Here is a 71,002-nt window from a genome sequence, read left to right on the forward strand (position 1 = left end):
GCCTATAGTTGAACTGCTCCTTACTAGGGGCCAGGGTGCCTGTGTATGGCTTCATAAGCCATGACATTAACAGGTAGGCTGGGTCCCTGAGGATAACTACAGGCATTTCAACATCCTCAACAGTAATTTTCTGGTCTGGGAAGTAAGTTCCTTCCTGGAGCTGTTCAAACAGACCAGAGTTCTTGAAGATTCGAGCATCATAGACCTTTACCGGCCATCTCATGTTGATGGTGGTGAAACATCCCTTGTGATACACCAGTGCTTGCAGCACTATGGAAAAGTACCCCTAGCGGTTTATGTACTGGCTGCCCCCGTGTTCCAGGGCCAAGATAGGGATATGCGTTCCGTCTATCGCCCTGCTGCAGTTAGAGAACCCCAGCGCATTAAAGCCATCCAGTATGACCTGCACATTTCCCAAAGTCACTACCCTTGATAGCAGCTGGTCAAGGATTGCGTTGGTTACTTGCAGCATAGCAGCCCTGTTATAAATATAAAGGGAAGGGTAAACCCCTTTAAAATCCCTCCTGGCCAGAGGAAAAATCCTCTCACCTGTAAAGGGTTAAGAAGCTAAAGGTAATCTCGCTGGCACCTGACCAAAATGACCAATGAGGAGACAAGATACTTTCAAAAGCTGGGAGGAGGGAGAAAAACAAAGGGGCTGTGGCTGTCTGTGTGATGCTTTTGCCAGAGACAGAACAGGAATGGAGTCTTAGAACTTAGTAAATAATCTAGCTAGGTATGTGTTAGATTATGATTTCTTTAAATGGCTGAGAAAATAGCTGTGCTGAATAGAATGAATATTCCTGTCTGTCTTTTTTGTAACTTAAGGTTTTGCCTAGAGGGATTCTCTATGTTTTGAACCTAATTACCCTGTAAGGTATTTACCATCCTGATTTTACAGAGGCGATTCTTTTTTCTTCTTCTTCTTCTATTAAAAGTCTTCTTGTAAGGAAACTGAATGCTTTTTCATTGTTCTCAGATCCAAGGGTTTGGGTCTGTGGTCACCTATGCAAATTGGTGAGGATTTTTACCAAACCTTTCCCAGGAAGTGGGGTGCAAGGGTTGGGAGGATTTTTGGGGGAAAGACGTGTCCAAACTACGTTTCCCAGTAAACCCAGTTAGAGTTTGGTGGTGGCAGTGGAGATCCAGGGACAAAGGATAAAATTAATTTGTACCTTGGGGAAGTTTTAACCTAAGCTGGTGAAAGTAAGCTTAGGAGGTTTTCATGCAGGTCCCCACGTCTGTACCCTAGAGTTCAGAGTGGGGAAGGAATCTTGACAAGCCCCCACAGTAGATTTGCCTACTCCAAACTGATTCCTGACTGACCAGTAGCCGTCGGGCGTTGCAAGCTTCCACACGGCTATGGCCACTTGCTTCTCAACTGTGAGGGCTGCTCTCATTTTGGTGTCTTTGCGCTTCAGGGCAGGGGACAGCAAGTCACAAAAGTTCCATGAAAGTGGCCCTACGCATATGAAAGTTTCTCAGCCACTGGGAATCGTTCCATACCTGCAACACTATGCGGTCCCACCAGTCTGTGCTTGTTTGCCAGGTCCCGAATCAGCATTCCATGGCATGAACCTGGCCCAACACAACCATGATCTCCCAATCGCCACATACTGTGCTTCTAGGAACGTCTGTGTCCATGTCCTCATCACTATCGTAATCGTGCTGTCGTCGCTTCCTTGCCTGGTTTTGCAGGTACTGCACATACTGCTGGATAATGCGCGAGGTATTTACAATGGGCAAAACTGCAGTAGAGATCTGATCGGGCTCCATGGCTATGGCGCCTGCATGGTAATCCTGGAAAAAGGGCGTGAAACGTAGGAGAGCAGAGTTGCAGTGGAAGAGGTGCTGTGTGGTTCACAGCAGCTGAAAAAGAGGCGGAAAATGGTCGTCTTCTGTTGCTTTCACGGAGGCGGGAGCCTAGGACAGACAACGTGGAGAAGCTCGGAAGCGTGGCAATAGCGGGAGAGCAGAGCTGGTGGCGGAAGTGTTCGATGAAAAAGAGAGACTAGATAGTAGAAATTACATAGGAAGAGGAGAGGAAATGAGAAGTGGATTCATAGTAACAGGAGAGCGGTGGTGCACAGTCTGCTGAGAGCAGTATGGCGTCTGCACGCCAAAGAGGCATGAAATAATTGTCTGCCATAGCTTTCACAAAGGGAGGAGCGACTAACAACACACCCAGAAACACCCACGAGAATGTTTTTGCCCCATCAGGCACTGGGAGCTTAACCCAGAATTTCAGTGGGTGGCAGGGACTGTGGGATAGCTACCCACAGTGCACTGCTCCAACATTCGATGTTAGCCTTGGTTTTATATGAAGCTCAATTTGTTGGTGGGATTTTAGAGGTGCTCAGCATTAGCTTAATGTTCCTATTGATGTTAAACAAATGTGACTTAGAAGTGGGCATAAATGGCTATGAAAATTAAGTTTGGGCTAGCTTCACAAAAGCCTTAAGTGCTTAACTACTGCTTTAGGCATCACATCAACTTAGCAGTAGCGAGATCCAACATGTCTAAAGCGGTCATCTCTTCTGCCAGCAGCTGCACAGAGGAGTCTGCATTGACTGTGATGGAACCACTGCTCACAAAGTACTTAGTCACTGTGCTGTCCTCGGCAAAGACCGTCACAACTCTGGGTTTCAGGACCTGCAGGGTGGGAATGTGAGCCGCCAAAATGCCGAAGGAGCCGCTCAGTGTGGGAATGTCCACCTGCTTCACAGTGGCTCCATTGTAAAACACCTGCGTGGGTGAGGCGAAGGTGAAGGACATCTGGGCTGGGCCGGCAGCCGCCTTGGCATAGGAGCGAGCCGGGGCCCAGAGGTGGCGAACGGGCAGCATGGTGGGGCCGGGGTGGGCTTGAGTCTAGGTACCCAGCTGCTAGTCTCAGGCCTAAAACCCAGTGGGATTCTCAAACTAGATGTTCCCCCGCCTATTTTGCCTGCAGGGCCTGATTAGGTAGCATGTGTACCCACACAAAGGAGAAGGTAGCACAGCCCCCTCCCTCTTCCCCAGGGGTTAGAACACTCACGAAAGGATGTGGGAGACTCTCACTGCCTGACAGAGCAGGGGATTTGAACATGGGCCTCCCACCTCCCAGTAGAGAGTGCTCTAACCACTAGGCTATAGTCACTGTCTTTGGTCCCATGCATATTTAGTTTATGCCCAGCGGACCAGCTCCAAACAACAGACACTGAAAAATCTGCCCAAGAATATCCCATAGCCAGAAAGCTCTTGAGAGGGTGCATGCATGTGCACTACGTAAGAGTTCAGGCAGCCCATTAGCAAGATTATCCACGAACCACCACCAATACCATCCCCATGCCAGGAAACATCCACCACCAGTCCAACATCCCAGTGAGCTTTCAAGTCAGTTTGGGACTGGATTAGGTTCTCAGGTCATTATGGGGAGAACAATGATGGCCAACATGTGGTCTCAGGGTGCCAGCCCATGTAAGAGAGACATGAGCTATTCCCAGCACATGCCCCAGCTGCTGTGCCAAGACAAAAATCACATCCCAGGCAAGGCCCAGCTACAAGCTTATCACTGAATTACACACTCTTGTAAACTGACTGTACTGGTGCATTATATACACGACAGACATAGGAATGTAGTAGACCCTATTAAAGCCAGTGGCACTTACAGCCCCGCTGCCTGCATCCACCTCCCCTCAGGCAGGCACATGAAAAATTTATAGGCCTGGATTACCAGTGTCCTATAACCTGGACATCTGGCTACCCAGTTGGGTTTGGGTGCATCATAGTTGCAGACCCTATATGAAATGAGTAAGCCTGCTGGCATCCTGCACTCCTCCTAACTGTCCTGTCCAAAATTGTACTGAATTTTTTTTTGAAGACTGCACACAAAATAGCACAGCTCATGGGCATTGCTTTGTCCACATAAACTGTCCATTGAAGGAAAGGCCCAAGAGATCAGAGTCTGCCAGGTAGACAGAGGAGGCAGAATGCCAATTTTGTCAGTCTTTGCAAGCAAGGCTACAGTGGTGCACAAGCTGACTACATGCACGATTGCATCAAATGATACATAAGGCACAGTGCACAGCTTGGGGTTAATCACATCTGTCAATTCTCCTCCTATTGGGTACAAGAGATCATGAATAAGGAGACACTCAGTGGTCACTTACGTGATAAGGCCCAAGGGGAAGATATAGAGACTAGGCTGTGGCAATAGCCAAAAGGGACCCGCAACCCTGCTCAAAAAAACCCTTTCTGGATCTTATCCCTGGCAGTGCCCTCCATGACTTTAATCAGATCTGAAGTTATTTGCCATTACATGCACCCTCTCCCCTTCATACAGGATCCTGAAACCCTGAACAAAACCCCACAATATGGAATCCTCCTTCTTGGGGTAATTCCTGAAAGGGGGGCTAAAACACCCAAGTTAATTGGCTATGTTGCTCTTTTCAGCTGTGTGGCCCCAGCCACCCTCTGAGTGGAGTTGAGCTGCAGTCCATATACTCAGCCTGCCGTATCTTCTCACATATTGTCTGGAGAAGATGGGCCCCCAACTGATCAGAAACAGCTGTGTAAGATGACACTGGATTCAGACCAATATTAGTAGACCCTAAACCTCCAACTGCCAAAAGCTGGGCTTGGATCACTCGATAATTGCCCTGTTCTGTTCATGCCCTTTGAAACATATGGCACTGGCCACTGTTGGAAGACAGGATGATGAGCTAGATTGACCACTGGGTCTGACCCAGTATGGCCACTCTTGTGGCCCAACGGGAGGGGGCGTGGCGGGGGGGGGGGGAGAGGAGAAGCGAGGGGACACCGACCCAGACACAGAGAGAGTACCCAAGGCTGTAGAGTTGGGAATGAGGAAGACCGAGGCGGAGATGCTGGAAGGCCCAGGCCTTGGGTTCCCCCTCCTCCATCCCCAATACCTGAAGACAGCCAGTATGTTCTATGACCTGCTGTTCACATTCCTCTTATGGTTCCCTGCAGGCCAGACCCTGAAGGCACCTGGCGCCCCTCCCATTACTTCCACCAGAAGCACCCACCTGAGACCATAAGGCCACACTGAAGGAATATGCTGAACTGCAAAACACACCTGTCAGAGTTCCCTCCCCACTCTGAACTCTAGGGTGCTGATGTGGGGACCTGCATGAAAGCCCCCTAAGCTTATTTCTACCAGCTTAGGTTAAAAACTTCCCCAAGGACAAAGGATTTGTGCCTTGGATGGTACACTGCCACCACCAAGTGATTTAGACAAAGAATCAGGGAAAGGACCCCTTGGAATTCCTATTCCTCCAAAATCTCTCCCCCCCCCCCAACCCAAGCCCTACACCCCCTTCCTGGGAAGACTTGAGAATAATATACCAACCAAATAGGTAAACCAGATTCTTAAAAAAACAGAACTTTATTATAAAGAGAAAAAAAGTAAAAGAAGCACCTCTAAAATCAGGATGGAAGGTAACTTTACAGGGCAATCGGATTCAAAACAGAGGATTCCCCTCTAGGCAAAACTTTAGTTACAAAATACAGAGATAAACCTCCCTCTTAGCATAGGGAAAATTCACAAGTTGAAAACGAAAGGTAATCGAACGCACCCTGCCTTATTTACTTACTCTTTTTGCAATATTGAGACTCACTTTAGAATGGTTTATAGGAGGAGGAGTTTTCTGACCTGGTGCTTCTCTGCTTCCCAAGAGAACACAAAAATAAAGAGCACAAACAAAGCCTTCCCCGCCCCAGATTTGAAAGTATCTTTCCCCATTGGTCCTTTTGGTCAGGTGCCAACCAGGTTATTTGAGCTTCTTAACCCCTTACAGATAAGGAGGGATTCTAGGCTACCCTTAGCTGTATGGTTATGACAATACCCACTGAGGAGGCTAGAACCCTGGGGCCTGCCCCCCTGCCCTCACAGTGGGCCCCAATTGTTTGCGAAATCACTCTGCTGCAAGGCAGAGGTGTCATATTGCCCTGCACATTTTTTCCAGCTGCACATCATCTCCAGGATGCTTAGGATGTAGTTCCCTTCCTGGCCTTTTGCTGTTTCCTCTTGCCTTCCTGAATTTTCCCCATTGCTTCCCCACCTGGGATAAGCAACACAGGCCCCTGCATCAAGTAGCTGCCCTAGGTCTGTTAGCCCATCCTGCTGCCCCACAGGTTCTTGGTCCCAATACTGCAGTTGGCCAGCCACATGCCCTGCATAATTGAGTTGGTTTGGTCATTGCCAAACTGCTGCCTGTAATCCATGTGATTATCTGTTACCCTGGTCTTCCTTGACTACTAGAAACCAACAAAATAGGAAGTGGCCCTAAGTACAGAGCTCCTATCATGGTTCTAAGACCTCCAGCCCACTCTGGAAATCCTCTGGGGGCTGGAAATCTCGTGGTACCTGTCCCTGGCCCTTTTTTGCCCCCACCATTGTCTGAGCCACCAGACTCACCCTTGCAAGGCTCAGAGACCTCTTATGATTTGTTTTCCGGGGAATCCTCCAAAGGACGCTTCTTGCAGATTGAGCAATTAAGTCTCAGAATGGGACAGAAAAACTGAGGTCACAGAAGGCAGCTATAGCTGAACCAAATCTGAATTTAAGATTGTGCTCTATTATTTGACAGCAATAGCAAAACCAAGGGCTCGTCTACACTTGCAGTGGTGCAGCTTCACCACTGTAGCACTTAATGAAGACGCTACCTATGCCAATGGGAGAGCTACTTTCGTTGGCGTAGAAACTCCATGTTCCCAAGAGGTGGTAGCAGCACTCCCATTGACATAGCACTACATCGGGAGTTAGATCGCTGTAACTATGTTGACCAGGAGTGGATTTTCCACACCCCTGAGCAATGTAGTTATACCAACATAAATTCCATGTTTAGACCAAGCCCTAGTTCCAGTGAGATTGTGAAGAAGCGCTAGATTCTAGTCTGCAAGCATTGCATTCAGATCTTAGTTTCTCCATTGGTGTGGAGCTAGAGGATTCACTGTAAGAGAAGCCATGAGGTGCTCTGCTTGGGCTATCCTCTCACTTAGGCAGGTTTCCCACATGGCTTAGTACCAAGTATTACTCTTGCACACGGCCCATTAGCTTTTTCCACTGATGCAGTGGAGAAGTTTGCTTTAAGAACAGCCAAGTGAGTGAAGATGCTATTACCTACTACTTTGCTACAAGCTAGCTTCAGCGGGATGCTCCAGTAGGAACCAGCTGCATCAAGCTAACCCAAACTTACTCTTTTCCGGGCAGCAGGAATTTAGAGGAACTTATCCATGATAGATAAGGCTGCCACCACCTTTGTAGGAACTTGCTGGAGAGAGGTGCTCTTAAGAAGTTTTTACTAGCCCTCCTCATGTTACCTTTAGAACATAGGCACCTGGAGTATTCATAAACAAGTAGATCCTGTTCTTCCTCTTTGCAGAGTTTTACTGTGATCAGCAGTTTAGGAAAGTGCCTTCTCCATCTAAATGCTGCTATCTGGCAGTACAGATTAAATGCCATATCCAAAAGTCTTGCTTTTCCAGACTGGTCCAAAATCCTTAAATTAAGAGATTCCCATTTTAAATATTTGAAAAGTAGATATGATCATTGTAATGAAAGGCTTTAAACTTTTCCTTAGTTGCATTTATTGTGCATGAACTTCAGTCACATTCTCAGCTTTTCAGACAGATATATGTACAAATGGTTACATGCAGTTACATCAAAACCCGAGTGTTCTAAAAACAAAGATTCATATATCCCTCAAATATCCAGTATAAAATCAGCTGTATTTTAAAAAATACAGCTATAGCGAAAAGAATAATGTTAGATAGCAGCAAGTCTCCAATTTTCCTTTTGTCCCTCAACTACAAGAACTGTATGTTATTCATTACTCCGAGTGATTACAATAGAATTGGACACCAAGTTGTGTCCCAGAACCAAGACAGAATGGGGTAATTTTCCTTTGGTGTTCTGAGATGACCACCACTCCCAGCATTAAACTGAGATTCTTTCTACTTTGCTCAGAGGCTAGCCTGTCTCCCCATGAAATATCGAGTAGGATACACAATGGGTAGGGTAAGGTTTGGAAAACAAGGTGGCAGAAACTCAGAAGAGAATGGTTCTCTGGCTTTTAACACAAGTTTCAGGGAGTGGTCTGGGTATGCTCCACTGTCACCTGAGCAGGCAGGTGTTCAGGCTTAAGGACCAGCTTCTCTAGAGAATCCACTCCAAGTACATAGAGGTGGATGTTTACAGACATTTTGAGTAACGAAAATTCTAATCCAATTCCCATTCATGGTATGACCCCCATTGGCTTCAGAGTTAAAATGACAACACTTTAGAGAAAGGTCGTCAAACTGTATAAGCCGCTATCATTGTAACTGCAACAGTAGCACCTTTTACAGACTCTAACTTAACAGTGCACCATCCTAAGGGGAAGAAAAAACACACCACTGTAAATTCTCATGTATTGAACTAAAGTGTCAACACAACAAGTTTAAAGAGTAGTTTACAAAAAAAGCTCTCTCCGAATATAAATATTTAATGCTGATGCTTTTTGGTATGCAGAACAGTTCCTATTTATAGTTTTTGGAAAAAGTTCAGCAAAAAAGCCACAAATACTTAGGACAGCTCTAAAAATCAGATTTAGACATTTTACACTGAAATTCTGTTTAGATGCTTGATCAGCCATCAATTTGATCAAATGTCTGCAAGCCTAGTTTTTCATACTATGCTTAGAGAAGTGAAATCCTGCTTTTCCTGCATACAAAGGAGAGACTTGGATGTGTTTTAGACCAGACACCTGATTCTTCATCTTTGCTTCATTTCCCCATTTGTGTAGTTACCCCTTTTAGGTCAAAGGGAAAAAACTAAACAAAAAACCCACCACAACAGCAAAAGACACTGATCCAGAAACGGAGTCTCTTCAATTTACTCTATAGACTCTTCCACTCCAACTATGGACGTGTGTTTAGGGAATATTGAAACAAATAGCCTTTAAAAACTCAACATGGTAGACACGGAGCACAGTTATAGCATGTTACAATATTTGATTTCATCTTATCCTCTACAATAAGGAACCCAGAAAGTCAGAAGGGTCCATACCTTGCAATGTTTCATTCTGGAAAACAAATGTTTGGGTTCTAGAAGCACAGAAGACTTCGGTAGTTTGGAGTTTGTTACAGCTGTGCAAAAAAATCTCAATTGAACAACGTAAAAACAAAGTTTAGTCAGGGAGCTCAGGTCCAACTTCAGCCCAGCAAAAGTTAACGTCCTCAAAGAAAGTGTCTGTTCAGACTAGTCAGTATCTCCAGCTGCAGATTTTACATTTCTAATATGAATGCATACTTCCAACTTGAGAGCTATACTACTTCCATTAGAGACAGTAATCAAGTTGTGTTGTATGTCCTCCAAATCAAATTACATTGCTTTGGATTCCTCTTGAAATGCAGCAGCAGCTTCCTGGATATTTCTAACCTCTGATTTGCTGTGATGTTAGTGCTAGTAGTTTCTTGCTGAGCAGGGCATTGTGTCGCTGGAGATAGTCTATCACATCTCCTTGCTTTTCAACTATTTCTTCCAAACCTGAGCTTTCCCTTGAAGACATAAGAAAAGGAGGAAAGTCATTCATAATTCATGTTAAAGGAATATATTACAAACTTTTTATCACTACACATAGAAGAGATTGGCACTAACTGATGATAGTTCTACAAACCTCTTCTCATGACTTTGGTTTAGTTCCTCTTGATTACTTTCCTACCGTGAGACAATAGTTTGGGCCATAAGAGGAATATCTGAACATTTAGCAAAACTATGTGGGTGATAGGGGATTGGAGAGGCCCCATATAGGCAGCACCCTTAGATCCTTTTGTCAAGGCACTTTTACCTTCTAGTTACGATGTTCATCCCATCGCTGTTTTACCATGTGTTTTGTTTAATGTTGTAGTACGTCTGAATTCCATATTTTTCGGTAGTAGGGGAAGCCGTGGTTGGACCTGTCTGGGAAGGCTATGCATAGGACAATTACAAGGCACAAACATAACCCCACTCTATATCTCTCAAGTTAAAAGCTTCTCTGTGTGGAGAGGAGACAGACTCTGAACAGAGAGGAAGGTTCATCTGCCCAGGCCACCCAGAAGGGAGTGAAATTGATCCCAGGATGCCGTACAGAAAGTAAAGTAAGCATTCCTTTGGATTCTATTGTGGTTTTCAATAAAGTGGTTAAAAATCCACCTGGTCTCTCAAATTTAACTGAATTATCCTAAGGGGAAAGGGTCAGAGGGGAAGGGTAGGGAGTTAGCCATTAAACACAGGTCCTCTTCCAGGCAAATAAATATAGTTTAACTTTAGTGTTAAACATCTTCTGCTAAAACTTAACATGGTAACGAGACAACGTTACAATAATATTCAGAAGTTATTTGAACAGAAGAGTTTTGGTAAAAGCTATAAACTTAAAGTTTGCTAGTGCTGTACTCCTCATTCAAAGATTTGGTGCCTCAATAGTGTACATAAACAAGTTCATTTCATTTTGTTGTAGCTGGCTTACTCTTTGCTCTGGTTTGCATACAGCTTTTTAAGCTTCAAGCCATGTAGTGTACTTGCACTGAGATACTCTATTCTGGATATAAGCAATATATTTGGAGGCATTTCAAAGACTATCAAACCATAACTAAAATAGAACACGTATCTAAATACACTACATGGCTTGATGTTAAGAAAAGGTTCTATAAAAAGGCAAAAGTATCAAATGCAAAGTGCTTGGCTGTTGGCTAGAATTTAGCCAGTTTTCTTGTACTAAAGAATGCTGTAATGGCTTCTTCTTATAGCCTGAATTGAGAAGTTACTTACCATAAAGAGTCAAGAAGAATAGATAGGAAGGTTTATAATTTAGTAGTCATTGCCAGAGCCCATTAGCCTCACTTAGGCCCCAGAAAAATGCATTCCAATTTACAGTTAAACTAATAACAAAGAGCACTTGTTTGTATGATGCAGCTGAAAATAGTTCACAGGAGACTTCAAGAAGCAGTATCCTCCATAATAAGTGATTACTTGGATCAGTTTTTCCTTTGCAACTCAGCACTGACACCATTATGCTAATAATTAAAAGAACTATATTTAAACTTTAAAGTTACAAAGTCAAGCACTCTAGAATTAGCCAGTGCCAGATGTAAGGTTACCTGGTTCAACTTTAACCCAGCTCCTTGTGCGTATGCATTATTATCCCCACCAACAAAACCCCAGTAAAATGCCAAGTTTTGAGTCCCTCCAGAGCATGGAGATGCTACAGCTTGTCAGCCATGCAATTCCTACAAATAAGCCATGGATAAGATGACTCTTTCCCACATTCTCTCTTTAAGATTACTGAACCATGTTTGCTGAAAATGTTCCAAAAGTTCAGAAGCAGGTGGCTGAATTGGAATTTCAGCCCAAACAGCAAAAGTCTGGTAGTTATACAACTGAAAACAGGGTCTTTAATGGAGAAAGTTGTACAACCTTAACTATAATTAGTTCTAGTAGTGCCACCCAATGACCTTTTTTCAGACGAGTAACAGTCATACATGCTGGCTGAAGTTACATTCTTGTTGGCCTAGAGAGGATTTCTAAATAAAAAAATCCTTTGGATTTCCAAAGAACACATTAGGAGGAACATGTCACACTTAAATCCTAGAATTTATGCTCTAATAAATTTAAGGCTTTTATAAAGCTTGAAACAGGTGTTTGAACATGCATATAGTCTTGTCCACATAGACCCAAATACAATCTTCAGTTGACTTCCGAGTACAATACAATGTGTCCTAGAGTGCAGTTCTACTCTGAAGAATAACTTGGCACAGAAGTTGCCATGTTTAAGAAGCTTCCCTAGTCTGTATTCTTGTTAACCCTACAGAACCAGAGTTGCATTCTCTTCTTGTACATCAATAGAGTTGTTTAATAGTTACAGTTCCAGGGCCTGTCAGTTACACCAGTACAAACCCACTTAAGCCAACAGGGCTGCACAAGTTATTGAGGGCAAAATATGGCCTGTAGGACTTTTACTACTGGGCAAGTATGAGAAGGAAGGAAACAGCTCTTCTCAGATCCCAGCTTGGATTATCAGCCCTGCAAAGTTATTCTTAAGGAGACATCTGATCTAGAGAACAAGAAAGCATGGAATTCTAATCTCTGTCTTCCTTTTACAGAACTTTTCACAGTAGACCTGCTCTTTAAACAATTTATTCAAGGGGTTAATAAGTCTCTTGCTAAGCGCAGGTGGTCTTACTATGAAGTGGTGCAGAAATGTTCTCAGAATGTTTGAGAATGAGTCAAGAGGGGAGCTGAATCAATAAGGGTTGTGATCCCTTATAGAGATTGTACTATACACCCCCCCCCACACACACACACCCTCCAATGTGATAAGAGGACAACACAACTGAAGACCTTCCCTACATCCTGGGTTTCTGTGCTGCTCAGGTATATTTGGGGGGAGGGTCACACATCAGTTTCTCCAGAAAGTGCATGGAAGTTTGAAATTGTGAACATTAAAGGTTCAGAAGAGACTGACTAGCAGAACTGTTAGATCTTTCTGCTGTGTTCTCAGCACCACACCAACAGACTACTTCCATGCTAGTGTTTCACACACTATGGGGTATTTAGTCACAGATTTGATATACATAGAATCATAGAATATCAGGGTTGGAAGGGACCTCAGGAGGTCATCTAGTCCAACCCCCTGCTCAAAAGCAGGGCCTATCCCCAACTAAATCATCCCAGCCAGGGCTTTGTCAAGCCTGACCTTAAAAATTCTAAGGAAGGAGATTCCACCACCTCCCTAGGTAACGAATTCCAGTGTTTCACCACCCTCCTAGTGAAAAAGTTTTTCCTAATATCCAACCTAAACCTCCATTACTCCTTGTCCTGTCCTCTTCCACCACTGAGAATAGTCTAGAACCATCCTCTCTGGAACCACCTCTCAGGTAGTTGAAAGCAGCTATCAAATCCCCCCTCATTCTTCTCTTCTGCAGGCTAAACAATCCCAGCTCCCTCAGCCTCTCCTCATAAGTCATGTGTTCCAGACCCCTAATCATTTTTGTTGCCCTTCGCTGGACTCTTTCCAATTTTTCCACATCCTTCTTGTAGTGTGGGGCCCAAAACTGGACACAGTACTCCAGATGAGGCCTCACCAATGTCGGATAGAGGGGGAAGATCACGTCCCTCGATCTGCTCGCTATGCCCCTACTTATACATCCCAAAATGCCATTGGCCTTCTTGGCAACAAGGGCACACTGCTGACTCATATCCAGCTTCTCGTCCACTGTCACCCCTAGGTCCTTTTCTGCAGAACTGCTGCCTAGCCATTCGGTCCCTAGTCTGTAGCTGTGCTTTGGGTTCTTCCGTCCTAAATGCAGGACCCTGCACTTATCCTTATTGAACCTCATCAGATTTCTTTTGGCCCAATCCTCCAATTTGTCTAGGTCCCTCTGTATCCTATCCCTGCCCTCCAGCGTATCTACCACTCCTCCCAGTTTAGTATCATCCGCAAATTTGCTGAGAGTGCAATCCACACCATCCTCCAGATCATTTATGAAGATATTGAACAAAACCGGCCCCAGGACCGACCCCTGGGGCACTCCACTTGACACCGGCTGCCAACTAGACATGGAGCCATTGATCACTACCCGTTGAGCCCGACAATCTAGCCAACTTTCTACCCACCTTATAGTGCATTCATCCAGCCGATACTACTTTAACTTGCTGACAAGAATACTGTGGGAGACCGTGTCAAAAGCTTTGCTCAAGTCAAGATACAATACATCCACTGCTTTCCCTTCATCCACAGAACCAGTAATCTCATCATAGAAGGCGATTAGATTAGTCAGGCATGACCGTCCCTTGGTGAATCCATGCTGACTGTTCCTGATCACTTTCCTCTCATGTAAGTGCTTCAGGATTGATTCTTCGAGGACCTGCTCCATGATTTTTCCAGGAACTGAAGTGAGGCTGACTGGCCTGTAGTTCCCAGGATCCTCCTCCTTCCCTTTTTTAAAGATTGGCACTACATTAGCCTTTTTCCAGTCATCCGGGACTTCCCCCATTCGCCATGAGTTTTCAAAGATAATGGCCAATGACTCTGCAATCACAGCCGCCAGTTCCTTTAGCACTCTTGGATACAACTTGTCCGGCCCCATGGACTTGTCCACGTCCAGCTTTTCTAAATAGTCCCTAACCACCTCTTTCTCCACAGAGGGCTGGCCATCTATTCCCCATGTTGTGATGCCCAGTGCAGCAGTCTGGGAGCTGACCTTGTTCATGAAGACAGAGGCAAAAAAAGCACTGAATACATTAGCTTTTTCCACATCCTCTGTCACTAGGTTGCCTCCCTCATTCATTAAGGGGCCCACACTTTCCTTGGCTTTCTTCTTGTTGCCAACATACCTGAAGAAACCCTTCTTGTTACTCTTAACATCTCTCGCTAGCTGCAGCTCCAGGTGCGATTTGGCCCTCCTAATTTCATTCCTACATGCCCGAGCAATATTTTTATACTCTTCCCTGGTCATATGTCCAACCTTCCACTTCTTGTAAGCTTCTTTTTTATGCTTAAGATCCGCTAGGATTTCACCGTTAAGCCAAACTGGTCGCCTGCCATATTTACTATTCTTTCGGCACATCGGGATGGTTTATCCCTGTAACCTCAACAGGGATTCCTTGAAATACAGCCAGCTCTCCTGGACTCCTTTCCCCTTCATGTTAATCCCCCAGGGGATCCTACCCATCCATTCCCTGAGGGAGTCAAAGTCTGCTTTCCTGAAGTCCAGGGTCCGTATCCTGCTGCTTACCTTTCTTCCCTGTGTCAGGATCCTGAACTCAACCAACTCATGGTCACTGCCTCCCAGATTCCCATCCACTTTTGCTTCCCCTACTAATTCTTCCCAGTTTGTGAGCAGCAGGTCAAGAAAAGCTCCCCCCCAGTTGGCTCCTCTAGCACTTGCACCAGGAAATTGTCCCCTACACTTTCCAAAAACTTCCTGGATTGTCTATGCACCGCTGTATTGCTCCCCCAGCAGATATCAGGAAAATTAAAGTCACCCATGAGAACCAGGGCATGTGATCTAGTAGATCTAGTACACATGCAGTCTAGCTTAGATGCAAGGAGCAGTAGTTCCCCCCACTCCCCCAAAACAGTACCCTAATCTTTGAATAGATCAAACGTTTAAACACATTCCAGTTGCTGAAATATGTAGTAGTCAAAAAAAGTACATGGATCAGGGTGTTTGTCAGGTTAACATGAGCAGGCTGAATGATGGTCTCTCCAAATAGGCTTATTCATGGTCTCTCTACCCTCTGCCAACAAAAAAAATGCAATATATCTGTATATTTCCACATTTGGAGAGAAATTCTACTTCTAACCCCATACTAGCTGTTAGATACTCCTGACCCCAGCCTAAGAGAGAAATCCCTGACCTCAAGCTGCAAAAGTCCTTCTTACTGTCTAGCAAGGAGCACCCAATTTACTTCCCTCCCAGCTATCAACCCAATACTTTCTGGGCAAGAGTTCCTTGGTTTATACAAAGACACATTTGAAATGACATCCAAGACATCAGTATTTCTCCACAGACTGCTTAAAACCAATTATGTTAGGAGACTAAGCACAGCTAGTTATGTTTAGAACATCATAGGAGAGATTCATATAAAATTTCACCAATAACTGTCACATGGCCCCTATGTACCAATTAAGGCAAATGACATACCCTTTTCATGATTAAGTATTTTTGTATTCTACCAAGTTACCATTGCTGAGGGGGACTCTTTACAGTTTCTGATTTTTGTGAATATAATATAGCAGCCATAATGCTACAGAAGTCCATTAAGGCATTTTTATATCACCTTTCTATTTTTCCTTATAGCTTTAAGGTCCCACATGCCATTCTGTACAGAAATTGATGCTAAGTGTTTACAGAGTTACCCAAATAAACTAACTGAAGCGGTTACCTGAATCCAATCTCCGAAGTAATGTGACTGGGGTAAGCATACATCTTTTCTTCTTCAATTATATCAGGCCTTGGCCTTGCCTTGTTGAAATTGCTTATTTTCACTGAAATAAAAAGAGGTAGTTAATGGAGAGTTTTTAATAGCGTGGTCTATCTCCTCAACTCAGAGTCCTACACAGAGTTCAAACCTGCCTCAAAAGTATCAGTGGGGAGATACCCAGGGAGCCCAACAAGAGGGTCAGGTTACACATTAGGAATTGGCATTTTTTCCTTTGATCCTGCTGCTCAAAATTGCATAAGGGCATGCCTGAGAATTGTGGAGCTTGCACTAGCTTTGAGAGCCCCAAGCAGTGGGGAATGTTACATTTCCTGAAGTGATAAGAGGCTCTTTGAAAAAGAAAACTTCCTGTGTCTTTCCCCCCCCACAAAAGATGACAAAACTCACTTGCTTGCTCTCTGCTGCCTGTATTGTCTTGTGCTTAATTGTGTACAAATCTGCCAAGTTTACAAAACACCTCTTTAGAGAGCAGGCTAGGAGCCACATTGTCTGTATCTTTAGTGATCATTTCCCTTTTCTATTTGCAGCATTCCAATCTCATATACAACAGTTCTTATGTGGGAGTGCTGTATAGTTATGATCAACCAGTCCTAATAACTATATTAAAATCTCAGAAAATCCCCATGAAAGTCCTGATATTTGTGTGGCAGTTCACTCTGTATTGTTAATGCACATTATTTAAGGACTTACTACCTGCTCAGACTGCGTCAATTCCTGAAGAGTTATGATTGTGCACCCCATGTGTGCATTTATAGGACACCACTCAAATGAGTCTCCATTACCATAGTCCATGCTGAATATGCTTTAAACTAAAAGCAGGTTTTACTCAGTTCTTGATGCACTTTATCCTATTCACATTGGCTGCAACAACTGTTAGAAGTTGCTATCACTTTTAAACACAGGGAAGGGTAGTGTAGTTGGGGTCAGTATGCCTCAATCTGACCTTAGAGGACCAGTTACAGGGATAACATGGTAGGTCAGTCTTCATGCCTAAAAATCAATACACACTCGGTTTGCTGACAAGACTGCCATTAATGGTGCCAGTTGGAAACTGAAAACATGTCCATAATCTATACTTCCTAATAGATCCAGAAATAGTTAGGTTACAAATGCCAATTTGGTTCAAGTGCAAGAATAGTCCCCCATGATGATTAAGCATGTATAACTTATACTAATTTTTCGATGACAGTTTAAAGACATTTTTAATACTATTCCACAGCAGTTCTGCAACTCAAATAGTGCAGTATCATGCAAATGCATGTGAAAGTGTAATCTCTACTAAGATACAGTTTCAAGTATAGAGATATCAAAATGACTTTAAACATTCAGTTTTAAAAACTAAGCTAATAATTGTAACAGACCTTTTTGAAAACACTACCCCTTGAAAGTGAACTGAGTCCCAGTCTCGGATCCTTTTTGGGCTATCCAGGTTAGTGTGGACCTAGACCCTGGTTAAGCTAGAGATGTATCACAGTGTATTTCTGGTTAGAGAAGGGACATTAAAATAAGAGTTTGGGTGACATCCTCTAGGATATACCTAAAACCTTACTTTATGTAATGGTCCATTCTCTTCTATTCCAGCCTCTCTAGCGAGGAAAGGATGTTTCTCTCTCACCCCTCAGAGTTTTACTAAGCCACCTGCTATGTAGAAGCAGGTTGCCTGACTGATCATAGGAGTAATTAAGGCAGAAGTGTTTCAGCAAGTTGTAAAGTCAAACCAGACTGTCCCTGGGTGGTCTGCTTCTACCTCAAACTTTATCTGAGACAGGTCATTCAAGTGTGTGAATGAAGTTTAAAACCTATTCTAAGTTCAAGGCACTGAGGAAGGAAAAATAAGTCCTTCAAATGGTCATCTTCATTATATTTAATTGGGGGATAGAATAATATGGAATTGAGAGGAAGAGTGTAGAATTTGTCATGCCTAGTAAGCTTTGTTCTGATCCCTCACATATGGCCCAATCTTGCAAGTGCCAAGCACCCTCAAGCCTCTTTGAAATCAATGGGAGCTGGGGATGTGTAGATCTTAGAACGATTACACTCTGAACAGAGGTAGACCATTAGGAAAATATACTGATTACAGGCCAGACAGATACTTTAGTAGGGCTGCTTGTGGAGTAATGTTAGGGTAACTGGGACTATCTGGAGCAAGGCATTACCTAACATGAGGAAGGGTATCACAATCTGGATCTATGAAAAGGAGTCAAGCTACTTTGGCACTTAACTCTATATGGAAGAAATTGTCCTTTACCAGTCAAGAATGCAGTAGGGTTTATTAAAAGGTCACTTTGCTAGAATAAAACAAGACCCTCAAGAGATTAGCCATGTCAGGCTAGGAAATTATCACATCTATCACAGTATTACACAGGCAAAAACAGCTTAAGGAGATACCAGGAATTTCCAACATGACTTGTCTGTGAGAATATTAGTCTTTTATTTGGCAGTATTATACGTGCAGAGTTTAAATAATTATATATCTCTGCTGACAATATACACAAATCATAAGATGCCTCCCATTGCTGCCAGGAGCAGAGAAAATAGCCAAGAAGAGTTCATTTTAGTTAAATATAGATTTGAAATTTCCTCTAATGCCCTGGCCTCCCCATGCTACAAGGCTAAACTCAGGAGCATCAGATATCAAGTCTCAGTTATGTGTCACTATGTTTTATATCAGCCCTGCATTGACAGTAAGTTGTCACCATTTCATTCAGTGACCTAATTAAGGACTGAAATTACCATAAAACTGCAGACAAGTAAGTAGCTATTTTGGTTAGGGGGAAGTGATTTTTCTGCCAGCGTAGTTAAAGTGGTACAGCTTGTGTGTTTAGACAAGGCCTTGGCGGACAGGTTCCCCCACTGCAACTCCACAGCACAAAAAGATGTAAACTAGAGACATTTATGGACTAGCTAGTCTAGTTACTGTATGCCCCATTAGAGCTAAATTAAGTTGAGCACTTAATAAAACGTGTGAACTCTTCAGGGCAGGGAATGTTTGGAATTGGTATAGTCCCCAATATATTTTGAGGACAATTGCAAGAGAATCCATAGCCAGTGTTGTGGGACTATTTCAAGTGACAGTGCAAGTGGTTTGGTAGCAATACAAAATCTACTTACCCATTCTTTAACATGTGTGAGCCAGAACAAGACAGTTTACTTTCTGGTGCCAGAAGAGGAAATATGGCACAACCCTGTTTGAGATTGTTTATGATCTTTCAGCTGAGTTAGTGAAAACACTTTAGTTTAAAAACAAATAAGCAGAATACATCAGAACAGATTAAACTATAACACTTCTGGAGGGGAGAAAAGCTTACCAAAAGTGGTTTATCATAAGAGAATTACCTAACCTGAGAGACTTCAGAGTTCCTTAGGCCAGGTCTACACTTGAAACTATAGTGACTGGTACAGTTTTGCCACCAAATCCTCCTAGTGTAGATGCAGTTTATACTAGCTTATGCTCGTTTGAGGGAAAAGCTGTACTGGCAAAACACATTTGTATGCTGGTATAAACTGTAACTCCACTAGGAGGATTTGCTGGTATACACCTGTTGTAAGAAAATTATGCCTCCAGCCTATGTTACTATACTGGCAAAAGTTTCTAATATAGACCTATCCTCAAACTCACTTAAAAATGTTAATCAACACTGCTTTCATCTTAGAGCCACATACTTTAACAGACATCTGTGTACTAGAAAGAATTCCAGGCAAGTGTTTGTTTTGGAGGGGGACTTCAAACATTTGAGAGAAAAATGCTCCAAGTTCTGCGATAAGAAACCAAACATCCTGCCAGAGAGCCTTAATGCTCACACTCAGGTAGTGCTCTGTCAGAAATACCAAGATCTAAATGGTGGGATGGACCCTCCATTTAGGTTATGCCTTTTCAGTGCTGTAACCCATCCCAAATTCGTTTTACTTCAGAAGTTTGGCCTTTAACAGAATTTGTGCATGAAGTCACTATGTGTGGTTCTGTATCAATTTAAGTCTCTCCTGCCCCCCCCACCCAAAAAGCCCTCACTTCCTTTACCAATTTGCAGTATATCTTGAACCGACATCAATTAGATGGGATTACAGAGCCTCCTCATCTTTTAAAGGGGTGTGAAGCTCCGTTTCAATGAATATTTGTTTAAAGGCGCATGCAGGTTTAGAGAATGAAGCTCAGCTTCAAACACTAGTATGGAGACCAACATTTTCTTGGTTGTTTATCCAGTTAAAATAGGACAAGAGATCAAGGCTGAGAAAGAAATACCTAATTCTTTGCTCTTTGAATATCAGTGTGAGCAAGGCAAGCAATGGAGTACTTTGTTTAGATTGTAACATTTGCAGTAAGAAACTATTCGGTCTATCGAGCAGTTTGAAGAAGTTTGAGGAATGTGACCGTTCAGAAGACAGTTAGGAAAAACAAGTGCTATTGTGGAAAGCCCAAATCAAAACAGAGTGGAGGCAACCACCACGAGAACAGAACCTGTAAGGTGTTTCCATTACCTTCCCTTCCCCCATACCCAGGATGAAAGGTGTAAGTTGGGTAATGGAGGGAGAGCAATGGCATCCCACTGGGTTATTCTGCTTGTGGTAGAAATCTTATTGCTAGTGCACTATCTGTGCTTTAGTTTTCAAGGCAGTGGATGATGGCTGTTTCTGTGATGCAGGTCTTTGTAACTATGTTCCAGCCTTTTGGGGGCGGGGGGGTGTTTAGCTAAAAGCACACCACTAAATCAACTCTCACTATTTTTCATTAGGATATTTTATTTACTTTACTATGCTGAAAATGGAGAAAACTATTTCAACAATATCCACTTATTAAAAGTAGATATCCACAATGGAAAAGATACCGACTGGAGCAAATAAAAGTGCTATTAAAGTGATTTTTATTTGGAGTAATTACTCTACTTCCAAAGTCACATTTACTCCAGACTATAGTGTCCACCTGAGGAAATTATACCAACATAGCTATACAGGAATACTTTACTGCAGCTATGTTGGTCAAATTCCCCATGTAGACAATTCTAGTGTCAGAGCCTCTATTATAGCCAAGGGAGGTAGACTGGTACATTTGAGGCTTCATTTCTTGAGATAGTCTCAATACTATTACAAGCACAAGTTAAAAAGAAAATAGACAAGTCAGATCTTGAAACTGTTGTATTCAAAGCTTTTATAGATTTTGGTAGAGTACCATTACACTGGGAAATAAACTACACTCTGCAACTTTATAGCAAGTCACTAACTAGGCTTTTCTCTAGTCATGAAGTTTCTCCTAGAGTTTTAAGTTGAGACACCTTATGGGTCAGTTACTGACAAACACTGGCTATCTAGAAGTTGCTTTGGCTTTCAGCATTGTCCCATGAGAATCAGCAGCATAATGTTACAGCAGCTGTTTCCTCTCCCCTCCCCGAAACTACTTTGTTCCTCTTTTCAACTCAACCTCTTTTCATCCCTTCCCTTCTTTTGTCAACACTTCACTTTAAGTTTTGTAATTGGTCTCCTTTCTAACTAGAGGACCCCAGAACTTGAATTCCACTACCGCAGTAATTTTGCTGAGCTACTAGCAGCCACCTGATACTTCAGTCAGCGTTCATTTTGTGGTGTAGGAGACACCAGCAGGAACTGAGCTGCCCTGAAGTCTACTGGTCGTCTCACTTCACACTAAGCTGTCTACATCAGCCCATTAAGAAGTAAGTACAGTTGATGAAAGCCTACTATGTCTTTAAATAAAACCAATCAGTACCCCTCCGATTAAAAAAAAAAAAGTGTAAAGAAAATGAAGATTCCCAGGAGTTAAAGAACAATGACATTTACATGGTGTTTAAAAGCAAGATATAAAAATAGATATCACTTTGTAGTATTAGTCTGTGTATTTCACTGTAGCAATAAAGACTCCATGTGCAACAGCTCAAGAGGGGAAGTTAAATAAGATTATGTTCTCAGCTTAAAGAGCAGGAGACCTAATTTCTGGTTTCAAAAATCAAAACACTAGTTTACCTGGGTTTGTGGTATTTAACACCTTTTGTTTTCCTTACTAGTGGCAGCCAGGAGTAGACGTTTATTTCATGTTGTCTAGGTCACTCCTATGATCTTTCAGCCTGGCATACAAGCAATCTCGTCATCTAAATTTGAGTTTTATTGTGATGGTTTAATAGAACAAACAAAACATAGTCCTGGAGGATTAGGCCAAACCCATCAGGTCAGTAATGCTATACAGTATTCTACATTAATTATTTTGTACTAGCTGTTAGTGTTCTAGTGAACGTGGGCTAGAGATACATATTGCTTCATATAACTAAGTAGGGATTCCAAAAGTCTGAGTGTCACTTTAGAACTACTAACCATCAACAAATACTAGATGTGATAAGATTGGGGAAAGAGGGAGAGAAGAGGAACTGGAAGGAAATTGCAAGTTTGAAGATTGAGACATGCCATAAACCAGCTGAAACATTTAAGTTCCACATGCCAAAGGAAAGTAGTTTTGACGAGGCAAGAAGAAGATTAGTTCTTTGAGTCACAGTTAAAAACAAAAAACAAAAACATTGAGCATATCTGTCTGACGAAACTGTCATGAAAGCACACTAGCAATCTGTGCTAGACATTTACTTCTATTTTAATTACTGCAGTTTCACTACATCACTAACTTCATGGGACAGTGCCTTAAACTCCAACAACTAGCCTAGTTTTTATCTGGCAATATTTAGCGTTTAAGCCAAATGTTGCCAAATGACTTCCCAGTTTGTTTTAAACAAGAACATCTGATTGTCTGCAATGTGTACAGATACTGAGAAGCCAGTTTGCAGCTATGATTGTAAAACAAGTCTTCTGGTGCCAAAAATTATTGTACTATGCTGAGAAAATAGAGTTTAGTAGCTATTGTAAGGAGGCCACGCAACAAGGCAATAATTACAATTTTTACCTGTGTAAATGACTATGCATGTCAAAGAAGAAATCAGCTCCAGACACAAGACTCCAAGGATAAGGTAGAGATACTTTTTACTGTAGTTAGGAAAGGAATGCTGAGCTGACAGTATCAGAAGCAGGGCTGCATTTCCTTAAAAGAAAAAACAGACATGACATTTACGTGTTTTAGTCTAGCTAATAACCAAAAATGGCTCAAAAATTCCCTCCTCCAATACCTACATCCCAGTGGACTCTTGTTTGTTAGGCTAGATGGATTATAGCTATGGAATGGAAAAACATGACTGGTATGCAATTTAAATCACACAAGAGTAAGAAAGAGACAAGTGTTTATAACTACAGTTATTTGTGAAACTTAAGTCCTACAGGACTAGAATGCTTCATTCTATAGTTCTTGAAGCCTTCAAGCAAATGCACAAAATTCAGTGACAGCTAAGATATACAATGAATCAGTAATGTCATCACTGATTGACAAGAATGTTATACCTATTGTCTAATATTTGACCTTTCAGTACATCAGTGTAGTAGTCCACCAAGGCACTAGCGTCATTTAATTCAGAGCAGGCAGAAGAGATATTTGAATTCCCATTCTCCTCCCATTTGTCATCATTCCCCTCCCCATGCACTTCTTGCGTCAGATATAAAATAATAAATTAAGTTCTTCAGAGTAGGTACCATGTCCTTCTTTTGTGCTGTAGAGTTTTTACAATATTCTAGGGAACATAAGACATGTCAGCTGTGAGGTAGGTTTAGAACTCATATACTGCTTTAAAGCAGAGCAGGAACAGGATACTGTGTTGGATGACTGAACTGTCAAGGCCAAATTTGCCACTTTATGAAATGTGGCATCCCATTTAATTTCCACCTTCACTTCTCAGTAGTGTTTGAGGGAAGTTGACCCTCACCCCCAACAAGGAAGTTTCGCTTGGGTGTTTACACACTTGGAATTTTAACCATTACATATACTAGAAGCCCTAAGCTTGCAAAAGGGACATAGTTTAACGAACATAAGGAAATCAGTACATCAAACTGCAAGACCACACACACACACAAAATAATTGAGAGAAGTTTCCATTTCAGCGATCTGAAGCACACTATGTACTCAGCTTATTGTACTCTCCACAATCACTGCCTTCCAATAAAAAGGCCCCCTATTAAAAAAGAGCCATGACCATGATATGATTTTAGACAAGAATTAAGTTCAGTTTCTGGAAAAAGCTGGACAGCTGCTGCTCGTTAAACACCTCCTATGCTTGCTGCCACTAGGAAGAAAAAGTAAAACTAAAGAATGTACAGAGTTAAAATGCTGCCAAGAATCCTCTTCTCCCCAGGAAAAGTAGGGATGAAGTAGCATTCGTAACATGAATCCTGCTGCAAATTAAGGAGTTTTATTTTGCTTGAAACTTCAGCAACATGCAGCCTAGACCTGGGCTACACTCAAAAATCAGGAATCAACCTAACTAGGGCTGTGAAAAACCATCATGCCTTGTGTGTCACAGTTAGGTCAACCTAACCCCGGTGTATACATGGCTAGACTGACGGAAGAGTTCTTCCATCAACCTAGCTACCACCTTGGTGGAAGGGGTTTCCTTCATTATCTCCAATATAGGAAGCATCTATGCTACAGCAGAGCACAAGCAGTGCTGTAGCTGTGCTGCTATAGTGTACATATGGTCTAAGTCGTATTAGAAGTTGGAGTATGTGGAAATGGTGAAGGGGATGAGACCTCTTCAGACTTCCTTTTCTTCCATTTTGCGGTTATGGAATGCACCCCTTGGAAACACTTTCCACAAATGCACATGATCTCTCCATACAAGCAAATGAGAAAGTCTGTGCTGTTTCATGAGGACCTAGAGTAGACCACATAACTGTTCCCCACCCCAGCCTTTTTTTAATGGGGCATGTTACATGACTGCTTTTCTCCAACCTGAACACCCTTTTCTCTTAAATTCTGGAGTTTGACTGCAGACTCAAGCTCAGAAGTGGGCACGCTGACTAAGTAGTGCAGGTTCTTATTACTATATGAAGCCTACAATGGCTTCAGAAAGTAAAGTCAGCCAAGAGCATTCCTGGGGCCCTGTGGATGCATGCAAGTCAGCATTTTATCAGCCACCAGTCAGAAACAGGGCAAAATGACTAGCAGCCAAATGCAGCACATGTTTGCTCCAAGGACATTATGACTACTTGATTTAGTTGATGGGACAAGACATCTAGTCAATGGCTACTATTTCTGAATCTATTTCAACTCAGCTGAATTCTGGCCTGCTGCTACAGTAATAAAAGCAAGAGCAGGGAAGTTTGTATTTAACTATTAAGCATAGCACTCTCAAACAAACTAGTGTGCCACAATCTTAAAAATTATGAGTTCATAAAGCGTAGATGAAGTAGTTCAGTTCACGGTATTTTTTGATACAGAATCGGTAAAAGAAAAATGCAAATCGGTTTCTCTCACCTGTAGAATGTATAAGGAGTGGCAGTCTTTTAAGATGTCTTGTTGATCGGTAGATCATGAGGTATCCTCTGCATCTGACTTTACTGTGATGATGCTGAAGATATCGTTCAAAGACAACATGCAGAATCCACAGAATTACCTTTGCAATGATTATGACACTTTGCACCTTAAGTGGGTTGGTGTAGTTTCCGGGGCATTCGTCCTCATTTGGGTTTACATAAGAACAATATATACCTGCTAAAAATACTAAGACAACAAAAGCAACCTGTGAAAGAAGGGAAAGAGAGGAGACAGACCTTAAGGTTAATAGTTAAAATATAAGCAATATTACCAAAATTTAACTACTGTGTCTTATTTTCTGGATTGGTTCAAATGGAAGGAAAAAAAAAAAAAGATCATCCCTAATGCAGTTTTCTAGAACAGTGGTCTCCACAGTGTGGTGCACACACCCCAGGGGGTGTGCAGAAGGAGGAGCGCCACTAGACAGCACTCCACCGTTGTTTTTCTTCAGCAGCGGCTCTGCATGCCTGCAGCAGGTCTTCTCTCCCCCCGCCCTGCCCCCCTCACGTCACACCTGCGGCAGATCTTCCCTCCTTCTTTCTTTGGCAGCACCGTGGGGTTGCACAATCCAAAAATCTTTGGAGATCACTGTTCTAGAAGATACTTCATCTTTGTACAATAAGTATATCATGCATCTTCTTCCTGAATACAGAACTGAAATATTTGTTCTGCCTTTTTTGCATCATTAATAATTTTACCACCTCCATCTACTCATGGACCAACAACATTCCTAGATTTTTTTGTTCCTAGCACACAATACTAAGATTACTTATTGTCCTCAGCCTTACCAGTGATGGATTTTTCCCAGATGCCTTTAGCTTCCCTTATTTTATACATTTCATGATTTCTAGTTTATGTCAATTGCTATTTCTCTTTACATGTGCTACATTGATTTTGTCATTTATAATTGCTGCCTTCACTGCACCAGGATGCGCTTCTAACCAAAGCTGTGGCTTTTTGGCCACCTAATAAACTCTTAAAGGACTCTCCCATTTTTCAAAATTTTTCCTCCAGATCAGTGTTGCTCATAATTTTCCTCAGCTTTGGGAAACTAGCCCTTTTGAAACACCAGGTATACATTTGGGACCGTCCTCTGGTTGCCCATATTGAATGTAATCAGGTCATGACAGTTGATCTTTAGGTAACCACTAACTTCCAGTCCTGTTATTAGTCCTATTTTTAAAAAAGCAAAAAGCCACCAGAAAGCAGCTTAGCGGCCCAAGGCCTTGAGCGGCTGAAGAATCAGACAAGAGGACACGGCTTTTTAGTCAAGGGTATTAAGGAAAGTCAAACATCCTTCCTTGTACTGTCTACAAGATTTTTTTTGCAGACTAAGTTGGTGACTCAGGCATTTATTTTCACAAAGCGGAAGAGGATAGGTATAGTGGCTTTTTAAAAAAATAGATTAGTTAAAAGAAGGCATTTAAGCCTTGTTTAAGTTATTATTCTACTGCCTTATCCTCTTATGGGATTGTCAACACAGTCAACAGTAAACTTGCTGTAGGAGAACGGACCACAATCCCGCAAGAGTGCTCAAATATAATTATCCTGTGAGATAACATGGTTAGTTTTAGTTTATACCTAGGCACTTACAAAACTAAATGCCCCCCCCCCAAAGGAAAAAAAAAAAAAAAGACAGGTTTTGATTCTAAGCCTCCCTGATCTTCTAAAATCGTAAACAAGAGTGTTTTGAATTCTGAGGAGACCAAACACACACCATTGGACTCCAAGCTCTCCAAACATTCATCCACAAGTACTTCTAATACTAAGCTGCCATTTAATAGTAGGTCCATTTCAGAGTGATCTTAAGTTTGTAGAGAAGAAAGTAAATGCCTCTTACATGTTTTTTTCCCCCCTCCCATGATTTATATCTTCCATATATCAAACTAACAGTAGTGTATATCCGGTTACAATAATACTCCACAGTATAAGCCCATGCATTTTATACAGAGAACTAACAGGACATACTTCTGCAAATTTTTGGTATTTAAAGTCTTCCTTCTCACCAAAAACCTCACCATTAAGGATTCCCATTTTTTTTAAGGGATGGTGCCACGAGTTAATTTAAGTTTATAATCCAACTGATTTCAGTTTAGAAATCATGGAGGTAGATATAGCAGCTAGCTATTTTTGTCTGGGATATTTAATTAAAAAAAAAAGTGTCCAATAACTACATCTGTACTACCCTAATCCAGGTAATTAATTCTGGACAAGTACAATACTTTGTTTTATGCAACACTTGAACTGGATCCACTCATTCAAATGGAGATCAGCCAGAAATTGTTTTTATGTCTGGTGAGTGGATATCACTTCTCACCCTGCTTCTGTTTGAGAAAGATATGCCCTAAACTAAACTACCTAAACATAGCTCTTCATCCTTCCATTTCCAAATTCATCCTTACACTTCAGGAGTACTAAAAAAAGTTTCATTGCCATTTTACAGATTTTAAAAAGCACATAGAAATATTAAGTGATTTACTCAAGGTCACACAGCCTGTCAGTGACAAAGCTGTGAAAAAAATTCAGATTTTCCATCTCCCAACCCAAGTATCTTGTCCACTAGTCATGTAATTTAGAATGCCACTGTCATTTTTATTCTGTCCAGTTACTTAAATTGTGTTTTTAATACCTTTGCTGTTTCTCAGGTATTCCAACATGGAACTATAGGTATGTATATTTTAAATGACCAGGATTAAGATGGAAACTGAGCAAATATTATGCAGTGCGTACATCCTCAGAATTGACTGGAGAGGGAAGGTTAGCCTAATGTTTATGGTGATGAGGATCTGGGTTTGATTCCCTGCTGTGCCACAAACTTCCTGTGTGACATTTAGAAAGTCACTTTGTGGCTCAGTTCCCCATCTGTGAGAAGGGGAGAATAGCACTTCCCTATTTCACAGGAATGCTGCAAGGACAAATGCATTAAAAATTGTCAAGTGCTTGGATAATATGGTAATGGAGTAAAATAGATCAATATTCCAGAAAGTCATCCGATCAATTTGACATACCCCAAAACTGAGTAAGGGAAAGTTAAGATGAAAATGGAGCTGGAGTCTCTGGAAAACAAAAAGAAGGTTGCAAAGAGAGTAAGTCTGAGGTTTTCAGCATGCACATTTGTGAACACTGATTTCAAGAGGACTTTGACAGGAGGGAATGCATTCTGGACATCTGGTTTTGAGTAGCAGGACTCCCTCAGACCACCAGTTGATTGAGTGTTCCTTCCTTTTCCCCTCCCTACACGCCCCCGGCCTTTTCTGCACCCCAAACTGCTCTTTAGCAGCTTAAGAGCTACATGTACAAGTTACTGGGGAATGAATGTTCCCTATTCCCTCCTGCCCTGAAGATATGATCTTTAAGACACTCATTTGCTTGCCACCATTTTCCCCAAAACCCTTGCCATCCATGGTAGGCTCCTGCCATTCTCCCCACAGCTTGAGAAGACCTCTGTCCCAAGTGATGACTATCTGGGCGGTGTGAGAAAGGGATGGTGAGAAAAATTCAGATGGAGCTGTGCTTGAGAACACTAGCTAAAGCTTGACAGACAGAAGCCATATTTTAAATGTTTCTAATTACCAACATGCAGTGAGTTTAGGGTTTGTCTACATACAGAAGTTACACCAACTACATTGATTTCTAAATTGATATTATGCACTCTTACATTGGTTTAAGAGTCTCCACACAAGGGGGTTGCTCAAATCTAGTGAAGTCCATTTTAGGAAACTGGTTTAGTTGATACAGTTTGTATGTAGACTGAGCCTTTAAAACAAAAAAAGGAAGGAGCGCTACAGATGTGACATTAATGCACTGTCCACATTAGAGCTACCCAAATTCTGTTAAACATACTGATGCAGTTACATCAGTCCAAGTTTCCTTACATAGGAGGCCTAAGACTTTTTTCCTAACCTGAGCAGATGGAAGGTGGGCTAGGACAACTCAGGAATCTTTACCAGGCACCAGCTGAGTACAGACAAGGCTAAATTTACTAGAAGTAGTGAAGAAGCAAGTCAAAAATGTAGATTGGATTAGTGTTTAATATGAATTACTAAATCTTTTAAATCAACTCTACACAAGTTTAAGTACAGGAACGTTTTCTTGGTCCTGAGGCAACATCCTAATTTAAATGTCATTTTGTAGCACTGACATTATCCAATTCACTAAAACCAAGTGACTTCTTATTGGACTAGATTAAAGATTACCTGCCATATCCATGTGAGTGGAAAGTTTGCAGTGTTGGGATGGAATGTTTAAGATACAAGGCAAGAGGAGTATGCAACACAAGTTATTTCTCGCTGTCCCCACAATCCCGGCTTTAGATCCAATACATCACAGCTGGAGAACCAGAATTTCCCATTATTTGCTCATAGCCAAGCTAATAAATTAAAAAAAAAAAAAAATGATGATTCTTCCCAAAACTTACATGTATAAGCAACAGAAAGTTGGCAATCAAGACTGTAGGAATAGCATGGAATCTCGGTCTCAGTTGGGAATGTAATGCATGAGGTGGAAGAAGTGGTGCATCAAGTAGAGGATCATCTTCTGTGCTCTGCGTTATCTCCAAGGAACCCTGAAATTTAATCATGAGTTTCAGATTAATTTTCCCACATTACTCTTACAATGGGTGTTTCCAAGGCAGGCCATCTTCTCGTACCACAAAATTTCAAGCAGCTATTACTTAATTCAGTGTTCTCCCAGAAAGTTATTTAACAAATTAATCATTAAGGTCATTAAGAACAGAGATCATACCATTTGGCCATTTCTAGAATGGCTGTACTCCTATTGATAGGCTTTAGTCTTCAAAATACTTTTCAAACATTTGAGTATCACTGAGATTTCTGACACCTCCACATTTAAAGGAAGTGGAACACCTCTTCAACCACACTGAAATCTCAACCATGAAAAAGAACTACAAACACAAGAGGTAACGCTACTGCTTTCAGCTCAGGGAATAGTGAAAAGCGAAGTAGCCTGCTGCCATATACTAAGCATGTCTACTTTGGATGAGGTTAGAATTTGTATTTTAGCATGATTATCCTATGACAAGTTAATAGAATGTCATGCCTTGTCCACGCTAGAAGTCTGTTATGTTAAATATTATCTATTCCCTCTAGATTAGAACTGTAAAACATTGTGGCCACATGTAATACTTCAGATGTGGCATGCTTGAAAAGGTCACAGATCTGGTCCCTATGACTGTTATCAACCAGACAGCTGTGAGGGGAATCCCACTTCTCGATCCCTGCATCTTTTAAGCTTCCCTAGATTTCAGTGGGCTGCAGCACTGCTTCCTCCCCAGCTCTCTCTGGCACATTTCCTAGACACCACTCTCAATCTGTTACCCTTGATGGAAGTGAGGCCCTAAGCACTGGCCCCCAGGTCCAGCGCTGAACCCCCTCAAGGTACCTCAGTAACTTAAATAACCATTATCCCAGACTCCTATCGAAGGTGAGAGCCTTCTAAGTTACAGTTTAAGTTTCTCAGGAGGAAACACAGTAGATGTAGCATATACAGACTTGAACACAGCATTGCTCTTTAACAGCATGAGAAAGATACAGGTCTCTACAAAATAAACCCTACATACATTTCCTCTGACTAGCTCATCCTTCCCTTTGGGAGACGGTTCAGGCAGGGTCCCCCTCTCCCTGCCGCTGTTTCCCTCGTCTCAAACTGGTAAAAAATGGCTTTTGACTAAATAGAGTAGCTTCTGCCCCTTACAAACAAGTCCCTGGTCAGCCTCCACAGGTGATCCCAGACAGACCAGGTGACCCTACTGCTTACCAGGTGACTGTTGCTAAGCAAGTTGGCTCTGAACCAGGAGAACTGGTTTATTGGGGGAGAGAAATTTTGGCCAACAAATTATATTTCAGTGGCAATACATTTAAATCAACTCCTCTCTCGTTATCCCTTTTCCACTAGCCTTTGGAAATCTAGTTCAACAGGACAAAAGTAAAGAAACCAATAGTGATGCTGCCAGACCAGACATCAGCTCATGCCAAGGCCCCTAGGCTTCAAATGAACACTGACAAATGCCTAGCTGGAGGCCTGTCTGGCTCCCCTGTGTGTTAGTATTGGTAAGATAGATATTAGAGTTAAGAATGTGTTTAGTCTTTATCAGGGTGACCAGATGTCCCATTTTTAAAGGGGGGGAGTCCTGTATTAAAGCCCTCCTGCAGGGGTTCTGACTTTCTTAAACTGGCAAATTGTCCTGTATTTTCTGTCCGTCCCCCCCATCAGTACCAGCAAGTCCTACTGCAGGCCAGATCCTTGCTCACCAGCTGCTCACCCACCAGCAGTGAGTGAGTGGGTGGCAGACGATGGCGGGGTGCAAGGTTGGTGATGGGGTAAAGATGCAGCAGATGGGGTTGGCTGCTCCCCCCCCCGCTAGTCCAATCAGTGCAGCTCCCACTGTATGCCAGCTCTCATCCAGCAGGGCCCTGCTCCCCATCCTGTTTTTGGCCAGCACTGGCTGCACACTGAGCCACAATAGCTACTGAGTGCCAGCAGGCACCAGGCAGTGGCCTGTTACATGTCACCTATACTCGACCCACTGGTTCTTTATGTGCCCCCCCTCCTGCTATCCTCTCTCTCTCTGCTTTGCCCCTTCACCCCTCCTCCCGAACGCTGCTGCTCCTCCATATCACCCCCAGCAGTGCACGTCTCATTCCCAGTGCCGTGCAGAGAACCACCCCTGCTCGGAGTGCTTGGCTCACCAGCAGGCTCCTTCCTTCCCCCTCTGCATCTGGCTGGGCTGGCCCCCAGGGAAAGCCCAAGACCCTCTGGCCCAGGGGACTGGCCAGGAGGAGCAGAGCCCCACGTGTGTCAAAGCCTCACACAGTGCTGGCATGGGGTAGGCTCTCTGCCCATCAGCTAAACTCTGGAGTGTGTATGTGTCAAGGGGGGCGGGGGGGAGGGGCGCTGTTGGGGCAAAGTAATTTCCAGCCTGTTCCTGCCCTGAACCTGCAGGCTCCACAGCAGCCAGCCCCGGGGCAGGGGCTTAGCACCCTCTTCACCCACTCCCCCCTGGGAGCATGGGGCTGCTCCCCCTCTACTGAGCTACCTCTCTGGCCTGGTTCACTGAAGCCCCTGCAATCATAGGCGCCAACTTCTCCTGGCGCTGGTGGATGCTGGCACCTACCCGCCCCCAACTCCACCTCTTCCAGCCCTGTCCTGCCCCGAAGTCCCAACCCCAACTCTGCCCCCTTCCTGCCCCATTGGACTCCTTCCCCAAATCCCCGCCCCTTCCCCACCTCTCCCCTGAGCCCACTGCATTTCCGCTCCTCCCCCCACCTACCTCAGCTTGTTACACTGCAAAACAGCTGTTTTGTGGCAGCAAACCTGGGAGGAGAAGCAGGGACATGGCGCGCTCAGGGGAGGAGGAGGAGAGCTGGCGCAGGGAGCTTGGCTATCAGTGGGTGCAGCGGCTTGTCTCTTCCTGCCTGCACAGCTGGAGGGGTGGCAGGGGAGGAGAAGAGAAGAGAAGAGCTCTGCAAAGACACAGGCCAGGTCATCCCTTGCCCCTCTGCAGCTGGAAGCAGGGGTACCTTCCCTCCTGCAATGTTGAAAGGCTGCTGCTGCTGGCCACATTCTGGTGTAAACCCTGTCAGAAATTGGGGTGGGGGGAGCAGGCATACCTGCATACCCCCACATGCGTTGCCTCAGGAAGGCACGGCATCCAGGGGGCCCAGGCATGGAGGGTGGAGTGCTTGGCAGGGAGGGTCAGTCACCTCCCCCTGTGTAAGCGAGGTAGGTAGGTAGGTAGGGAGAGAGAGAGAGAGAGTCCCCGTCCATGTCCTCCCCCTGTGAGCCTAAAGCCTTAAAGATAAGAAGGTAAATAAAAAGAAATACTGTGTAGTTGGATCCTTTTTAACTGGGGCTCAGTCACCTTGATGTTAATTTGAAAGTTTGTACTGCATAGTTCTGATTGATTGCCACTGAAGTTGCCCAAATACAAGTAATTTTACTAGGTGCCATGTATTCAGCATAGGGAAATATGGTTGCCCTAGTTTTTAGGGAATGCTTGTAGGATGCTGCATGTATTAAGCTTGCTTATAAACCTCTGTACCAAATATTTACCTTTATAACATATAAGTGTTTGCTCTAAAACTATACATTCACAGTGAGGAAAGAACTATCAAGTGGGAAATACTAGTTTACCACAAGAGGTGTCATCTCCTGCCCAACAAAAGAAAGCCTGTAAACATCAGACAAGCCATTGTGGCACATCAATGGACAAAAGACATCATTGATTTCTCCCTCAATACCAATAAAGACGAGATAAACATTCATCCCATCATCTTGAGCTCTGCGGGAAGGGAATAAAAATCCCTGTCCTGCTTGGAATTCAGGGCATGGACAAGATTTCTAAGCATAAACAAGGGATCCCCAGTTGTTTAGCTAGGGTTAGACCTGAAGGACATACAGCAGCTTCTATTACTTTTTGAAACCTAAGACCAACTCATCTGTATGTGCATGTATGTTCACCTGCTTTAAACCTTATAAATAACTCATTTCTTTTTCCCAGTTAAAAGATCTTTAATTATAGGATTGGCTACAAGCATTGTCTTTGGTGAGAGATAAAAGGTGCACTTGACCTGGGGTAAGCGAATAGTCCTTTGGGACTAGGAGTAACCTGAATATTGTTGTGATTTAGGGACCATCTATCAAAGACAGGCTTCTCTGGGTGGCAAAATAGATCAGAATACCCAAAGGGATTGTCTGTGATTCCATGTTAAGGCTGTTATAATGCTTTCAGAAGTCACACTTGATACATGATTAGTGAAATCTCAGCTTGGTGTCTGTGCCTTTCTTCTTAGCAGTATACCATGAGGTTGGTACTCACACTCATGAGCCACTCCAGACTGCTTGAGACCCATATCCAAAATGGAGTCTAGTATGGCCAAAATCTGAGTTCAAAACAGTTCAAAATCTCATGCAGAATTCCTACATTTTACAGGTAGATTCCCCAAAATCTCACCATCTCCAGTATACTATGCTTCAATAGGGCCAATAGTGCCAACAGTCTGAACCATTTCAATAGGGCCAACAGTCTGAACCATTTCAGCCACAACTATTCTAGTTCCAGTGTGGACACAGATTAGCTGGAACTATTCAGCTTGTCTCCCCCCTCCCCCCCGTCACTTCAGGGCACCAGCACCCCTTCAGAGTTCCATACTAGTTCCACCCTGTGCATTTTAGGGATGTGGAGCAAACAAGATTCAGCACAGTTAATATGGATGTGCTGAATCAGTTTTCAGATTACCATTACACAAAACAGGAAGTCAATCAGATTTGCCACTGTCAGAGACAAGATACTGGGCTAGCTGGACCCATTGGTCTGACCCAGTATGGCCATTCTTGTGTTCTACAAGTTTTAAAATGCTGTTTGTGCGTGTTTCATTGGATTCTGATCGCCATTTAAATGTAGCTTGACAAATTCAAAGTAAAAAAAAAAAAAAAAAAAATCTAGTAAATAAGGAATGTCATTTACCATTTAACATTAAAAAGTAAAAAAGTAGTCTAAGTGTGTTACACTATATATAAATGCACCGTAAGTTAAACAGTTATATAGCTTATCCTTCTACTTAGCAAGAAGTATCAAATTTAGAGTAAAGGCTACTCTTAGTTGCAAGTTGATGAGTTTTAATGATTATACCAAACGAGAATTAATCTGTTTAGGCTCTAATAAATTTGTTAGTCTCCAAGGTGCCACAAGTACTCCTGTTCTTTTTGCAGATACAAACTAACTCAGAGTAGCAGCTGTAACAAGATTTAAGTCACTTATTTAAATCAATGTTCCCTGCTTTACAGATTGTAAACTGATTAAAAATCAGCAATTGAAATGTAACATTGAACAATTATAAATTCAGATTAGATGTATGGAGCCTCAACCAGATTGAAGATACATTACCTGTTTTTTTAAATCTAAGTCAGTGAGATCAATCCCTCCAGCCACTTTACAACTCAAAGCGATGGCAAGCAACAGTGATATAGACAGCCACATCAGGGAAAATAAGCAGATTTCTCTCTCAAATTTAGTTCTTCTTCCACTTGAAGAAGCTGGATACACCATAATATTTCATATTCAAGAGATTCTTTGCAGCTATAAAGAACTAGCAATGTATTTTAAGGAGAAACTGTAAAGATTCTTCATAGAAACCAACATGGTTAGGAACATGCCTTTTTAGTACTTTGAGTATCTGTGGCTTTTTTTTTTTTTTTTGGTTAAGATGACAGTTTTCCAGCTTTTTTTTACCTTTGAAGAACCAGGAAGTCTGGTCTTCTAGGGATAAGGTCACCTGTAAAGAGACTCAAGGTCTTGTCTATATTAGTTTTACTGCTTCACTTTGTTGTAAGCCATGCTAAATGCAAAAGAATAAAAGCAGAGATTCTAGGCTGCACCTGCAGGTTCACAGAAAGGAGGAGTCTTAGGGAAGGAGGGTGCAGAGATGCAAGCCCCTTTCCAATTCTAGGATGCTCCTAACACAAAGAATCTTGACTGCCCTACTGGATAGCAGTCCCAGGCTGCCTGGGGGCTGCTCTACAGGCCATAGCAACAGAGAAACCCTATTACCTAGGCTTGGCAGAATTTGTTTTTGTAAATCTGATGGTTAATATCAGTTATTTTTAGCCTTCCCCCACCCCTGATTTGTATCTATTTTAATACCTTTTTGCAGCAGCGCTATGCTCTACACACAGCTGGAGACACTAGATCCCCGCAGGCACAAGAAATGCTGCAGTCTTGACAGGACAGAGCAGATCCCTAGCCAGAGCCATGAGGATGACAGACTCCTACCTGTGACGGAGACGACCCCACTGCTGAAAAGCTCCTGCCCAGGAATGGCCCCTGCTCACCCAGCCAGCAGGTGGAGCTGTGATAACAGGCCTGCAGAGGGTTCCCTGGGTGGCTAGTAACACCAGATACAAGGTGTGGGGGAGGCAGTGCTTGGTCAGCTGTTACCAAGGCACCCCCTTTCTCCCCCTCCCCTCAGTTTCAGCATGCCAGGTGAAATTAACCTGTGATGACTATTTAAAATTGAATCTGGCCAAGCCTCCAGTAACAGAAAACTTCCCTCCTGACCCCTGCTCCAGGGTTGCAAGGGGAATTCTGCCCCAACGAGCAAAAGGGTTTTATGGCTCATGTATGTTGCTGTTAGAGCCTACAGCTGGGTTCCAATTCCACACAAAATTGGGTCATTAAAAAGGAGGTAAAGGTGTTGGGGCTGGTTGGGCTCCAGGTCCCCGCTATAGGCACTGCAGCCTGGTGCACAGGTTTGCATCACTGCTCAAGTATGGGCCAGCTGCCTCTCCATCATGAGGATGGAGGGGCCAACCTTGCATAAGTAGCATTGTTATCCAGTGCACCCAGTTGTAACACCACTCTCACAAATTGGGCCTGGCCAGCCCCCTGTTGTCATGATGGGGCAGTTGGGCCAAACATGAGTTGTGCTGCAACTCAAGAGGTCCCAGAGCCCACAGTGGGAAGCCCCAGGACAGGAGCCAAGGGGGAAGTGGTAGATCTGTTTGCATTACATGTGGCAGCTTTGGATGGTGGGGTGTGGGTCAGGATTTTGGGGGCCCTGGCTACTCCCCCTAACCTGCCCCTTCTTTCCACAGGTATGGGGAAGAGTAGTCTCCTGCTTTCATTTGCAGGTAACATTTCTGGTAATAACTGTCCCCCTGATGTACCAACACCACAACCCCACACTTAGCCATGCAACACCCCCATCTTCCATATAACTTGCCCTACCCCCCACTCCAGCTTGGCGACTCCCAGCCTCTAGATCTTCCCCCACTGCACCCCAGCCCCTTCTGTCCCAACCCTTACTTTCTCCCCCAAAATACACAGCTCCCTGCATCCCATGGGGGAGGTCTCAACTCACCACCCAGACCCACTTGTTAGTGGAGGGGGTTCCCCCATCTGTTAACATCTGGCTGGAATCTTAGCTCTGCACCCCCTCCCACCCCAGTTCTCCTGTCGGAGGGCTCTGGGTAGCCACCAAGGTTTTCAAAATGGGTCCTGAGCCCAAAAAGGCCTACTGCAGGAGAATCCTTCTCTTGGGCCTTGTCTTCAGAAGGTACCGATGCATTTAAGTATGTGCAAGTCAACATATACCAAGAGAAAAATCATAGGCCAGGTCTATACTGGAAAACCCTATTCATGTAGAAGCAGTTTATACTGGCAAAAGTCTTTTGCCAATATACCTTATACCAGTAGCCCAAGCAAAGTTAGATGTAGCTATACTACCAGCAAAAGCACTTTTCCGCTACAGCTACATTTACATTAGGGCTTGTGCAGATATGGAAGCGTCAGACCCCACTAACCAACATTATTACACTAGGGCTTCCGCCGGTACGGACATGGCCGTAGTGTCTGTAGATGCTACGATTGATTCGGTTCTCTCCTTGCCAGGGAAAGTTTCCTACTCCACTTGCCACCCCCCAATTTCTGCTCAATACTGCTTTTAGAATTTCAAATACAAATGTTTTCAATTAAGTACTTCTATGCATGGGCTAGCTAGCAGTTAGAGGTTCTCATGTAGTGCTTTTAAGTTTAACCCCTTGAGATAGGGTAGATAAAAAGCCATTTCTAAAAATTTAGATTATAGCTTTATTTTAAATACTAAAGCTTAGTTTTGAAATTATGACAACCTATAGTAAGCTGTTCACTATAAGATGTTAGAATGGTTTAAATTAAAATGTTTGCTGCCAAGTTTTCAAGAAAGCCAAAACTGAACTAGTGGAAGTTACTAGCCATGCACTTGCAGCCATGTATTTTTTCACTTTTAGAGAAAATTTAATAGCCCCTTTCCTCCTAATCTTGATTAGGAGGAGTTACCCAAGACATTAAAAAAGTTGAATTTACTCAATTAATTGTACTCCAGACTACCTGAAATTAATCTTCTTATGCTGCACACACATTTAGGAGAATTTACAGAATATTTGTTTTCAGGAACCTATACAACCCATTGAGGTTTGTCCATTAATCAGGTTTGAGATATTAGGAGTCAGACTAACTTTGAGTTTTACAACAATTTGGGGCTTGTTTACCCAGAGTTGCACTATTTCCAGTTTTATTTCTATACAAAAACTAGTACAAGAGGCAGTGTGCACGCTTATTTTGATTTATACCAGGTTTGTTTCATCTTGACCCTGTTACAAACATGTTTAATCCAACCTAAAATAAGCCATTTAAATTGAAGTTAAGAGTGCTCATGCACCAGTTTGGTTAAACCACTGGTGTTGCCTATAGAAGGGTTCCTAACACATTGGATACAAAGAATTAGATTATCAGTAAACATAGATGTTGGTAGATGTATACACAAAAGATGTTGGTAGATGTTTCATTGTACACACAAAAGCCAAGAAAGTGTTTCCATTGATAATTAAAATTTACAGATAAGCAACATTTTTATTTTTGCCTGAGGACAGTTTGATTTAAAGATATTTACTTTGTATATTTTGACATGTTAATTTAACCATTACAAAGGTTTAATTTTTCAACTCTCAACATCTGTTAAATAATTGTCTGAACCCCATAATTCCCAAGATTTCATGCAACTGAATAAATTGAGAAAAATAAAAAAAAGTGCTTATATTTTTAAACATTAAACACAAATAAACCCAGTTCTGCCAGGCCTACTAGTAAGTAAATTCACAGGTAGAAGATAACCGTTCCTTAAATTTGGTTATAGTTGTGAGGGGTTTGACCCCTTTCCGGGATGCCACCTGATGTACTGGGATTTCACTGAGCCTCTCCTGCACAACCAGCCTGGGTTCCCTCTCCCTGCTTTGCTGAATTAGGCTGTCCAGCCTCTTGCAGCACACACACAGGTAGGGCTACACCCCACTGCAGACACAGACTGAAGTCATCTCTGTGTAAGAGGACTCCCTCCTGCACCCCCCAGCACTCACATGCACACCCCTTTTGGGAGATAAACCCAAAATATTACTGTCTTGTGCTGTATAGGAAAAACCTGCACAGCACAAGCTCATAAAAGAAATCTGTCCTCTTCCTCAATGTGGAGAGAGATGTGTACAACTTCTTGCCCTGTCAGTTAGAAATTACATAAACTGGGTTATATTATAAACAAGAAACAAGTTTATTAACTACAAAAGGTAGATTAAGTAGTTAAAAAGACCACAAACAGAACAAAGCAGATTAGTAAGCAAATAAAACCAAACATGCAAACTAAGCTTGTTTCCCTAAAGAAATTGGTTACAAATAGTAATTTGTCATCCTAGATATTGTTGCAGGCAGATTAAAGAAAGTCTTGAAAAGGCAGCTGCACTGGTCTCCAGCTGGAGACCTCAGGTATTATTATTCACAAGCTAGACACCCTTCCATCTTGGGCTCAACCCTTCTCCCTCCAGTTCAGTTCTTGCTTCCAGGTGTTTTTCAGCATCTCTTTGGGTGGGAAGACAGAGGAGATAACCTGGATGATGTCACTCCCCTGCATTATATAGCTCGTGTATGGCAGGAACCCTTTGTCTCCCAGTGGAAGAACATGGCACTCCGAGGGGTGGGTCCAGTACCAGGTGATTCAGACCCATGTCTCTGTAGGGCTGTGGCAGCCATTACTCGTAGGTTTCAGAGTGGTAGCTGTGTTAATCTGTACCAGCAAAAAGAACAAGATGCCACAAGTATTCCTTATTCTTATTATTCGTAGACTGTCTGGAGTGTCCAAAGGAAGACTAGGTAAACTCTTTTACAGTCCATTGTCTCTGCTAATGGCCTATTAGCCCTGTCTGGCTTTTCCATTGTTGTACCTGAAGGGCTGGTGGGGGGAGGGGGGATACTCAAACTAACATTTGAAATACAGATACAATCATTAATATTCCTATCTTCAGATACAGAAATGATACAGGCATACAAATTTGATAATCACATTCAGTAAATCATAACCTTTCCAACGAAATCTCACGAGCCATCTTGTGTACCTCAGTCATGTCACATTCATATTATAAGCATATTTTCATAAAGAATATGAAGTGAAATATCACATTAGTCCTATGATTATATACAACTCTAGCATCTAGACTATTTCAAGGGCTAATCCTACCTTGCTGGCTACCCACTCCTACTGCCACCTGGCCCCCTCAGCCTCCTTTCAACAGCAGCCCACACAGGAATGGGAATTAGAAGTGCCAGTTGATGAAGACTAAGAAGGTAAAAAGAGAAGAAATTTCTACCACAACCCTACATCAGTTGTGTCTGTTTAAGAGCCATTATGCAGGTCTTCTGGACCATAAACACAACACTGCCAGAACTTCAGGATCTACAGAACTAGGACACCAGCACCATTAAAAGAATCTAGAATCCTATTACGTTACTCCTTCCAAAATTCTTCCCCTCCCCACCAGTAGATTCTGATGTTATTCCCCTTAGAACACCACAGTAGGATAAATCTTAAAGCTAGGCATCTGTAGCCAATTGCTCAATCAGCAACATCCTTAAATAGATAAGAAGAAAGTGACCACCTGGGTCTTACTACTGACTGTAAGGTCAGCAGTCAACAAAACCAGCACAACCAAGGCTATGATTTTGGATGAAGCACCTGGACTCTCTCACAATACTGAGACATGTCTCCAACCCTACAGCTAGTCCCCCCAGCACACTTCTGAATGCATCACAAAAAAATATGGAGAAGAAGTCCTCGTCCACTTCCCCATTTCTCCTACAGAAGACATTTGAGTGCATGCATATGCTATGCAATAATGGATAACAGGAAACTAGCCCTTTTAGGGGTGGACAGGCTTCAGATGGAAGCCATATCACCTTCCAGGAAGGACTAGGAGCTGCAGCCCAACATGGTACCAGAATACCACAGATTTCTTGGGCCCAGTAACCTCATCCATCACACACAGTTTTAATGGTTCAATAGTTGATCTCCTGGCCTACATGGAAGCCGTAAGATTCTCCCAGGCAGCCTCAGGAGCTACACATGCAGCCACACATATACTGGCTTTTATCTTCATCCTAAAAATATTGGTGAGGTCACTGACATACCACTCTCCTGATCTGATCATCTCATCCAGACCGTGTTGAAATCCTTCCTACCAGGACAGTAAGCAAGGAAAGCTGGTCTGTCCCTAAAGACTCCAGAACTCCCTAGGTTTTCAACTCATCTAAATATAAGGCAGAGGTTCGATAAGCTAATCCAGATACCTTCACCCCAAACCCTCCACATCAACCAAGAAAATCACCAAGGTTCACAGATGAACTGTGGGAGATGAAGTGCAGAGGAAGAGGTTTAGAAAGCCATTGGTGCAAAGGAAAGAAAAACCCCACACAAAACTCTGAACTCCTCTGCCAATAGTGCAGACACTTACATGACTGCATCATTGCCTTAAAGGAGGCAAAACTAGTCTCTGCAATCAACATGGCAGAATCACAACAAGCAGAGCTATAATTGCTTGGTCAACTCGCTAAGTCAACCCATACCCATGCATCAGCCACAAAGAAAGAGGTTAACATACCTCATTGATATGGTCAGAAGAGTACATATGGAGTGAACTGGGATAGAAAATGCCATCCTAACCAGATTGTATTATCTGCCCCAGCATTCCTAACTGAGTTTGGCCCCATAACACATGCTGAAGCTAAAGAATCCGGGGCAGAGGGAGGGGGAAGAGAAGGGAAGGGAAGAAATAGAGCCTCAACCTATTGAACTGATTTATGCATTTCCTGGCTGGTGAAAACCAGTGAAGAACAAACAGTCATTGCTCCTTCAGAGAAGCATATCTATCAAACGCAATGAAAAATGATGATTGACCACACTATATTACAAGTTTCAGAGTAGCAGCTGTGTTAGTCTGTTTTTGCAAAAAGAAAAGGAGTACTAGTGGCACCTTAGAGACTAACAAATTTATTTGAGCATAAGTTTTCGTGAGCTACAGCTTACTTCATCGGATGCATTCAGCGGAAAATACAGTGGGGAGATTTATATACATAGAGAACATGAGGGGTCTTCAACCCCTCAGACAGAGGCAAACACCTACAAGATCTCTATCAAGCATTCTTACAACTACAATACCCACCTGCTGAAGTGAAGAAAGAAATTGACAGAGCCAGGAGAGTACCCAGAAGTCACCTACTATAGGACAGGCCTAACAAAGATAATAACAGAACGTCACTAGCCATCACCTTCAGCCCCCAACTAAAACCTCTCCAACGCATCATCAAGGATCTACAACCTATCCTGAAGGACGACCCATCACTCTCACAGATCTTGGGAGACAGGCCAGTCCTTGCTTACAGACAGCCCCCCACCCTGAAGCAAATACTCACCAGCAACCACACAACAGAACCACTAACCCAGGAACCTATCCTTGCAACAAAGCCTGTTGCCAACTGTGTCCACATATCTATTCAGGGGACACCATCATCGGGCCTAATCACATCAGCCACACTATCAGAGGCTCGTTCACCTGCACATCCACCAATGTGATATATGCCATCATGTGCCAGCAATGCCCCTCTGCCATGTACATTGGCCAAACTGGACAGTCTCTACGTAAAAGAATAAATGGACACAAATCAGACGTCAAGAATTATAACATTGAAAAACCAGTTGGAGAACACTTCAATCTCTCTGGTCACTCGATTACAGACCTGAGAGTGGCAATACTTCAACAAAAGAACTTCAAAAACGGACTCCAACGAGAGACTGCTGAATTGGAATTCATTTGCGAACTGGATACAATTAACTTAGGCTTGAATAGAGACTGGGAGTGGATGGGTCATTACACAAAGTAAAAACTATTTCCCCACATTTATCCCCCCACCATTCCTCAGACATTCTTGTCAACTGCTGGAAATGGCCCACCTTGATTATCAATACGAAAGGTCCCTCCCCAGCTGGTAATAGCTCACCTTAAGTGATCACTCTGGTTACAGTGTATATGGTAACACCCATTGTTTCATGTTCTCTATGTATATAAATCTCCCCACTGTATTTTCCGCTGAATGCATCCGATGAAGTGAGCTGTAGCTCACGAAAGCTTATGCTCAAATAAATTTGTTAGTGTCTAAGGTGCCACTAGTACTCCTTTTCTTTTTACTATATTGCAAGACACCAATACTCAACTTTGAAGATCTTTCCAGGTACGATCCTGTCTCCAAGCCTCCCATTCCTGGTCAAAATAAGAGCACTAACACAATGCTCCCATGTTACTATAATACAAATGAAATCAGAAGTGTGAATATTCACCTTCAACTGACTTGAGTACAAGATGTGGGTGTAATTTCTCAAGTTTCATGTGAACAACAAAAATACCTACAAGTATGTATCACTTCCCCATCTTACCAGCACTAACCCGTGACCGGTCTATGTTTTCAGACATTAATCTTTGCTACTGTAGTCAGCATAGTACCTTTAGTTTTTACATGAATGGCTATATCCGATAGCTTCTAAGATACCGGCTTGCATGAGAATTAATTGACTAGTGATTGGTCAGAAGAGGTATCACTACAGTGCAGTTCACTTATTGAGGCCAGGATTACCTTTTAGATCAAAGCAGGGGGGGGCACCTACAGGAGGAGAAAGATGCAGGGAAGTCACATTTGTGGCTTGCTACTGCAGTTATGTTTTCAAGAGTACAAAAGCATCTCTTTATACTAATTCTACTTACTCACACATCATAGATCCCCAGCTTCCAAAACCCTCCAGCCACATTTCCATGCCAGAATCAGAAGTTAACTACATTTGTAGAGACTGTGCATCTGGATAGCCAAATGCACAGATTGTAAAATATTACAGCTAATGTTAAAAAAATTATATAATACATAGGTTAGGAAAAGAGTATCTGTACATCTGGGTATAGTGCGGGCTTTCTCAAACTGGGGGACAGGACCCCTCAGGGGGTCACAAGGTTATTATATGGGGGGGTCGCTAGCTGTCAGCCTGCACCCTAAACCCCATTGTGCACCCAGCATTTATAATGGTTTTAAATATCTTTTTAAAAGTGTTTTTAATTTATAAGGGGGGGGTGTCACACTCAGAGGTTTGCTATGTGAAAGGGGTCACCAGAACAAAAAAAGTTTGAGAACCACTGGTATAGTGCTTATATTATCCACAAATATAAAAGTTAGTTTTTAAAAGTCATATGAAATACAGAGTACATGATCAGCAATAACCCAAATTTAGGTGAATAGATTGAACAATACAGCTTAGATATTAGAATCCAAATACTCAGGTACATCACTCATGAAAAGCTGTACAGGGATTTGGTTGTGGAAAGCAATATATATCAATGAGTGGAGACTGTATTTTCTAAATAGACAACCAATCTAATCCTCAGTTACTGAGAAAAAATCCATGGGGAAAGTATGTTACTTTCCTGACTGCGCTTTTCATCGGCACTTCAGCTCATCCCTCCTGGCATTGCCTATGTGATCTATGTAGATGTCCCTCGACCACCTGATTGTGTCTAACACCATGAGTTGCCGCATCAGCCGAGCTTAGTGCTAACCAATTCTGCATTCTCTCAGCACTCGCTCGTTACTGGGGTCCCATTCACCTAAGGCTCCAAGGCGTGCGTGTCTCTGGACCTGATAACCCTTAGCTCTCAAGCTTTCAGCCAGAGGGGTGTATTTCTCTACCTTTCGAGCTCTGGCATCGTGGAAGGGCAGGGTCCTGTTCTCAAAGGGCATGGTACTACATCAACAGTTTATATATTTTAAGGTCAGAGTCATCTGTGTATTAAATAGAGAACTTAAGTTTCATGGCCAGGCCATTTCCTCCACATTCTTCTTAAGGAAGCAGCATAACCAAGTTTGGTACTATAGATAACCTATAATTTGGGTGGGTGGGGGTTAGGCTACTAGTTAAATTGCTTCTGTGATGTATCTGTGTCTTACTCTCTGTGTGTGTGTATACACACACACACAGTATCTACAAGTGATATTGTTTGAAAATCAATCATACATCAAAATAGCAGTCAGTGTTTTACATGCTTACAAAAAAAGCGAATAGCGTTCCTTATCAGAGCCCAAACAAGACAACAGGAAGAGATTATGCAGGAACATAAATAAAAAGCCTCTGTCCTAAAAGCCTTTTCAGAAGGAGTTTTAAATTGATCAGTTTTGGAGTTTAACATAACTACCACTCCTTCATACAAAAAAACCATCTGATCCACCTACAGTTATCTTTTAGCTGCTCCCAATCCTGTTGGCCCACCCCACCACATGTATTTCAATTCACTATTGGACTTCCCCTCTCCCATCCATCCCCACAGGCCTCTTGAGCCCATAGCTGTTCTGAAAACTGAGAAGCTACACAAAACCACAAACAGACGACTCCCCTGTTGAATAAACTTTGGTAATATTTGTATATATAATAGAGCTGTTTTGTTTTCTAATAAGCAAACAGATTCAGGCTGCCGCCTTTTGTTCTCCATCACATCTGTTTAAAAGACAGGTATAAATTACTTGTACTCTCTTGGACCGCGTTGTAAGGGAGATTTCTCAAGTCATTTAAAAATAACTAATAAATAAAAAAAAGGGGGGGGGGGTGAAGCAAACAAGCAACAGTAAGGTTACCTGCTGGATGCTAGTTTGTTATTATAAGCACTTCTCGCCTGCTTTTAAAAAAAACCTCCAGAGCACTTTTACAAGAGTAGAATCATTAGTCGGTCTGTGCAGCTGGGGAAACTGAGGGACACTCTCTAAATGTCACGTGATGAGAAGCCTGTGCAGGGCTGGCAAGAGAGGACCCCGCTCCGTGACTTCCCGGGCAGAGTCCCGGCCCACGGGCCCACGCCCCTAAGGGGCAGGCGCAGCCAGAAAAATTAAAACGTGGGGCCGCGCTGCGAGCCTCCCTCCTTAGGGCCCAGGGAATCGTAACGAATACCCCCACGCCTGCAGCTGCGGAACGGCTTTCCTAGGGCTCCACAGCACGCCGGAGCGGGCTGCCCCCCGAGCCCGGGGACCCCCCACAGCTCACCGCACAGCCACGCCCCCCCCCCGCCGCTCTGCAACGTGCCGCGACGCCTCCGGGACCCCCGCGTGCGGCGCCCTCGCTGCCGGGCTGCGCCCCGCTGCTCACGTTATCCAGCTGCCGCTGCGGCCCCGCAGCTGCGCCCGCCACCGCCATCTCCGCCTGCTGCCGGGCTGGGCTCCCCCGGCGGCAGCGCCCCCACTGCCGTCCCCAGCCCTATTAATGGGCGACTCCCCTCCCGCAGCGGACACGGCCTCCCCGGCGCGGCCCAGGCCTACGCCCACCCCGCCTGCCGCGACCGGCCTTAAGCCCGCCCCCACGCCAGCCTCGCCCCGCCCGCCGGCGCCCCCTGTCGGTGATTGCTGGGCAGCTGGGCTCGCGCTTGCTGCTCTCCCCAGCGCTGCGCCCGCCTTTTCCGAGCCGGCTCCCGCCTGCTTCAGCCGAGGCAGCAGCAACTCTGCCATCGCCAGCGGACGGGGAGGTCGGGGCCAGGCCGGGTACACGCCCCTGGGCTGCAGTGTCTTGTCTGGCTGGGAAGCTGCGTCAAACACCCGGCAACTGGCTGTGAGCTTTGCCGGTGGTTTGACCCAGCTGATTATTATTATTTATTACAGCGTTAGAATCATAGAATCTCAGGGTTGGAAGGGACCTCAGGAGGTGATCCAGTCCAACCCCCTGCTCAAAGCAGGACCAATCCCCAACTAAATCATCCCAGCCGGGGCTTTGTCAAGCCTGACCTTAAAAACTTCTAAACTTTGTATTGAAAAAGTACTGGGTCACAGCGCAGGCCTTGGTGCTACTTGCTGTATAAACCGGGGAGACGGTCCCTGACCCCCCAAAACCAAAGCAAACTCCAGAGTGCTAAGGTCCCATTAGGGGAAACTGCTCAAGGTTGCTGTGTAGGGCTAGCTTTAGTGTGGGTCCATGGAAATCATGAAAGCAAGGGTGCCAAACCCAAGTGGTGCTCTGCTCTGACAGTGTGTGCCTGGTAGCGGGAGCCAAGCGAGGGTGATCAGACAGCAAATGTGAAAAATCAGGAGAGAGGGTGGGCGGTAATAGGAGCCTATATAAGAAAAAGACCCCAAAATCAGGACTGTCCCTGTAAAATTGGGATATCTGGTCACCCTAAGCCAAGCCCAGCTCTGCCCTTGAGTAGAGAGCTTGTTGCTCAACCCCGACCCCCCTCCTCTGCATACCAGGCTGGGATTAGTGGTGCAGGGGATACTTCTGTGTGTTTTCTCTGTCCCCCTTTACTACAAGATAGAGCACACATTGAATCAGGAGGCTACATCCACCCCAGCTCAGTCACCCACAGGAGGGATGTGGCTTTCTCACTCCTGGCTAGAGGGCAAATACCACTGATCACCATCTGCTATGTGTGGCATGGCTAATGGGTCTGCGATGATGCAGATTCACTCGCCAAATATTCTCTTTTGCGGAAAGGGAAGGGGCTGGGGGAAAGAGGGCTGTCTCAGTGGACTCCTTGACAACCCCAATCATGCAGCTCTTGCATAGGTGATCTGTCACTGGAGGATTCCTCCATCCTTCCTGACCATGACACAATTCCACTGCATGATGCTTGCATGGGTTGATAGGCATGGAAGTGAAAGGTATTGATAATTACAACACAGGCAACTCTAGTGCACGTTTCCCTGCCAACACGCCTGTTCTGGAGCAACCAGAACTACAGGCTTGAGATGTCATTACATTTCCACACCCATTCATTCAGATGAGGCAGCTAATAAGAAGCCCTATAAGGATTCCAACTAGTGCCAATTATTATGGTGTTCTTGGGAATGTGGATACTCCTAAATTGGTTTAAGAGTGCATTATTTCAGTTTAGCTTAAGTCAGTTCATTACTGACTTGTCAGATCAATATGGGGCACTCTGAAACCAATTTAAGAGTTTCCATACAAGGGGATTGTGTCAATTTAATGAAGAACATTTCTAAACTAATTTAGTGAAAATGGTACAACTTTTTTTTGCAGATAAGACCCAAGGCCTCCTAACATTGCTCTGGGAGCAATAAGTGTAAATGTAATTTATATCTACTTTAAGGCCTCTTTTTGCTGCCAGAGCAGTGGCCTTAGTGAAAATGAGAGTCAGATTCAAACATGTGAAGGAGGTATGAAATGTATTTACATTAGTTGGTAGCTGGAACTGTTCTTTTTAATTAATGAAGTCTGGCTTTTTAATATTTCAATCTTGTACTGATAAATTCAGAATAAGCCCAGATCCTCCTTGGTATTTAGGCACCTAAGTCCTATTGAAATCAATGGGAATTAGGCACCTACATACCTTCGAGGATCTGGGCCTGAGAGTCTGCCGATGTAGTGTGTCTAGTGGTTAGACTAGGGAACCCAGAGTCAGGACTCTTAGATAGTACTTCTAGATCTGCCCCTAATATTTTGTGCCACGTTGGCTGTCACTTAAACTCTCTCTGCCTCAGTTTATCCATCCATAAAATGGTGATAATACGTACCTCCTAAAACCATTGTGAGGTTTAATTATACTTGATCATAGCCAAAAGGTGAGAACCAAAGTTTGGCTTAATAAATATTTGTAAAGTGCTTTGCGGATTTACATGTGCAGATAGATAATACTGTATATAAGTACAAAAACTATTATTACATTAAGCAAATGATCTGTCGCCATTTCAGATTCACTTGTTCAGCAGCCAGGGGCGGCGAGTTATATACACTCGTGGTGTCCGGGCTCAGTAATATTCAGGGCCTGGGGGCCCGGCTCCACGAATGTTTGGGGCCGGGTCTCTCCCCTGGCCCCACCTGCCGCCCCCCCACGCCTCCCCCAAGTGTCCCTGGGCCCCCACTTGCTGTCTCCACTCACCTCCCCCGGCCCTGGAGCCTGCAGCTCAAGCTGACTCTGCTCTGCTGACTCCCCACATCAACTGCTGCCGCAGGGTCTTAGTGCTCCCCATTGACAAATGGCAGGGCAGGCTGCCCTGGCCCTGCCCCTGCCCCTCCGCCCTAGCCCTGAGCCTCTCCAATGCCCTAAACCCCTCAATCCCAGCCCCAGACAGAGCCCTCATCCCCCCACACCCTAATCCTCTGTCCCAGACCTGAGCCCCTCCCACACCCCAAGCCCCTCATCCCCAGCCCCAGCCCCAGCCAGAGCCCCGCCCCCTCCAACACCGCAAACCTCTCATCCTCAGTCCCACACCCCTCACCCCTGCACCCCCTCCTATCCCCAAACTCCTTCCCAGAGCCTGCACCCCTCACCCCCTCCTGCACCCCCACCCCCTGCCCCAGCCCGGAGCCTGCACCCAAACTTCCTCCCAAGGCCTGCACCCCTCACCCCCTCCTGTACCCCCACCCCTTGCCCCAGCCAAGAGCCTACACCCAAACTCCATCCCAGAGCCTGCACCCTTCCTCCCCTCCTGCACCCCCTCCCCCAGCCCAGAGTCTGCACCCAGCACCCAAACTCCATCCCAGAGCCTGCACCCCAGACCCCTCCCCCCACCCAAACTCCCTCCCAGAGCCTTAGGCAGGTGGGGTGCGGAGTTTGGGGGGCAGGGGCAGGTTCTGGGCACCACCAAAATTTCTACAAACCTGCCACCCCTGGTAGCAGCAGCGTTTGTAGGTGCCTGTATCAAGCTTTTTTTCCCCAAAAATCCCACCATTGCTACCACTGGTTCAGGTTAAACAGAAACAGCAATAGTCATTGTGAACCACTATGGGTAGGAAACTGGTGCCACTTTAGGTGACTTTTATGTTTTCTATGCCTACAAAAAATTTTAGGACTTGTTTTGTATGTAAGCAGTGTCAGGATGAGCTCCACCCTGACATCTGGTGGTGAGGTGTGGCAAGTTGTGGAAAAGAACTTCAGGGGCCGATCTCATTTGCATAGGCACACCCACCACGCCTAGAATGAGACCATAGCTGCCCAAATGGTCACTTTGGCTGCTGTGGGATCCCCAGTGTCTCTGTTATTGGGGCAGGAAGAATAAATTGTTATAACCCTGATTATGGGAACTGTGCTTGGAACTGTACGTGGCCTTTTGTTATGATGGAGGGATTCACCATCAACTAAGTAGCACTTGCTAGGCAAGGGTCATGGGTTCCAAAACTGTGTGAATGGAGAGAGGCTGGGGACAAGTATTAATACTTGGTGGTATGGGCCCCTTGGTGAGGGCCTTACATGCTGATTGCACTTCCTCCTCTCTCCACTGTGGAATATCAGAGCTAATTGTGATTTCATTAGAAGTCTAGTTATAGGCTGCTGAGCTCACTTTGGGCTGACAGTGCACCAGCACTAGGGCTCCTCTACTATAAGCTGAATTCACCTAAGAGCTGAAATCACTGAGTGTTGTGTTAAGTAGTGGGGGAGCCTGAAGATATATTGTGGAGCAGTTTGACGCGGAGCAGTGTGTGGATGGCAGGAGCTGCTTGTAGGCCGTGGAGCTGAGTGAAGGAGTTCGTGGGGCGGCTGGCGGAGCGGGGCGGAGCGGAGCGCAGCTGAGCGAAGGAGTTCGTGGGGCGGCTGGCGGAGTGGAGCGCCGCTATGGAGCGGTCAGCTTCAGATCACGTAAGGTGCCTCTTACTCCCGTCCCATTTCCACCCAGGTTGGGAGGTAAAGCTCCGCAGATAAACTTTCGAACTCTGGGGCTGCCCTGACCAGGGACAGAGGCTTTTGGGGTATTGGACTTTTGGGACTTTGGGTGATTTGGGGTTGCTGGACTCAAGAACCAAAGGGAAAAGGGCATGCCCCAATTTGCCTGGGGTGGGGTTGTTTTTGCTCATGGGTTGTGTTATGAATCCTGTTGGTGGTGTTTCCCCAACATAATGCCACATTGTTTCTCTCTGTTATTAAAAGACTTTTGCTACACTCAGACTATGTGCTTGCGAGAGGGGAAGTATTGCCTCTTGGAGGCGCCCAGCGGGGGTGGTATATATTTGTCCCAGGTCACTGGGTGGGGGCTCGAGCCGGTTTGCATTGTGTTATTGGAATGGAACCCCTAGATATTGAACCCAGCCCTTGTTGCTGCCAACTCTGACGGGCAGAAGGGTTACATGTAAAAGCACAGAGCTCACAGTTGAACAGCCTTGGATTTGGAGTCTGAATTTAGCATAGATGTCATTTGAGCTGATGCCAATGAAGAAAGATGAGAGATAATCAAAGAGATTAAATGGTTTAGCACAGTTGTTCTAAAACAGGGGTAGGCAAACTTTTTGGCCTGAGGGCCACATCGGGGTTCTAAAAGTGTATGGAGGGTTGTATTTAAGTTGCTCCCCGTTGGAATGTGCTACTTATGGTGAACTACTTATGGCTGCCAATCCTGGTACTCAGTAACTAGCACATTCCTACTTGATGCAATTTAATACACTACACCCAGCGGCTCTCACAGCCATCCTGCCTGGTAGCACGGCGAGCTGAGGCTGCGGGGGAGGGGCTGGGGGCTAGCCTCCCTGGCTGGGAGCTCAAGGGCCAGGCAGGACGGTCCCGCGGGCCGGATGTGGCCCGCAGGCCGTACTTTGCCCACCTCTGTTCTAAAAGCTATGAACAAAGAGGCTGAAAACCTGGGGCCTGATTCACCACTAGGTGACACAAGCTTTATCCCTCTGTAAATCCAATTTTATTAGAATTACAATAATATTTATAGAAGCGTTTCTTTTCATCCTTGCCTCCTTCAATAAAAACTGCTTTTTACTTGGTATATTCTGATCCCAAAATGTAAGTATTTACATGTATCTTTTACAATGTTTTAAGATGAGAATACACCTATAATTCTTTTATGGTGATTCATGTCAGCAGCAAATCAAAATATACTAATACAGTAGCTAAGTAGCTGTCTGTTTTCCTATGTCATTTCAATGGAAATTGTGTGATACTAGCCCCAGATGGCCAAATAATTAGAATTTGAGTCTATTCTCTAATCTACTAATGCACACTGCTGCATAATTTGAAGAATCTACGCGGGAGGTTGCACAGAGATATGCAATAGAGAATTTACATGGTGTAGCTTATTATGCAATTGTCTATCTGAGACCTGGTCTAGTTAAAATTTAGATTGACCTAGTTATATCATTCAGGGCTGTGAAAAAATCACATTCTGGAGTACTGTAGTTAAGGTGACCTAACCCCTGGTGTAGAAGTGGCCAGGTTGAGGGAAGAATTATTCTGTTCATTTAGCTACCATCGCTCAGGGAAGTGGATTACCTACATTGACAGAAATATCCTTTCCATTGTTGCAGAAAGCATCTACACTATGGATTACAGCAGAATTGCTGCAATGCCATAGTGTAGACATGCCCTTAGGTTGCATGGGTTATAAAAAAAGATGTCCTAAAGCCTAGTGAATATGCATCTATCAATATTGGCTTGAGTATGCAAAATTCCATGGTATAAGAAGTAATGTTTCCACTGAATGTAAACTGAAATAGTTCTTTCAATTAGTTATTGAAGGGTATATTTTTGGAGATAGAATTAAAAGTTTATTGTAAACATTGCACACAAAAGTAAACATTTCTTGTACATGACAGGTTATCTAGTGTTTCCAAAAACTGCAACTGTTGTTAAGAGCAGTTCAGGGTTGGTTGGTTTGTTTCAATCAGTTTATCTAAAGTATATAGCACCAATCTTTGTAGTATCTATCCTATTCTATTCTGGTTCTTATATCACACCCATCACCATTGTATCTAGGTGTCATTACTGATTTACCAGCCTTGTAGATAATTAAATTGGGACAGCCTACAGTGATAGAAATGAGGCAGATTCTCTCTTCTGCTCCATCCCTGTTGTACCACTCTAGCAAATGTTGCCTGCAAATGTTGTCACCTGAATGCTAGTAGCCTATCTTCCATAATAGGGATTGCCCCAGTGTTAGGGAGTCAACTATTAGTTGTACAATCAGTGTAACCAACTCCTATAGGCAGCTCCCTTGTAGTCTTTACTGCAGGGGGCGCATTGATAATAGTGAAGTGTCTGTTGAGGGCAAGGAAGAATAAAGAGGTGGCCTGAGTGTTATAGTATGACTATCCTCACTCGGCAGACAGTTCTTTAGGGACTGCTGTTAACTGACAAAGGTTAGAGAATCCCCCAGGGTCTTTCCTGGCCAGGGCCTCTTCTAAATAACCAACAATTGCAATATTTGGGGACCAAATTTCATAATTGCCACTTGACAAAGAGTTCTTACCAGCACAGGGCTTGCTCTTACTCCCAATGAAGTTCCCTTTGATTTCAGTGGAGCAGAATTGGGCCCACAGGCTCTTTTGTATCAGGCTGTAATAGACTCATAGACTTTAAGGCCAGAAGGGACCATCATGATAATCTAGTAGTCTGACCTCCTGTACATTGCAGGCCACAGAACCTTGTCCAACCATTCCTAACCCATAGACCCATAACCTCTGGCTGAGTTACTAAAGTCTTCAAATCATGATTTAAAGACTTCAAGTGTGTAGTTATTACTATTACTACAGTACTAGTTATTGTTCAGAATGCAGTTGCAGTCTGGACCCAGTTGTTCTTGGCTCTGTATAATAAAGATATTCCCTGCCCCAAATTCACAATATGGGATTATGACAAAACACAACATGTGGATAAAAAGGCAAATGGGAGGTGAGGGGGTCAAGGTAGTAATAAAGACAATCATAAATATATGGTTATAATGGTCAGAGTAGGCACAGTGCAGTAAATGATGCCTGTAATCTAGCCTCAAATGAGAGACCGTTTATAATTTTGGGGTTTAAATTTCTGTATAGTTTTAAACTTCTACTGAAATTAAGTACTGATTTACTGGTAAGTATTTATTTAAAACAAAGGAAAACTCCTATTTTGAATATAGCTCCTAATGTCTTAATAGATTCAAATTCATTTCTTGTCAGTTTCTCTCTGGTAAGCAGCAAAGGCCTGATAACCAGGAGTACTCAAATTAATGTTGAAACAAAAGATTGACCAAAATATCTAGAAACCTTACTTTCATAACATAACTTTACTAAGAATTCTGCTGCCCAAAATTTGTATCTGTTTAAACAAAAAATATTGAAAAGAAGAAAAAGCTTGTAAATATTGATTATCATAACACTCAGTGTTACCTACTTAGAAGAAGAGAACGTAATGCTGTTTAAAAAAATCTTCCCAAAGTCTTTCAAGATTTTCAGGGTAAAATTCTAATGTCAGACATTCAGCATGGTGTTTTACATATTTTTATTACTCTGCTACTTTACTAGTGCAAATAATTAGCAAAGTACATTGTGCAGGTTTAAAGGAGTTCACAGATGGGTGACAAAAATTATTACACATGAAAAGACTTCAATATCAAGAGAATTTGAAAAGATTTGGACTGTTTAATTTGGAGAGGACATAAATAAGAGTCAACATAGTGGAGGTATGTTAAATAAATAATGAATGATAAAGATAATGTGAATTAGGCATGCCTATTTACTTTTTCTCATGGTACAAAAAGAGGCCATTCAATTAAATTCAAAGTCAAAAAAACTGAAACTGAAGAAAGGAAATAATTTTCTAATGTATAATTAATTTGTGGAACTCAATGCCACAATATATCGCGGCCAAAGCTTAGTGTGATTCAAAACAAAGATCTAATATTTATATTCACAGTTATTTTAGATAGTTTAAAAAGAATTAGGGATATAAATCTTCAAGCTTCAGGCAATACGACAACCACTAACTATCTGGGGTTAACAAGAAACTTCCCCTTTTGTAGATTATTCCAAAATTGTCCATTACATAGTTTCATAGAATCATAGATATGCAGGGCTGGAGGGGTCAAAGTTGGAAATTGGGTTGGTTTGTTTTTGATAAATCCATGCTGGCTATCCCTTATAACCCTATTATCCTCTAAGATCTTAGAAACTGATTGTTAAATAATTTATTCCAGTATCTTTCCAGGTATCAAAGTTAGGCCGACTGGTCTACAGTTCCTTTGGTTCTCTTTGTTCCCCTTTTAAAAAATAGGTACTATGTTTGCCCTTCTCCAGTCCTCTGTACTTTGTTACCTTCTTCTGAAGCATCTGGTCCTGCCAAACCTAGAGACAGAATAGATGGATGCAGTATGGCAGCTCCTACTTTCCTATTAAAATTTGCTTATAGTAGTTGAGGTGTTATTATTTGTATGACAGTAGCTTTTAAAGGTACCAACAAAGATTAGGGCTCTGACAGTTCCTGCCCAACAGACTGTCCCTGTCCCAAAGAGCTCACAGGCTAAACAGATAACTTGTTTTACTGTTTTATTTAATCCAGTGTGTTCAAATTGAAGTGACTGGGTAAATCCATTTGGGGTAACAAATTGTGTGCATATTATTCCCTTAAAGGAATAATGGATTCAGTATATTTGTACTGTCCAGGAGAGGGGCGGGCAGTACAGCACATACATTTATGGGGGGAAATCTGGAACTGGGAATGTGTTTGGGATCATCCTGTGATAGTCTTCAAGGCTGGTAAGAGCCCAGGTGTGGCTGACTGGCTGCAGCACACACAGACTAAGTGGGAGTGATTTATGTGCTGGAGACTGTTTGTGAGCATTCCAGGTTGGTGGCAACAGTAGCAAGGCATTGTAAAGGGCACCCCAGGTTACAGGGCAGGGATGACATGGCTACTTATTAGTCTGGATTGTACCCTGGTATGTCACACTCACATTGCTACCTATAGTCCAGCAGTTAACTAATTTTACAAATTCACTTGATGATACAAAGCTATTACTATTATTATACCTTGTGACATGCACGGTTAAATACTCTATATAATTGATAGTGAGGCACAAGAGAGATAAGAAAAGGAGTACTTGTGGCACCTGCACATCCACCAATGTGATATATGCCATCATGTGCCAGCAATGCCCCTCTGCCATGTACATTGGTCAAACTGGACAGTCTCTACGTAAAAGAATAAATGGACACAAATCAGATGTCAAGAATTATAACATTCATAAACCAGTCGGAGAACACTTCAAGCTCTCTGGTCACGCGATTACAGACATGAAAGTTGCGATATTACAACAGAAAAACTTCAAAACCAGACTCCAGCGAGAGACTGTTGAATTGGAATTCATTTGCAAATTGGATACAATTAACTTAGGCTTGAATAGAGACTGGGAGTGGCTAAGTCATTACGCAAGGTAACCTATTTCCCCTTGTTTTTTCCTACCCTCCCCCCCGCTCCTCAGACATTCTTGTTAAACCCTGGATTTGTGCTGGAAACGGCCCAGCTTGATTATCATACACATTGTAAGGAGAGTGATCACTTTAGATAAGCTATTACCAGCAGGAGAGTGCAGTGGGGGGAGAGAAAACCTTTTGTAGTGGTAAACACCCATTTTTTCATGGTTTGTATGTATAAGAACATCTTCTGTATTTTCCACAGTATGCATCCAATGAAGTGAGCTGTAGCTCACGAAAGCTTATGCTCAAATAAATTGGTTAGTCTCTAAGGTGCCACAAGCACTCCTTTTCTTTTTGCGAATACAGACTAACACGGCTGTTACTCTGAAAAGAGAGATAAGGTGTGTGAGGTAATATCTCATATTGGACCAACTTCACTTGTTCAGTTACCTTTATACTTTCCCTACAACTTTGTGCACTGAAGTTTACACAGGTTTAACGGTGTACAATTTAGGTTGAAAAGGAATGTAGCTTCTTAAAGAACTACCTCACTGTAATCATGTAATTACATGGAGGACCTTACCTATGACGAAAAGTATATATGCCTATACAGTTGATAAAGAGAAAGCTAGATGGAGGGGATCTTTTCTGCATTTTATAAATATTTTAAAGTGACATTCTATTAACAACTGACTAAAATTGGGGTGTTGAGGGGTCCCATATCTTTCAGTGACTACTAAATCAGCTTTACTCAATTTACAAATAAAAGGAGTTTTCTCATTGCATACCTTATAAAGGCAGCCTGAGATGTGATAATCAAGTTGAGTTCTTTTTGGCTATGGCATCATCAAAAATAAACTTTAGCAACTGGAACTCTAGTTAATAATTCTACTGATGCTGTATGAGCCAGTACAAATACAGCTCACTCACTCACATAAGTGGGGGAGATTCTCAGCTGGTATAAATTCTCTGAAAAGTGTGCAGATATGACTTGCTAACACAAAGAGAGCTGATGTGTGGAGTCGGAATGTGACATTTTTCATAATTGGTTTTCTGTGCACAATGCATTTAAAAGAGAATCACAGTTAGGTAACAACTATATGATGTCATGAAAACACATGGGCACTCTTGAAAATAATTAAATATAATATTATGTACACACCAGAAGATAATAAGTATTTGGAATACTTTGCCTCAGAAATAACTAGCAGAAATTAGATAATGGGGATCTAGCAGCAAATTGGATCCTGTTTCATATTTCTAAATGTTTTGTCTGAAAGCCATCAAATGAACATGGTATGGACTAATTTGCATAAACCAGTTTGAGGAATTTTACAATACACACTATACTAATATTGACTTCAGTGGAGTTATGTCAGAAGAAAACTTGGCCTATAGGGTTATATATATTAGCATTCCTATATGTAGTAGACTCTGAGGATCCCAGACTTCCTCTCAACTACATCAGGTCTGATCACAATGTTCTTCTTTTGCACAAGAGAATTGGCAAGAAACTGTCTCTGTGGCTGGTGAAAGTGTTACTCCAGGAATGCTACAGAATTTTCATATTATTAGCATATGCTGTACCACTGTTGTACTGCTACTATTCTGTTCAGAATTTTATGTATCTCCTCTATTTTCCATTTTCTAATAATAACCAATCTAGTTTTTCTGGACATTCTGCATAATTAAGCTTCCTGATCCCATGAGTCACCTTGTTAACCTTCACTATGATCTCTCTATAATCCTTCAGTAAATCCTTCTTATACGATTAAAAATCTAACAGGTTATTCCAAACACACATTTACCCAATTTTTTCTATGTATCTACTGTTCCTTTTGTGTTCAGTACCTCTGTTTATAGACTCCAAAATTATATTCACTAAGCTTAAAGCTGAATGTTCACCCTCAAGATCATTTGTCTATATTCTCTTTTTCTATTTTCGTCCCTTACTTCATTGCCTGTTGTTGCTCTTTGTACACCGAATTGTATATGCCGCATGCCAGCAATTGCTCCTGACCCACAAAAGCTTTCTAAATTTGGCTGCCTCTCTTCTCTACTGACTGATCCCCAAACATCATATCATCAGCAAATAGTGTTTCCTGAATCCAAGTTATATGTAAATAGAACAAAATTAGCCCCAGTACTGATCGTTTCAGCACTCCACATTACTTTTCATAATTTTTCTCAGTTTCCACTTATTTTTTGTTTTTAGATAAGTTCACTACACATTTGAGTCCATATTGCTGACGACTTTGTACCCCCTTTATTGTCACATGCCACATTCTGCTATCAAGAACACTATCATAATTAAACAAAATTTCCCTTCAAACATTTATTCACTGACCACTGGATGGCACTATAATGATTTGTGAAAAGTAGTAATTTTAATTGACTTCACTTATTTATTACTGAGTTTATATATATATTCTTTACCTTCAGTATAGTAGAGAAAGTTATTTTTATTTTGTGCATTGCTAACAAAGATGGTTAAAACAATGTTAACAAAATGCTCTCTTAATGAAACTCCAGAGGAGCTAGAGAACAGGGCAGTTTTGCAAGGGAGTTTTAGAGAGGGAATGTGAGAGCCAGATACACATGATTAACATTCTCTGAATTTAGGCCAATTAATTCCCCCCCAAAAAGCTGCAGTAGAAAAAAGAATGTAGGCAGTCCAGCAGCAGCGTGGGGGCTATCCAGTTTATTGCACCCAATTCAGCATGTCTGATTGCTTGCCATGTGGCCAGCTGGTGTATGAGTGCATTCGGTGTAAGGAGCTCATGGCCCTCCGAGACCAAGTATGGGCTCGGGAGACCAGAGTGGATGAACTGGAGAAGCTACAGGAGACAGAGAGGTACATATATCAGACTTTCTGAGATACAGTTGCGTGGTCCCACCCCAAGTCTGACATCCTCTGTGCTCTTGAGGAGGATGAAATTCTCAGGGACCTGGAGCAGAGGAAAACAATCTCATAGTTGGACCCTTCCTTCCAGATGATTTAATGATATCCTCTTGCACTGAGGATACCTCTCCAAGGGAGGGAATCCAAGTTATTAGGAAGAGACAGGTAATAGTAACAGGGGATTGGATCATTAGAAATATAGATAGCTGGAGGACTTTTGTGAGCTCAAATAAATTTATTAGTCTCTAAGGTGCCACAAGTCCTCCTTTTCTTTTTGCAAATACAGACTAACACGGCTGCTACTCTGAAACCTGTCATAGATAGCTGGGTTTGTGATGAGTGGGAGAACTGCATGGTGAATTGTCTGCAGGGTGCCAAGGTTGCGGATCTCTCAAGACATCTAGACAAGCTTATGTGCAGTGCTGGGGAAGAGCTGGTGGTTGTGGTACACACAGATAATAATGACATAGGGAAAGGTCCTATGAGAGATCCTGGAGGCTAAATTTAGGCTGCTAGGTAAGAGATTAAAGTCCAGGACCTCCATAGTAGCATTCTCTGAAATGCTTCCAGTTCCACGGGCAGGGCCAGTTAGACAGGCAGGGTTTCAATGTGTAGATGAGACAATGGTGTTGAGTGGAGAGTTTTCAGTTTATTAGGCACTGGGGGAAAGAGGGCACGTATTCAGGAAGGATGGGCTCCACCTAAACCAAAACAGAACCCAACTGCTGGCATGTAAGCACAAAAATGGTGTAGAGGACTTTTGAAACTAAGAGCTGGGGGAAAGCTAACAGGTGACAAGGGAGCACATGGTTCGGACAGAGACATCCTGTAGGGGTGGCTCTATTAATGGAGATTCTCTATATCCTAGTAAAGACGACAGGATAGAAGGTGATAAAGTACAGGTAGTAACTGAAGAGAAACAGTCAAATGTAAAAGAGTCCCATTCAATTACATCACATAATGGCAGACAACTAAAAAGTGACAAATTTTGTAAGTGTACACAAATGCTAGAAGTCTAAATACTGAGATAGGTGAACTTGAGTGCCTGGTGTTAAATGAGTATATTGATATAAAAGGCATCACAGAAACTTGGTGGAACAATGATAATCAATGGGACACGGTAATACCACAGTACAAAATATATAGAAAAGACAGAGTAGATCATACTGGTGGGGGAGTGGCACTATATGTGTCATAAATATAAAGGGAAGGGTAAACCCCTTTGAAACCCCAAGACCAGGTCAAAGCCCCTCTCCAGCCACTCCCCATCATTGAAGTTCCATTTCAGCGAGTAGCTGTGGATATTCTGGGTCCTTTTCCGGAAAAGACACCCAGAGGAAAGCAGTACATACTGACTTTCATGGATTTTGCCACCCGATGGCCGGAAGCAGTAGCTCTAAGCAACACCAGGGCTAAAAGTGTGTGTCAGGCACTAGCAGACATTTTTGCCAGGGTAGGTTGGCCCTCCGACATCCTCACAGATGCAGGGACTAATTTCCTGGCAGGAACTATGAAAAACCTTTGGGAAGCTCAGGGGGTAAATCACTTGGTTGCCACTCCTTACCACCATCAAACAAATGGCATGGTGGAGAAGTTTAATGGAACTTTGGGGGCCATGATACGTAAATTCGTAAATGAGCACTCCAATGATTGGGACCTAGTATTGCAGCAGTTGCTCTTTGCCTACAGAGCTGTACCACATCCCAGTTTAGGGTTTTCCCCATTTGAACTTGTATATGGCCGTGAGGTTAAGGGGCCATTGCAGTTGGTGAAGCAGCAATGGGAGGGATTTACACCTTCTCCAGGAACTAACATTCTGGACTTTGTAACCAACCTACAAACCACCCTCCGAACCTCTTTAGCCCTTGCTAGAGAAAACTTACAGGATGCTCAAAAAGAGCAAAAAGCCTGGTATGATAAACATGCCAGAGAGCGTTCCTTCAAAGTAGGAGACCAGGTCATGGTCTTAAAGGCGCTCCAGGCCCATAAAATGGAAGCATCGTGGGAAGGGCCATTCACGGTCCAGGAGCGCCTGGGAGCTGTTAATTATCTCATAGCATTCCCCACCTCCAACCGAAAGCCTAAGGTGTACCATATTAATTCTCTAAAGCCCTTTTATTCCAGAGAATTAAAGGTTTGTCAGTTTACAGCCCAGGGAGGAGACGACGCTGAGTGGCCTGAAGGTGTTTACTACGAAGGGAAATGTGCTGGTGGTGTGGAAGAGGTGAACCTCTCCATGACCCTTGGGCGTATGCAGCGACAGCAGATCCAGGAGCTGTGCACTAGCTACGCGCCAACGTTCTCAGCCACCCCAGGACTGACTGAACGGGCATACCACTCCATTGACACAGGTAATGCTCACCCAATTAGGGTCCAACCTTACCGGGTGTCTCCTCAAGCTAAAACTGCTATAGAACGGGAGATCCAGGATATGTTACAGATGGGTGTAATCCGCCCCTCTGAAAGTGCATGGGCATCTCCAGTGGTTCTAGTTCCCAAACCAGATGGGGAAATACGTTTTTGCGTGGACTACCGTAAGCTAAATGCTATAACTCACCCAGACAACTATCCCATGCCACGCACAGATGAACTATTAGAGAAACTGGGACGGGCCCAGTTCATCTCTACCTTGGACTTAACCAAGGGGTACTGGCAGGTACTGCTAGATGAATCTGCCAAGGAAAGGTCAGCCTTCATCACACATCTCGGGCTGTATGAATTTAATGCACTCCCTTTCGGGCTGCGAAATGCACCCGCCACTTTCCAAAGACTTGTAGATGGTCTCCTAGCGGGATTAGGAGAATATGCAGTCGCCTACCTTGACGACGTGGCCATATTTTCGGATTCCTGGGCAGACCACCTGGAACATCTACAAAAAGTCCTTGAGCGCATAAGGGAGGCAGGACTAACTGTTAAGGCTAAGAAGTGTCAAATAGGCCTAAACAGAGTGACTTACTTTGGACACCAGGTGGGTCAAGGAACTATCAGCCCCCTACAGGCCAAAGGGGATGCTATCCAAAAGTGGCCTGTCCCAAAGTCAAAGAAACAGGTTCAATCCTTCTTAGGCTTGGCCGGTTATTACATACGATTTGTACCGCACTACAGCCAAATCGCTGCCCCACTGACAGACCTAACCAAAAAGAAACAGCCAAATGCTGTTCAGTGGACCGGAAAGTGTCAGAAGGCCTTTAACAAGCTTAAAGCGACACTCATGTCTGACCCTGTACTAAGGGCCCCAGACTTTGACAAACCGTTCCTAGTAACCACAGATGCGTCCGAGCGTGGTGTGGGAGCAGTTTTAATGCAGAAAGGACCTGATCAAGAATTCCACCCTGTAGTGTTTCTCAGCAAAAAACTGTCTGAGAGGGAAAGCAACTGGTCAGTCACTGAAAAAGAATGTTATGCCATTGTCTACGCTCTGGAAAAGCTATGCCCATATGTTTGGGGACGGCGTTTCCACCTGCAAACCGACCATGCTGCACTGAAGTGGCTTCACACCGTCAAGGAAACTAACAAAAAACTTCTTCGGTGGAGTTTAGCTCTCCAAGATTTTGATTTCGACATCCAACACATCTCAGGAGCTTCTAACAAAGTGGCTGATGCACTCTCCCGTGAAAGTTTCCCAGAATCAACTGGTTAAAATCGTCCTTGAGATGTGGAAAATATTGTTAGTCTTTATGTACTTGGTAGTATATTTAGAGATGCATGTGTCTTATTAACTCTGTTTTCCTAGAGCTCCAGGAAGAAATCCCAGCCAGTGTTTCACCCTAGCTGAGATTTGGGGGGCGTGTCATAAATATAAAGGGAAGGGTAAACCCCTTTGAAATCCCTCCTGGCCAGGGGAAAGCTCCTCTCAGCTGTAAAGGGTTAAGAAGCTAAAGGCAACCTCGCTGGCACCTGACCAAAATGACCAATGAGGAGACAAGATATTTTCCAAAGCTGGGAGGAGGGAGAGAAACAAAGGGTCTGTGTCTGTCTGTAGTCGTCTTGGCCAGGGACAGAACAGGAATGGAGTCTTAGAACTTTTAGTAAGTAATCTAGCTAGGTATGTGTTAGATTATGATTTCTTTAATTGGCTGAGAAAAGAATTGTGCTGAATAGAATAACTATTTCTGTCTGTGTAACTTTTTTGTAACTTAAGGTTTTGCCTAGAGGGGTTCTCTATGTTTTTGAATCTAATTACCCTGTAAGATATCTACCATCCTGATTTTACAGGGGGGATTTCTTTATTTCTATTTACTTCTATTTTTTATTAAAAGTCTTCTTGTAAAACACTGAATGCTTTTTCATTGTTCTCAGATCCAAGGGTTTGGGTCTGTGGTCACCTATGCAAATTGGTGAGGCTTTTTATCCAACATTTCCCAGGAAAGGGGGGGGTGCAAGTGTTGGGAGGATTGTTCATTGTTCTTAAGATCCAAGGGTCTGGGTCTGTAGTCACCTAGGCAAATTGGTGAGGCTTTTTACCAAACCTTGTCCAGGAAGTGGGGTGCAAGGTTTTGGGGAAGTATTTTGGGGGGAAGGACGCGTCCAAACAGCTCTTCCCCAGTAACCAGTATTAGTTTGGTGGTGGTAGCGGCCAGTCCAAGGATAACGGGTGTAATATTTTGTACCTTGGGGAAGTTTTGACCTAAGCTGGTAAAGATAAGCTTAGGAGGTTTTTCATGCAGGTCCCCACATCTGTACCCTAGAGTTCAGAGTGGGGGAGGAACCTTTTTACCCTTCCCTTTATATTTATGACAATATGTGAAAGAGAGCATAGTCAAATACAGTAAAAACTTTAAATGAATCAAACTATATAATAGAATCTCTGTCTATAGAAATTCCATGCTTGAATACATGGAGTACATGCTTGAGTACAGCAGTAGGGGTATACTATTGGCCACATGATCAAGATGGTGATAGTGATTGCAAAATGCTCTAGGAGATTAGAGAGGTTGTAAAAATAGAAAACTCAATAATAAGAGGGGATTTCAGCTATCCTCATATTGACTGAATACATGTCACCTCAGGATGGAATGCTAAGATAAAGTTTCTTGACACTTTAAGTGACTGCTTCTTGGAGCAGCTAGTCCTGGAACTCACAAGAGGAGAGGCAATTCTTGATTTAGTCCTAAATGGAACACAGGATTTGGTCCAAGAGGTGAATATAGCTACACTGCTCAGTAACGCTAACCATAATATAAGTAAATTTAACATCCTTGGGGGAGGGAGAAAAAGAAATACTAAAGAAGCCTACCACCATAGTATTTATCTTTAGAAAAGTGAACTACACAAAAATAAGGAAGCTAGTTCAATGAAAATTAAAAGGCACAGTCACAAGAGTGAAACAGCCTGCAAGCTGCATGGAAACTTTTTAAAAACACCATAATGGAGACTCAAAATCAATGTATAACCCAAATTAAAAAACATAGTAAGAGGACCAAAAAAGTGCCAGCATAGCTAAGCCACAAAGTAAAAGAATCAGTTAGAGGCAAAAAGGCATCCTTTAAAAATTGAAAGTCAAATCCTACTGAGGAAAATAGAAAGGAGCATAAACTCTGGCAAGTCAAAGTGTAAAAGCACAATTAGGTGGGCCAAAAAAGAGCAACTACCAAAGGATACAAAAACTAAGAGCATTTTTTTAAAGTACATCAGAAGCAGGAAGGCTGCCAAACAATCAGTGGTGCCACTGGATGATCAAGGTGCTAAAAGGGCACTCAAGGAAGACCAGGCCATTGTGGAGAAGCTAAATGAATTCTTTGCATTGGTCTTCACTGCAGAGGATCTGAAGGAGATTCCCATACCGGAGCTATTTTGTTTAGGTGACAAATCTGAGGAATTGTCTCAGACTGAGGTGTCAATAGAGGAGGTTTTGGGAACAAACTGATATAAAGTAATAAGTCACCAGGACCAGATGGCAATCACCCAGGAGTTCTGAGGGAACTCAAGTATGAGATTGCAGAATTTCTAACTGTCGTACGTAACCTATCACTTAAATCAAATTCTGTACCAAATGACTGGAGGATAGCTAATGAGACACCAATTTATAAAAAAAAGGCTCCAGAGGTGATCCTAGCAACGACAGGCCAGTAAGTGTAACTTAAGTACCAGGCAAATTGGTTGAAACTATAGTAAAGAACAGAATTACCAGACACATAGATGAACATGCTTTGTTGGGGAAGAGTCAACGTGGCTTTTGTAAACAGAAATCATGCCTCAACAATCTATTAGAATTCTTCAAGGAGGTCAACAAACATGTGGACAAGGGTGATCCAATGGATATAGTGACTTGGACTTTCAGAAAGTCTTTGACAAGGTCCCTCACCAAAAGCTCTTAAGCAAAGTAAGCAATCGGGATAAGAGGGAAGGTCCTCTTATGGATCAGTAACTGGTTAAAAGACAGGGAACAAAGGGTTGGAATAAATGGTCAGTTTTCAGAATGGAGAGAAGTAAATAGCTATGTCCCCCAGGGGTCTGTACTGAAACCACTGCTGTTCAACATATTCATAAATGGTCTGCAGAAAGAGGTAAACAGTGAGGAGGCAAAATTTGCAGATGATAAAACTTACTCAATATAGTTAAGTCCAAAGCAGACTGTGAAGAGTTACAAAGGGATCTCACAAAACTAGGTGACTGGGCAACAAAATGGCAGATGAAATTCAAAGTTGATAAATACAAAGTGATGCACGTTGGAAAACATAATCCCAGCTATATATACAAAATGATGGGGGTCTAAATTATCTGTTACCACTTGAAAGACATCTTAAGAGTCATTGTGAATAGTTCTTTGAAAATATCCACTCAATGTGCAGTAGCAATCAAAAAACTAACAGAACGTTAGGAACCACTAGGAAAGGGATAGTTAAGAAGACACTAAATATCATATTGCCACTATATAAATCCATGGAACACCCACACCTTGAATACTGTGTGTATTTCTGGTCACTCCATCTCAAAAAAGATATATTAGAATTGGAAAAAGTACAGAGAAGGGTAACAAAAATGATTAGGGGATGGAACAACTTCCATATGAGGAGAAATTAAAAAGACAAGGACTTTTGAGCTTGGAAAAGAGACGACTAAGGTGGGATATTATAGAGGTCTACAAAATCATGACTGGCATGGAGAAAAAGGTGTTATTTACCCATTCACATAAAACAAGAACCAGGGGTCACCCAATGAAATTAACAGGCAGCAGGTTTAAAACAAACAAATGGAAGTACTACTTCACACAATGCACAGCCAACATGTTGCCAGGAGATATTGTGCAGGACAAGACTATAATTGGGTTAAAAAAAGAATTAGGTAAGTTCATGGAAGATAGGTCCATCAATAGGTATTAGCCAAGATGATCAGGGATAAAACCCCATGCTCTAGTTGTCCTAAGCCTCTACATACCAGAAGCTGGGAGTGGATGACAGGAGTTGGATCACTCAATAATTGCCCTGTTCTGGTCATTCCCTCTGAACCATCTGGCACTGGCCACCGTCAGAAGACAGGATATTGGGCTACATGGACTATTGGTCTGATCCAATATAGTTATTCTTGTGTTCCACTGCTAGAGAGTGGAGTTTAGTTATGATAGGCTAAATTTAGCCTGGGTGTAAGCAGGGCCAATTCCCCAGACTCCAGTGGAGCTGCACTCACTTTCAACAGGGTTTAATTGGGCCCTAAAACTATAGTCATTAACTTTGAAGACAATTTGATTTATTTTGCTTTCCAGTAACATTTTTTAATACAAGCAAAACAAACATAATTAGATACATGAGATGCCTCCATAAAACTGAGTTAAACCTTTTAACAGCTAAATGAACAGAAAAACCCACAGAAGTTTGAGAGTAGTTATGGGAATCAGAATGATACCATTGCAATCCTGCTAAGCTATTATATAATTCACTAAGGGCTGGAGCCTGTAAATCCTTACTTGAGTAGGCTGTAGTCTGTGAGACTCCTTCCATGAGCATATTTATGTGAATAAAGCTGTGAAGGATCGAGCCCTAAATCTGTTCAGAGGGGCCCCCGTTTTGCTCTCATTCATTTCTTGGTACACATTAAATTACAGATATGGTCCTCAACTGCCCCTGTTAACATTGTGTTTACTTGAACTGTGATATCTTTTTCTTTCACAGAGGCAATGAACTTGGGAGGGACCAATCATGAACACGATAGTGTATTTAAACAGCACGGCTCAGTATACAGTTCTTGACTATTATTACTTGTCACCTCTTGTAACATACTTTATCTTGCTTGTTGCAAGTCCACAGTATGGTCCCCACTTGCCTCATGCCATTTGCTTTTTAAAACCCCCTCACCTTACCATCACCATGATAACAGAGTGGTGAGAACCTGTTTGTCAGGTTCAGTATGTGTCATGTCAACTTTTTTGGTGATTATGCTAGCTCTGCTGGCAACCCAGCTCATGCCTATTCATCTTATGTCCTTAATAAGGGGTCTTTGAACTTTTTCAAAGAATAAATCGCATCTTAATTGAGACATTGTTTTGTAGACTGCCTCCCCTCCTATTTTCAATCATATAGACTACACCTTTACAGTACAACATCCTTACGGTGCTACAGCAATTGCTTATGTGGCAAAATAATAAGACAGAAATGTAATATTTAACAGTGCGTCAATGGATTTAAATTGTATTTTTACCAAAATAAGTGTTTTACTGTTTTAGGGGGGGAAATGTAGTCATACTTTCTCCCATTCCTCTTTGTTTCATAACTCTTTCTTACCTGTACTGTCCCTCTCTCCTTGCCTGCTCCTCTGCGTGAGTCTCACTAGTCCAGTGGTTTTCAAACTGCGGGTCGTGACCCAGTAAGGCACTGTCATAGAACAGAATATCAGGGTTGGAAGGGACCTCAGGAGGTCATCTAGTCCAACCCCCTGCTCAAAGCAGGACCAATCCCCAACTAAATCATCCCAGCCAGGCCTTTGTCAAGCCTGACCTTAAACGCATCTAAGGAAGGAGATTCCACCACCTCCCTAGGTAATGCATTCCAGTGTTTCACCACCCTCCTAGTGAAAAAGTTTTTCATAATATCCAACCTAAACCTCCCGCACTGCAACTTGAGACCATTACTCCTTGTTCTGTCATCAGCTACCACTGAGAACAGTCTAGAGCCATCGTCTTTGGAACCCCCTTTCAGGTAGTTGAAAGCAGCTATCAAATCCCCCCTCATTCTTCTCTTCTGCAGACTAAATAATCCCAGCTCCCTCAGACTCTCCTCACAAGTCATGTGTTCCACACCCCTAATCATTTTCATTGCCCTCCTGGACTCTTCCCAATTTTTCCACATCCTTCTTGTAGTGTGGGACCCAAAACTGGACACAGTACTCCAGATGAGGCCTCACCAAAGTCAAATAGAGGCGAACGATCACGTCCCTCGATCTGCTGGCAGTGCTCCTACTTATACATCCCAAAATGCCATTGGCCTTCTTAGCAACAAGGGCACACTGCTGACTCATATCCAGCTTCTCGTCCATTGTAAGCCCTAGGTCCTTTTCTGCAGAACTGCTGCCGAGCCATTCGGTCCCTAGTCTGTAGCGGTGCATGGGATTCTTCCGTCCTAGGTGCAGCACCGCCGACCAGGCCATTAAAAGTTCTGTCGGTGGTGCTGCCAGGCTGAGGCAGGCTAGTCCCTACCTGTTGCACCCCGGAAGCGGCCAGCAGCAGGTCCGACACCTAGGCGGGGCGGGGGCCACGGGGCTTTGTGTGCTGCCCCCACTCTGAGCACTGGCTCCGCACTCCAATTGGCCGGGAATCAGCCAATGGGAGCTGGGGGGGGGAGGGGTGGTGCCTGCATGTGAGAGCCAGACCTGCTGCTGGCTGCTTCCAGGGCGCAGCACAGTCCACGGTGCCAGGACAGGCTGCGAGCCGCCCGAGGCAACCCCACACCCCAATCCCCTGCCCTGAGCCCCCACAAACCCAGAGCCCCTTCTTGCACCCCAAACCCCTTATTCTCAGCTCCACCCCAGAGCCTGCATCCCCAGCCCAGAGCCCTGACCCCCTCCTACACCCCAAACCCCTGCCCCAGCCCAGAGCCCCCTACCACATCCAAACTCCTAACTCCCGGCTCCACCCTGTAGCCCTCACTCCCACATCCCAACCCTCTGCCCCAGCCCTGAGCCCGTCCCACACCCCAAACCCCTCATCCCCAGCTCCGTTGGATCGCGGGCTTCAACAATTTTCTTCAACTGAGTCACCAGAAAAAAAACTTTGAAAACCACTGCCCTAGTCTATTCCCCTTCTCCTTTGTCTGCTACACATTTTCCTGCTCTCCCCTTGTGCATTTTCCTACTGGAAGGTCCTTCTCAGCCCTGTCCCTGTTGTTGGCTGACTGGTTCTCTGCTCTCTGGGAGATTTCCATCATCTGCAAAGAATCCATTTCAGATTTTACACTGGGTCCAGTGTATTCTGGAACAAGAGGTTGGGAGTTTAGTTAGTGCTGGACAGATATCCATAGGATGACAAAAATGATAAATAAAGGAGGCAATAGTTAGAAATGTCAGTGTTGAACCTGCTATTAATTCTGTGTGCAGCTCCCTGTAGCTCAGCTTTCATGCAGGAGTTTGCCCTTGCAGAACCTATTGAAGGACTGGTTCAGTCGTGCTTTAATGACACGCAGTGAGAAAAAGTGATCTTGTCCCCTTTTTGCTAATTTTATGATGGATAAAGAAGCCTTGAAAAGTTTGTCAAAAGGCAGAAAAATTTTCATTAGGAAGAATCTTCCAAACAAAACTATAACAAATACATAGAGTTACATAAAATATCCAGAGCAAAATCCAGGAAAATTAAGCAATAATCAGGAAAGAAATCACAAATAGTTTAACAGTTAGCAAGGTATGGTGAGGCTATTTTTTTCATCATCAGCTGTGCAGCCTCTCTCACTCACACAGTTTTCCACCAGGATGTTACTTGCAGTAGCATCTTATGTTGTTTCCTCTTGCAAGGGCCCTGCAGAATGATATAAATAGCTGGGACTTTTCATAGCTCAACTGACAACAATAAAACATTAAATATAACTTCCACATTGGTCTCTTCTTTCCATGTGAAGATGTATCAGTAATCTATTTGTCTATATTAGATATACTGCTAAGGCTTCTAACCCTATGGTAGCTAAGTACTGTGCAACAATTAAGAGGCATTGCAAGTTCAGAGTGCCAGTATTCCTTTGGAACTACCTACCCTATTTATGGGTGGACAAAGGGGTGTTATAGGGCAGACCTAAGCAGATTACTGAGTCTCATCAATACATTCAGGTCATTTGAGCCGATTCCTTCTCTCCAAAATGAAGGCACTTTCTAGAAAGCATTCTGTTAAATATTTCTTCAGATAAGTAAATTGTTCAATTTGCTTTATAATAAACGTCTTCAAGAATCAAGTTGTTCCCTAAAAGGTTTTATAAAGGGTCCAAATATGAGCCTGTATGTGAACCCTCTGATAAGACCGAATCCCCCCAAAAATTCAAACACTTTATTTAAGGGAATTATCTTGTAATGGTTAGAGAAGCCTTAAAAGCAGTTGCTCTCTCATGACTATTTTACATGGTTGGGTTTATAGTACAATTATTTTTACTTTTACAGCTCTGAGCAGAGTCCTAGAAGGTGTGCGTGCGGGAACAAAATGGGCAGTTTGCCTTAAGCCTCCCGTTTGAGCAGGCCTCCTCCGAACCAGAGTGGTGCTATGACCCCCACGCATAGCGTTGCAATGCCACTCACTGAAATTAGGCCCT

The 71,002-nt window shown here is 43.2% G+C and overlaps 2 protein-coding genes across 2 annotated transcripts; both read right to left on the reverse strand.

Moving 5' to 3' along the window:
• Window positions 1-2,484: 2,484 nt before the first annotated feature.
• LOC311519326 (ATP synthase subunit delta, mitochondrial-like) lies at window positions 2,485-2,844 on the reverse strand (the record flags this gene model as incomplete). The annotated part of the gene is made up of 1 exon (XM_084625745.1): window positions 2,485-2,844. The coding sequence occupies one exon, from the start codon at window positions 2,842-2,844 to the stop codon at window positions 2,485-2,487; it is 360 nt and encodes a 119-aa protein (XP_084481871.1).
• A 4,717-nt stretch (window positions 2,845-7,561) lies between these two features.
• Window positions 7,562-46,592, reverse strand: TMEM192 (transmembrane protein 192). The gene is made up of 6 exons (XM_084626293.1): window positions 46,415-46,592; window positions 29,791-29,937; window positions 25,314-25,578; window positions 22,860-22,994; window positions 15,911-16,013; window positions 7,562-9,540 (listed from the first exon to the last, which is right to left on the reverse strand). Exons 1-6 carry the CDS (start codon window positions 46,460-46,462, stop codon window positions 9,417-9,419), a joined length of 822 nt encoding a protein of 273 aa, XP_084482419.1. The 5' UTR covers window positions 46,463-46,592; the 3' UTR covers window positions 7,562-9,416.
• Between the last annotated feature and the right edge of the window lie 24,410 nt (window positions 46,593-71,002).

The sequence above is a fragment of the Lepidochelys olivacea genome, assembly GCF_965140295.1.
Source record: "Lepidochelys olivacea isolate rLepOli2 genome assembly, chromosome: 4".
Taxonomy (NCBI): Eukaryota; Metazoa; Chordata; order Testudines; family Cheloniidae; genus Lepidochelys; species Lepidochelys olivacea.

What these genes read in the sequence shown, in the direction of transcription:
- TMEM192 (XM_084626293.1), bottom strand. Translation starts at nt 46,462, where the DNA reads ATGGCGGTGGCGGGCGCAGCTGCGGGGCCGCAGCGGCAGCTGGATAAC. An exon ending in ACTTTCTGTTGCTTATACAT is followed by an intron (nt 25,579 to 29,790) that starts GTAAGTTTTGGG and finishes CTTCTTTCACAG; the next exon opens with GTTGCTTTTGTTGTCTTAGT. An exon ending in ATGCATAGTCATTTACACAG is followed by an intron (nt 16,014 to 22,859) that starts GTAAAAATTGTA and finishes TTTTTATTTCAG; the next exon opens with TGAAAATAAGCAATTTCAAC.